This window comes from Coffea arabica, chromosome 8e (genome assembly GCF_036785885.1).
Source record: "Coffea arabica cultivar ET-39 chromosome 8e, Coffea Arabica ET-39 HiFi, whole genome shotgun sequence".
In the NCBI taxonomy this organism is placed as follows: Eukaryota; Viridiplantae; Streptophyta; class Magnoliopsida; order Gentianales; family Rubiaceae; genus Coffea; species Coffea arabica.
This window is the reverse complement of record NC_092324.1, coordinates 17,409,006-17,481,094: the sequence shown is the minus strand read 5'-3', so window position 1 is coordinate 17,481,094 and position 72,089 is coordinate 17,409,006.

Sequence of the window (72,089 nt, the reverse complement as noted above, 5' to 3'; positions counted from 1 at the left end):
AACATTTGGCCAATGAAAATTCCTCGAACATGATTCATTTATGAAGACAAAGTCTAGGAAACATCCAAAATACATTTGGTAGGTGATTAACACCAAGGATTTCGAATAACAAGTCCCAAATCAAGATTAGCTATAAATCAGTCCAGAATTAGGGTTTTCTTTCACGAAGACAGATCTGAAATCCAGCCACAACTCACTCAATTCAACTCAGAATTGAGCGTGGTCAGTGGCATTGAAAACTAAATTCATAACGCTACAATTTCTCAGAAGGAATCGTTTTAAAATTCTGTCCACAACTAGCTCATATTTGAGCATCAAGTCGCAGCTCAAAACAGGGCTTCCAGTACAGACGAGAAACAGAACAGGCAAATTTACAAGGTTTGTACGGCTCACTCAGGCGGAATCAGGGTATGAATTTTATACCGTTGGAAAACTGGATGTGTCTAGTTTCTAATGCGGCAAACAGCACTCAATTTCGACGTTGGAACAAAGAGTTATGGCCGAAACAATACCACTGCCAGAGAGGCTCTGGTTACATTTCCAGTTTTGCTACATTTTCGAAATCTCAACTTTTGGCCAACCAATTTGGATGATTTTTGGTGGAAACTTTCCACACAACCCACACAACATATTTACATCAAAATCAAGTCAATTGAACCACAAAAAACTGCACTAATGCTCACGGAAAAACAGGGGCAGAATCGTCACTTTTGCTCATCTCACTTCCTTTGAGTTTTCTTTCACAACACAACTTATTTTCACTAGATTAAGCACTAATCCAACATTAATAACATCAAATCAGTTCATCAAGCCATTGTGGGATTTCATAGAGCCCACTCACAAAATTTCCAACAATATAGAGCTACCCACATGCATCTATAAGCTTACATGTGCAAATCAACTTACATAAACTAAGATTCAAGGGTTTGATATTTGATTACCTCTTTAGATGATAAAACCAAAAATTTTCGGTCCTTTGAAGCTCAAGAAAACCGTGAGAAACAAGCTCCTTTCCTAGCTTAAGTTGATCTTCAAGTTATTTGCAAGGTGTAGTGTGAATTTGAGGTGATTTGGTCAAGAAATGAAGCAAGAAAATGAAGAACTTTGGGTCTTCTTCCTCCTAGGGGGTGCACGGCTGCTTTGAGCAAGGAGAGAGAGAGTTTTGCTGAAAATGAAGCTTCCTTGAGAAGCTTAAGTGTGTGGCCAAAAGGTGCTCCAAAAGTCGACCCTTTAACAGTGCGCGTTCGCGCGCGTTTCGTGCCCGATTCCGCTCGGATTTGTTTCACTTGTGCACTAAACCTCCAATGCACTTTCTTAAACGTTATAATTATTCACTCTTAATAGTCTAGAATAAATTCCTTAAATCTCCAATTAACCGCTCCGGCTCGATATACGCGAACTTTCGATTCGCGTGCAATACAGCGAAATTTCTAAGGAATTCTTATAACGATAGTATACTAACCATCACTTGAGTACTTAAACATAAAAAAATACCTATTTTAAGACTAATGTATAAGTCTTCAATCTCCAAGCTCATTGTACCCTCGAATCGATTGTTACCTCCAAACGCAAATTCATTATCCTCACTAAACGAGCTTTCCAAAAATTAATTTTTGTAACAAGTCATTTTAAAAACACATGTAAGCCATAGTTCCGTGTAAATAAGTTTAAAATGGTTGAAATAAATTATTCAGAGAAAACGGGTGAGTAATAACTAATTAGGCCGGTAAAATAAAATAAAATAAGAAAAAAAAATTCGGGTCCTCACAACCTTCCCTCCTTAAAAAGAATTTCGTTCTCGAAATTCATACCTTCTGTAATCTCAGATAACCCTGAACCTTGTTGTGTGATCATTTCATATGTTCTTGTAGATGCCACTGGTCGGTTTCTTCTTCCATTGAATTGTCGAGGGACAGTTCCATTTCCTTGTTGAGTAGTAGTTTCTCGTGGATACCTCTTTGGACAGTCGTGAACTTTATGGTTGGTGCTCCCGCATCCCATACACTTTCGCCCCTTTAGCCAACAGTTTTCTTCGGTATGATTCGTCCTTCCACAATATCCACAAGTCGGACGAGGCGTTGTGACTTGACTTGCTTGCGAGGTTTCCTTTGATTGTATCTGTCCTACTGGAGCTCCTTGTGACATAGTTCCTTCTGGTTCCTTTATCATGAGTGGTGAAGGAAGTGATAGTCTTACTCTATCCACTCCTTTTCTAACTTTGGGTGGTGGTCCAATTTCTCTTAGTTTACTATCGGATACATCTCTCTTCCTCGCTTGAAAGGCTCTCAGTTGGGATTTTGTGCTTTCTACCCTTTGCGCTTTCTCGAGAGCGTCACTAAATGTTTCAATCTGTGCTGCAGCAAGGGCATCTTGGATTTCTAAATTTAATCCTTGGATAAACCGTCTTATTCTCTTCCGTTCCGTAGCTACCAATTCCGGAGCATATGTAGATAATTTCGTGAATCGTGTTTCGTACTCAGCCACACTCAAAGTTCCTTGACGAAGCTTTATAAAATCGTCTTCTCTCTTTTCTTGGACAAGTGGAGGAAAAAAATTTCTCATTAAACTCTCATACAAAGTTTATCCAAGTCCTTGGAGTTTGATCTCTTTCCCACTTGTTTCTTATAACATTCCACCAAGCTCGAGCTGCTCCCTCAAGTTGAAATATAGCAAAAGTGACTTGTCTTTCCTCTGTGAAGTCCAAGGCATCGAATATATTCCTTATATTCTCTAACCAATTCTCAGCCACTTTTGGGTCAGGTCCTCCAGAAAATTTGGGCGGGAAGAATTTCTGAAACCGCTCTAAAGCTCGATCCTCCCCTATCTCTTGGTTTCCACGTTGGTTTCCTTGAGCTCTAATACATCCGTCATGCGAGTTAAAACTACTCCCATTTGGTCATCTCCTCTCCCAGCCCTTGGCTCGGCGTTTTGATCAATACCAGACCCATTATCTACTTTTTGATTTCGGGGTTGTTTGGGCTGACGTCCCTTTCGTTGTCCTCTAGTTTCCATGTTCACAGCTAATCTATATGCATATGCATATGCATAAACCTCACACTAAGCCATAATTGAACTACACACATATACCAGTAACAACTTTTAAAGAAAAATGAAATCACTTACACAAATAACATTATCACCATACAAGTAAACACAAACTAGAGCTCATTAAATCATAACACAGGTTAGAGTCAAGTAAAGTTCATACCAAGTCAAAGTCAGTAAACAAAGTAAACAGGTGATCATTAAAAGTACATTCATCTCCAAGGCACAAACTCTTAACACATTCAACTTCATTCCCAACACTAGGATCTTCTGGGCTACGATATTCTCCACCTGACGCTCTTAATTATTGTGCCATCTTAGCCAAACGATTATTGGTTTCCTGTAACTATTCATGTGAAATATCGATTCATTCTTATTCCCCACAAATGGAGATCTCAAGTCCTTAGGATTGCCCTCAACTCTTAAGTACTCGGGTACAAGAATCCGAAACAAGGTAATTCACAACTCGAGCCAGCCGGTCCCAAGAGTAAATGACCACATTTGAGATTCCTACCCAACATACATATCTTATTTTCCTCCAAGTATCAAGATAAAGGTTTTATACCTATCACATTCATGATCCATAACTTCACTCTAGAAAAACACTTAAGTCTTTACTCATTCATATAGTAAGGACCATAACACCACTTGGCCCAAACTCACCCCGCGCAGAGACCACGCGAAACGGCTCTGATTTTCATCCCTACAAGTGGTCACTTAACTTTCAAACCAATCCCACAGTCCGGCATCCTAAACTTTTAAGCCTAGGATACACTACAAAGATCTAAAGCCTAAGCTCTGATACCAACTGTGACGCCCCCACTTCTCCCTAAGGCGAACCAAAGGGTATCCGCGGGACGCCTGCCCAACTCTCGGTAGGACTCACTACAATCCATAATTCAAAAGCTCGAAATACTTCAAATAACTTCAATATATAATTAAAGTACTCCAAAATATTGCATGCTTACAATTAGTTAGCTTTCAATCTTAATACAATCCAAAAGAGTATGTACTACAACCATCCGCTATAATACAACTTAAGTTCGTCAAAAGAAAACAATCTAGTACTATTAACGAGCACTCTTGGTCTCGAACCCTATTAAGGAAAATAAAAATGTGGAATGAGCTACACAGCCCAGTGAGGTTCCAAGACACTCTAGCAGTTCTAATAAATCAAGTAATTTGAACATAACACATGTATGGTTCAAGGTTGCATATTTGGCACATTAACATGAGATAGTTATCATTGTACGAGTAATTTGAGTATAACACAAGCATGGTTCAAGGTTGCACCTTGGCACATTAGCATGATACAGTTATCAGTATGCAAAAATAAACACACATTGAAGGATATGATGTTCCAGTGGAACCATTTCGGTCAAATTCACCTTATAACTTCGGATCCCCTCGGTTTGTCTGGCCATCACCTTATCCCTCCAGTGGTAGTACTCGAGTATACCGAAACGGTGTCCCAGGGTTCTAACCTACACGACCGATCCCAGTCCTGGCTCGAGTAGGTTAGTAACCAAGGACAGGGCCCAGTTCAGCTTAGAGCTTACAACATGCACAAGTAATCGAATAAATCGGTGAACGGTAAAAATTTATCATTTTAGTAGGTCGAGTGAGATGAAATACACACTCGCCTTAAACGGTGGGCAATTTCATATGAACACGTAATTTACGGTAATCACATACTCAAGTAGTCAAGTAATCAAGTAAGCAGGTAATCAAGTAAATTGGTAAACAGTGAACGGTAAACGATAAACGGTAAATAATCTCGGTTAACGGTAAAAATTTATCATTTTCGTAGGTCGAGTGAGATAAGGTACACACTCGCCTTAAAACAGTGGAACAGTTCATAGGAGCAATTATCGGTAACACTTAACAGTTAAACACATAATGACCATGGAGTAAACATGTCATAAAACTATTCAAATCACGTACTCCTATATGGAACACTTACCTATTCAAAACAAGTGAGTAAGTGCTCAACAAGTGTTTAGGCGTCCGCTTCGAGATCCTCTTGAAGGTCCTCTTGAGTGCCTGAGCAATTAACAATTACCTATCACTTAAAACCCCTAATTATCAAGGAAGATTGTACACTTGTACAATTTAAGAAAATACCGTGAAATGGAGCTTTACTCGCTTAAAATTCAAGATTCAAAAGTGGTGTTTTAACAACACAAGGAAAAACTGATTTCCTTCATGAAGACAAGTCCAAAATGGTCAATTAGTAGTGAAGGATTGGGAAGAGTCTCTAAAGCTCAATTTCCGTCAAGTTTGAAAATTTCAGATTTGAGGTGCGATCTTTGAAAAATCATATCTCACTCTCCGTAGGTCCAAAATTGGAAAACATGATACCGTTGGAAACTACTTTCAAAGTACTAAAAGTTCCTAGGAACTTTTCCATGATTCAAAACGTAAGACACTCAAATTTTGGTTTCAAGTTGCTGATTTGAACTCCCGAGACAGATTTGGGTTGTTGGCAAATTTTGAAAATTCGGTAAAATTCCCAGAATGCGAACTAACCTCTCAAATTTGAAAATCAATTAGAGTTACAATGAAAGTTTAAAAAAAAAAACAAACGGAACAAGAATCATAGTTTTGAGCACCAAGATATAGTGGCTCAAAATTGGTTCAAAATGAAGATCATTAGGCAATTTTCCAGATTTGAAACATAACTTTGGGCATCAAAATAGACTTATAACGGCACCAAATTTGGTATGATTGTGCTACCATATAATGGCTATTCCTCAGTCAAATTTCATACAAAAATTCGTTCGGGAAGTCGGTTAACAAAATCATTAAAGTTCCACAATTTGCTAAGGCAAATCTGCCTTGCACTTTCGTTTTTCTTTTCTCAAACATTTGGCCAATGAAAATTCCTCGAACATGATTCATTTATGAAGACAAAGTCTAGGAAACATCCAAAATACATTTGGTAGGTGATTAACACCAAGGATTTCGAATAACAAGTCCCAAATCAAGATTAGCTATAAATCAGTCCAGAATTAGGGTTTTCTTTCACGAAGACAGATCTGAAATCCAGCCACAACTCACTCAATTCAACTCAGAATTGAGCGTGGTCAGTGGCATTGAAAACTAAATTCATAACGCTACAATTTCTCAGAAGGAATCGTTTTAAAATTCTGTCCACAACTAGCTCATATTTGAGCATCAAGTCGCAGCTCAAAACAGGGCTTCCAGTACAGACGAGAAACAGAACAGGCAAATTTACAAGGTTTGTACGGCTCACTCAGGCGGAATCAGGGTATGAATTTTATACCGTTGGAAAACTGGATGTGTCTAGTTTCTAATGCGGCAAACAGCACTCAATTTCGACGTTGGAACAAAGAGTTATGGCCGAAACAATACCACTGCCAGAGAGGCTCTGGTTACATTTCCAGTTTTGCTACATTTTCGAAATCTCAACTTTTGGCCAACCAATTTGGATGATTTTTGGTGGAAACTTTCCACACAACCCACACAACATATTTACATCAAAATCAAGTCAATTGAACCACAAAAAACTGCACTAATGCTCACGGAAAAACAGGGGCAGAATCGTCACTTTTGCTCATCTCACTTCCTTTGAGTTTTCTTTCACAACACAACTTATTTTCACTAGATTAAGCACTAATCCAACATTAATAACATCAAATCAGTTCATCAAGCCATTGTGGGATTTCATAGAGCCCACTCACAAAATTTCCAACAATATAGAGCTACCCACATGCATCTATAAGCTTACATGTGCAAATCAACTTACATAAACTAAGATTCAAGGGTTTGATATTTGATTACCTCTTTAGATGATAAAACCAAAAATTTTCGGTCCTTTGAAGCTCAAGAAAACCGTGAGAAACAAGCTCCTTTCCTAGCTTAAGTTGATCTTCAAGTTATTTGCAAGGTGTAGTGTGAATTTGAGGTGATTTGGTCAAGAAATGAAGCAAGAAAATGAAGAACTTTGGGTCTTCTTCCTCCTAGGGGGTGCACGGCTGCTTTGAGCAAGGAGAGAGAGAGTTTTGCTGAAAATGAAGCTTCCTTGAGAAGCTTAAGTGTGTGGCCAAAAGGTGCTCCAAAAGTCGACCCTTTAACAGTGCGCGTTCGCGCGCGTTTCGTGCCCGATTCCGCTCGGATTTGTTTCACTTGTGCACTAAACCTCCAATGCACTTTCTTAAACGTTATAATTATTCACTCTTAATAGTCTAGAATAAATTCCTTAAATCTCCAATTAACCGCTCCGGCTCGATATACGCGAACTTTCGATTCGCGTGCAATACAGCGAAATTTCTAAGGAATTCTTATAACGATAGTATACTAACCATCACTTGAGTACTTAAACATAAAAAAATACCTATTTTAAGACTAATGTATAAGTCTTCAATCTCCAAGCTCATTGTACCCTCGAATCGATTGTTACCTCCAAACGCAAATTCATTATCCTCACTAAACGAGCTTTCCAAAAATTAATTTTTGTAACAAGTCATTTTAAAAACACATGTAAGCCATAGTTCCGTGTAAATAAGTTTAAAATGGTTGAAATAAATTATTCAGAGAAAACGGGTGAGTAATAACTAATTAGGCCGGTAAAATAAAATAAAATAAGAAAAAAAAATTCGGGTCCTCACAACCTTCCCTCCTTAAAAAGAATTTCGTTCTCGAAATTCATACCTTCTGTAATCTCAGATAACCCTGAACCTTGTTGTGTGATCATTTCATATGTTCTTGTAGATGCCACTGGTCGGTTTCTTCTTCCATTGAATTGTCGAGGGACAGTTCCATTTCCTTGTTGAGTAGTAGTTTCTCGTGGATACCTCTTTGGACAGTCGTGAACTTTATGGTTGGTGCTCCCGCATCCCATACACTTTCGCCCCTTTAGCCAACAGTTTTCTTCTGTATGATTCGTCCTTCCACAATATCCACAAGTCGGACGAGGCGTTGTGACTTGACTTGCTTGCGAGGTTTCCTTTGATTGTATCTGTCCTACTGGAGCTCCTTGTGACATAGTTCCTTCTGGTTCCTTTATCATGAGTGGTGAAGGAAGTGATAGTCTTACTCTATCCACTCCTTTTCTAACTTTGGGTGGTGGTCCAATTTCTCTTAGTTTACTATCGGATACATCTCTCTTCCTCGCTTGAAAGGCTCTCAGTTGGGATTTTGTGCTTTCTACCCTTTGCGCTTTCTCGAGAGCGTCACTAAATGTTTCAATCTGTGCTGCAGCAAGGGCATCTTGGATTTCTAAATTTAATCCTTGGATAAACCGTCTTATTCTCTTCCGTTCCGTAGCTACCAATTCCGGAGCATATGTAGATAATTTCGTGAATCGTGTTTCGTACTCAGCCACACTCAAAGTTCCTTGACGAAGCTTTATAAAATCGTCTTCTCTCTTTTCTTGGACAAGTGGAGGAAAAAAATTTCTCATTAAACTCTCATACAAAGTTTATCCAAGTCCTTGGAGTTTGATCTCTTTCCCACTTGTTTCTTATAACATTCCACCAAGCTCGAGCTGCTCCCTCAAGTTGAAATATAGCAAAAGTGACTTGTCTTTCCTCTGTGAAGTCCAAGGCATCGAATATATTCCTTATATTCTCTAACCAATTCTCAGCCACTTTTGGGTCAGGTCCTCCAGAAAATTTGGGCGGGAAGAATTTCTGAAACCGCTCTAAAGCTCGATCCTCCCCTATCTCTTGGTTTCCACGTTGGTTTCCTTGAGCTCTAATACATCCGTCATGCGAGTTAAAACTACTCCCATTTGGTCATCTCCTCTCCCAGCCCTTGGCTCGGCGTTTTGATCAATACCAGACCCATTATCTACTTTTTGATTTCGGGGTTGTTTGGGCTGACGTCCCTTTCGTTGTCCTCTAGTTTCCATGTTCACAGCTAATCTATATGCATATGCATATGCATAAACCTCACACTAAGCCATAATTGAACTACACACATATACCAGTAACAACTTTTAAAGAAAAATGAAATCACTTACACAAATAACATTATCACCATACAAGTAAACACAAACTAGAGCTCATTAAATCATAACACAGGTTAGAGTCAAGTAAAGTTCATACCAAGTCAAAGTCAGTAAACAAAGTAAACAGGTGATCATTAAAAGTACATTCATCTCCAAGGCACAAACTCTTAACACATTCAACTTCATTCCCAACACTAGGATCTTCTGGGCTACGATATTCTCCACCTGACGCTCTTAATTATTGTGCCATCTTAGCCAAACGATTATTGGTTTCCTGTAACTATTCATGTGAAATATCGATTCATTCTTATTCCCCACAAATGGAGATCTCAAGTCCTTAGGATTGCCCTCAACTCTTAAGTACTCGGGTACAAGAATCCGAAACAAGGTAATTCACAACTCGAGCCAGCCGGTCCCAAGAGTAAATGACCACATTTGAGATTCCTACCCAACATACATATCTTATTTTCCTCCAAGTATCAAGATAAAGGTTTTATACCTATCACATTCATGATCCATAACTTCACTCTAGAAAAACACTTAAGTCTTTACTCATTCATATAGTAAGGACCATAACACCACTTGGCCCAAACTCACCCCGCGCAGAGACCACGCGAAACGGCTCTGATTTTCATCCCTACAAGTGGTCACTTAACTTTCAAACCAATCCCACAGTCCGGCATCCTAAACTTTTAAGCCTAGGATACACTACAAAGATCTAAAGCCTAAACTCTGATACCAACTGTGACGCCCCCACTTCTCCCTAAGGCGAACCAAAGGGTATCCGCGGGACGCCTGCCCAACTCTCGGTAGGACTCACTACAATCCATAATTCAAAAGCTCGAAATACTTCAAATAACTTCAATATATAATTAAAGTACTCCAAAATATTGCATGCTTACAATTAGTTAGCTTTCAATCTTAATACAATCCAAAAGAGTATGTACTACAACCATCCGCTATAATACAACTTAAGTTCGTCAAAAGAAAACAATCTAGTACTATTAACGAGCACTCTTGGTCTCGAACCCTATTAAGGAAAATAAAAATGTGGAATGAGCTACACAGCCCAGTGAGGTTCCAAGACACTCTAGCAGTTCTAATAAATCAAGTAATTTGAACATAACACATGTATGGTTCAAGGTTGCATATTTGGCACATTAACATGAGATAGTTATCATTGTACGAGTAATTTGAGTATAACACAAGCATGGTTCAAGGTTGCACCTTGGCACATTAGCATGATACAGTTATCAGTATGCAAAAATAAACACACATTGAAGGATATGATGTTCCAGTGGAACCATTTCGGTCAAATTCACCTTATAACTTCGGATCCCCTCGGTTTGTCTGGCCATCACCTTATCCCTCCAGTGGTAGTACTCGAGTATACCGAAACGGTGTCCCAGGGTTCTAACCTACACGACCGATCCCAGTCCTGGCTCGAGTAGGTTAGTAACCAAGGACAGGGCCCAGTTCAGCTTAGAGCTTACAACATGCACAAGTAATCGAATAAATCGGTGAACGGTAAAAATTTATCATTTTAGTAGGTCGAGTGAGATGAAATACACACTCGCCTTAAACGGTGGGCAATTTCATATGAACACGTAATTTACGGTAATCACATACTCAAGTAGTCAAGTAATCAAGTAAGCAGGTAATCAAGTAAATTGGTAAACAGTGAACGGTAAACGATAAACGGTAAATAATCTCGGTTAACGGTAAAAATTTATCATTTTCGTAGGTCGAGTGAGATAAGGTACACACTCGCCTTAAAACAGTGGAACAGTTCATAGGAGCAATTATCGGTAACACTTAACAGTTAAACACATACTGACCATGGAGTAAACATGTCATAAAACTATTCAAATCACGTACTCCTATATGGAACACTTACCTATTCAAAACAAGTGAGTAAGTGCTCAACAAGTGTTTAGGCGTCCGCTTCGAGATCCTCTTGAAGGTCCTCTTGAGTGCCTGAGCAATTAACAATTACCTATCACTTAAAACCCCTAATTATCAAGGAAGATTGTACACTTGTACAATTTAAGAAAATACCGTGAAATGGAGCTTTACTCGCTTAAAATTCAAGATTCAAAAGTGGTGTTTTAACAACACAAGGAAAAACTGATTTCCTTCATGAAGACAAGTCCAAAATGGTCAATTAGTAGTGAAGGATTGGGAAGAGTCTCTAAAGCTCAATTTCCGTCAAGTTTGAAAATTTCAGATTTGAGGTGCGATCTTTGAAAAATCATATCTCACTCTCCGTAGGTCCAAAATTGGAAAACATGATACCGTTGGAAACTACTTTCAAAGTACTAAAAGTTCCTAGGAACTTTTCCATGATTCAAAACGTAAGACACTCAAATTTTGGTTTCAAGTTGCTGATTTGAACTCCCGAGACAGATTTGGGTTGTTGGCAAATTTTGAAAATTCGGTAAAATTCCCAGAATGCGAACTAACCTCTCAAATTTGAAAATCAATTAGAGTTACAATGAAAGTTTAAAAAAAAAAACAAACGGAACAAGAATCATAGTTTTGAGCACCAAGATATAGTGGCTCAAAATTGGTTCAAAATGAAGATCATTAGGCAATTTTCCAGATTTGAAACATAACTTTGGGCATCAAAATAGACTTATAACGGCACCAAATTTGGTATGATTGTGCTACCATATAATGGCTATTCCTCAGTCAAATTTCATACAAAAATTCGTTCGGGAAGTCGGTTAACAAAATCATTAAAGTTCCACAATTTGCTAAGGCAAATCTGCCTTGCACTTTCGTTTTTCTTTTCTCAAACATTTGGCCAATGAAAATTCCTCGAACATGATTCATTTATGAAGACAAAGTCTAGGAAACATCCAAAATACATTTGGTAGGTGATTAACACCAAGGATTTCGAATAACAAGTCCCAAATCAAGATTAGCTATAAATCAGTCCAGAATTAGGGTTTTCTTTCACGAAGACAGATCTGAAATCCAGCCACAACTCACTCAATTCAACTCAGAATTGAGCGTGGTCAGTGGCATTGAAAACTAAATTCATAACGCTACAATTTCTCAGAAGGAATCGTTTTAAAATTCTGTCCACAACTAGCTCATATTTGAGCATCAAGTCGCAGCTCAAAACAGGGCTTCCAGTACAGACGAGAAACAGAACAGGCAAATTTACAAGGTTTGTACGGCTCACTCAGGCGGAATCAGGGTATGAATTTTATACCGTTGGAAAACTGGATGTGTCTAGTTTCTAATGCGGCAAACAGCACTCAATTTCGACGTTGGAACAAAGAGTTATGGCCGAAACAATACCACTGCCAGAGAGGCTCTGGTTACATTTCCAGTTTTGCTACATTTTCGAAATCTCAACTTTTGGCCAACCAATTTGGATGATTTTTGGTGGAAACTTTCCACACAACCCACACAACATATTTACATCAAAATCAAGTCAATTGAACCACAAAAAACTGCACTAATGCTCACGGAAAAACAGGGGCAGAATCGTCACTTTTGCTCATCTCACTTCCTTTGAGTTTTCTTTCACAACACAACTTATTTTCACTAGATTAAGCACTAATCCAACATTAATAACATCAAATCAGTTCATCAAGCCATTGTGGGATTTCATAGAGCCCACTCACAAAATTTCCAACAATATAGAGCTACCCACATGCATCTATAAGCTTACATGTGCAAATCAACTTACATAAACTAAGATTCAAGGGTTTGATATTTGATTACCTCTTTAGATGATAAAACCAAAAATTTTCGGTCCTTTGAAGCTCAAGAAAACCGTGAGAAACAAGCTCCTTTCCTAGCTTAAGTTGATCTTCAAGTTATTTGCAAGGTGTAGTGTGAATTTGAGGTGATTTGGTCAAGAAATGAAGCAAGAAAATGAAGAACTTTGGGTCTTCTTCCTCCTAGGGGGTGCACGGCTGCTTTGAGCAAGGAGAGAGAGAGTTTTGCTGAAAATGAAGCTTCCTTGAGAAGCTTAAGTGTGTGGCCAAAAGGTGCTCCAAAAGTCGACCCTTTAACAGTGCGCGTTCGCGCGCGTTTCGTGCCCGATTCCGCTCGGATTTGTTTCACTTGTGCACTAAACCTCCAATGCACTTTCTTAAACGTTATAATTATTCACTCTTAATAGTCTAGAATAAATTCCTTAAATCTCCAATTAACCGCTCCGGCTCGATATACGCGAACTTTCGATTCGCGTGCAATACAGCGAAATTTCTAAGGAATTCTTATAACGATAGTATACTAACCATCACTTGAGTACTTAAACATAAAAAAATACCTATTTTAAGACTAATGTATAAGTCTTCAATCTCCAAGCTCATTGTACCCTCGAATCGATTGTTACCTCCAAACGCAAATTCATTATCCTCACTAAACGAGCTTTCCAAAAATTAATTTTTGTAACAAGTCATTTTAAAAACACATGTAAGCCATAGTTCCGTGTAAATAAGTTTAAAATGGTTGAAATAAATTATTCAGAGAAAACGGGTGAGTAATAACTAATTAGGCCGGTAAAATAAAATAAAATAAGAAAAAAAAATTCGGGTCCTCACAACCTTCCCTCCTTAAAAAGAATTTCGTTCTCGAAATTCATACCTTCTGTAATCTCAGATAACCCTGAACCTTGTTGTGTGATCATTTCATATGTTCTTGTAGATGCCACTGGTCGGTTTCTTCTTCCATTGAATTGTCGAGGGACAGTTCCATTTCCTTGTTGAGTAGTAGTTTCTCGTGGATACCTCTTTGGACAGTCGTGAACTTTATGGTTGGTGCTCCCGCATCCCATACACTTTCGCCCCTTTAGCCAACAGTTTTCTTCTGTATGATTCGTCCTTCCACAATATCCACAAGTCGGACGAGGCGTTGTGACTTGACTTGCTTGCGAGGTTTCCTTTGATTGTATCTGTCCTACTGGAGCTCCTTGTGACATAGTTCCTTCTGGTTCCTTTATCATGAGTGGTGAAGGAAGTGATAGTCTTACTCTATCCACTCCTTTTCTAACTTTGGGTGGTGGTCCAATTTCTCTTAGTTTACTATCGGATACATCTCTCTTCCTCGCTTGAAAGGCTCTCAGTTGGGATTTTGTGCTTTCTACCCTTTGCGCTTTCTCGAGAGCGTCACTAAATGTTTCAATCTGTGCTGCAGCAAGGGCATCTTGGATTTCTAAATTTAATCCTTGGATAAACCGTCTTATTCTCTTCCGTTCCGTAGCTACCAATTCCGGAGCATATGTAGATAATTTCGTGAATCGTGTTTCGTACTCAGCCACACTCAAAGTTCCTTGACGAAGCTTTATAAAATCGTCTTCTCTCTTTTCTTGGACAAGTGGAGGAAAAAAATTTCTCATTAAACTCTCATACAAAGTTTATCCAAGTCCTTGGAGTTTGATCTCTTTCCCACTTGTTTCTTATAACATTCCACCAAGCTCGAGCTGCTCCCTCAAGTTGAAATATAGCAAAAGTGACTTGTCTTTCCTCTGTGAAGTCCAAGGCATCGAATATATTCCTTATATTCTCTAACCAATTCTCAGCCACTTTTGGGTCAGGTCCTCCAGAAAATTTGGGCGGGAAGAATTTCTGAAACCGCTCTAAAGCTCGATCCTCCCCTATCTCTTGGTTTCCACGTTGGTTTCCTTGAGCTCTAATACATCCGTCATGCGAGTTAAAACTACTCCCATTTGGTCATCTCCTCTCCCAGCCCTTGGCTCGGCGTTTTGATCAATACCAGACCCATTATCTACTTTTTGATTTCGGGGTTGTTTGGGCTGACGTCCCTTTCGTTGTCCTCTAGTTTCCATGTTCACAGCTAATCTATATGCATATGCATATGCATAAACCTCACACTAAGCCATAATTGAACTACACACATATACCAGTAACAACTTTTAAAGAAAAATGAAATCACTTACACAAATAACATTATCACCATACAAGTAAACACAAACTAGAGCTCATTAAATCATAACACAGGTTAGAGTCAAGTAAAGTTCATACCAAGTCAAAGTCAGTAAACAAAGTAAACAGGTGATCATTAAAAGTACATTCATCTCCAAGGCACAAACTCTTAACACATTCAACTTCATTCCCAACACTAGGATCTTCTGGGCTACGATATTCTCCACCTGACGCTCTTAATTATTGTGCCATCTTAGCCAAACGATTATTGGTTTCCTGTAACTATTCATGTGAAATATCGATTCATTCTTATTCCCCACAAATGGAGATCTCAAGTCCTTAGGATTGCCCTCAACTCTTAAGTACTCGGGTACAAGAATCCGAAACAAGGTAATTCACAACTCGAGCCAGCCGGTCCCAAGAGTAAATGACCACATTTGAGATTCCTACCCAACATACATATCTTATTTTCCTCCAAGTATCAAGATAAAGGTTTTATACCTATCACATTCATGATCCATAACTTCACTCTAGAAAAACACTTAAGTCTTTACTCATTCATATAGTAAGGACCATAACACCACTTGGCCCAAACTCACCCCGCGCAGAGACCACGCGAAACGGCTCTGATTTTCATCCCTACAAGTGGTCACTTAACTTTCAAACCAATCCCACAGTCCGGCATCCTAAACTTTTAAGCCTAGGATACACTACAAAGATCTAAAGCCTAAACTCTGATACCAACTGTGACGCCCCCACTTCTCCCTAAGGCGAACCAAAGGGTATCCGCGGGACGCCTGCCCAACTCTCGGTAGGACTCACTACAATCCATAATTCAAAAGCTCGAAATACTTCAAATAACTTCAATATATAATTAAAGTACTCCAAAATATTGCATGCTTACAATTAGTTAGCTTTCAATCTTAATACAATCCAAAAGAGTATGTACTACAACCATCCGCTATAATACAACTTAAGTTCGTCAAAAGAAAACAATCTAGTACTATTAACGAGCACTCTTGGTCTCGAACCCTATTAAGGAAAATAAAAATGTGGAATGAGCTACACAGCCCAGTGAGGTTCCAAGACACTCTAGCAGTTCTAATAAATCAAGTAATTTGAACATAACACATGTATGGTTCAAGGTTGCATATTTGGCACATTAACATGAGATAGTTATCATTGTACGAGTAATTTGAGTATAACACAAGCATGGTTCAAGGTTGCACCTTGGCACATTAGCATGATACAGTTATCAGTATGCAAAAATAAACACACATTGAAGGATATGATGTTCCAGTGGAACCATTTCGGTCAAATTCACCTTATAACTTCGGATCCCCTCGGTTTGTCTGGCCATCACCTTATCCCTCCAGTGGTAGTACTCGAGTATACCGAAACGGTGTCCCAGGGTTCTAACCTACACGACCGATCCCAGTCCTGGCTCGAGTAGGTTAGTAACCAAGGACAGGGCCCAGTTCAGCTTAGAGCTTACAACATGCACAAGTAATCGAATAAATCGGTGAACGGTAAAAATTTATCATTTTAGTAGGTCGAGTGAGATGAAATACACACTCGCCTTAAACGGTGGGCAATTTCATATGAACACGTAATTTACGGTAATCACATACTCAAGTAGTCAAGTAATCAAGTAAGCAGGTAATCAAGTAAATTGGTAAACAGTGAACGGTAAACGATAAACGGTAAATAATCTCGGTTAACGGTAAAAATTTATCATTTTCGTAGGTCGAGTGAGATAAGGTACACACTCGCCTTAAAACAGTGGAACAGTTCATAGGAGCAATTATCGGTAACACTTAACAGTTAAACACATACTGACCATGGAGTAAACATGTCATAAAACTATTCAAATCACGTACTCCTATATGGAACACTTACCTATTCAAAACAAGTGAGTAAGTGCTCAACAAGTGTTTAGGCGTCCGCTTCGAGATCCTCTTGAAGGTCCTCTTGAGTGCCTGAGCAATTAACAATTACCTATCACTTAAAACCCCTAATTATCAAGGAAGATTGTACACTTGTACAATTTAAGAAAATACCGTGAAATGGAGCTTTACTCGCTTAAAATTCAAGATTCAAAAGTGGTGTTTTAACAACACAAGGAAAAACTGATTTCCTTCATGAAGACAAGTCCAAAATGGTCAATTAGTAGTGAAGGATTGGGAAGAGTCTCTAAAGCTCAATTTCCGTCAAGTTTGAAAATTTCAGATTTGAGGTGCGATCTTTGAAAAATCATATCTCACTCTCCGTAGGTCCAAAATTGGAAAACATGATACCGTTGGAAACTACTTTCAAAGTACTAAAAGTTCCTAGGAACTTTTCCATGATTCAAAACGTAAGACACTCAAATTTTGGTTTCAAGTTGCTGATTTGAACTCCCGAGACAGATTTGGGTTGTTGGCAAATTTTGAAAATTCGGTAAAATTCCCAGAATGCGAACTAACCTCTCAAATTTGAAAATCAATTAGAGTTACAATGAAAGTTTAAAAAAAAAAACAAACGGAACAAGAATCATAGTTTTGAGCACCAAGATATAGTGGCTCAAAATTGGTTCAAAATGAAGATCATTAGGCAATTTTCCAGATTTGAAACATAACTTTGGGCATCAAAATAGACTTATAACGGCACCAAATTTGGTATGATTGTGCTACCATATAATGGCTATTCCTCAGTCAAATTTCATACAAAAATTCGTTCGGGAAGTCGGTTAACAAAATCATTAAAGTTCCACAATTTGCTAAGGCAAATCTGCCTTGCACTTTCGTTTTTCTTTTCTCAAACATTTGGCCAATGAAAATTCCTCGAACATGATTCATTTATGAAGACAAAGTCTAGGAAACATCCAAAATACATTTGGTAGGTGATTAACACCAAGGATTTCGAATAACAAGTCCCAAATCAAGATTAGCTATAAATCAGTCCAGAATTAGGGTTTTCTTTCACGAAGACAGATCTGAAATCCAGCCACAACTCACTCAATTCAACTCAGAATTGAGCGTGGTCAGTGGCATTGAAAACTAAATTCATAACGCTACAATTTCTCAGAAGGAATCGTTTTAAAATTCTGTCCACAACTAGCTCATATTTGAGCATCAAGTCGCAGCTCAAAACAGGGCTTCCAGTACAGACGAGAAACAGAACAGGCAAATTTACAAGGTTTGTACGGCTCACTCAGGCGGAATCAGGGTATGAATTTTATACCGTTGGAAAACTGGATGTGTCTAGTTTCTAATGCGGCAAACAGCACTCAATTTCGACGTTGGAACAAAGAGTTATGGCCGAAACAATACCACTGCCAGAGAGGCTCTGGTTACATTTCCAGTTTTGCTACATTTTCGAAATCTCAACTTTTGGCCAACCAATTTGGATGATTTTTGGTGGAAACTTTCCACACAACCCACACAACATATTTACATCAAAATCAAGTCAATTGAACCACAAAAAACTGCACTAATGCTCACGGAAAAACAGGGGCAGAATCGTCACTTTTGCTCATCTCACTTCCTTTGAGTTTTCTTTCACAACACAACTTATTTTCACTAGATTAAGCACTAATCCAACATTAATAACATCAAATCAGTTCATCAAGCCATTGTGGGATTTCATAGAGCCCACTCACAAAATTTCCAACAATATAGAGCTACCCACATGCATCTATAAGCTTACATGTGCAAATCAACTTACATAAACTAAGATTCAAGGGTTTGATATTTGATTACCTCTTTAGATGATAAAACCAAAAATTTTCGGTCCTTTGAAGCTCAAGAAAACCGTGAGAAACAAGCTCCTTTCCTAGCTTAAGTTGATCTTCAAGTTATTTGCAAGGTGTAGTGTGAATTTGAGGTGATTTGGTCAAGAAATGAAGCAAGAAAATGAAGAACTTTGGGTCTTCTTCCTCCTAGGGGGTGCACGGCTGCTTTGAGCAAGGAGAGAGAGAGTTTTGCTGAAAATGAAGCTTCCTTGAGAAGCTTAAGTGTGTGGCCAAAAGGTGCTCCAAAAGTCGACCCTTTAACAGTGCGCGTTCGCGCGCGTTTCGTGCCCGATTCCGCTCGGATTTGTTTCACTTGTGCACTAAACCTCCAATGCACTTTCTTAAACGTTATAATTATTCACTCTTAATAGTCTAGAATAAATTCCTTAAATCTCCAATTAACCGCTCCGGCTCGATATACGCGAACTTTCGATTCGCGTGCAATACAGCGAAATTTCTAAGGAATTCTTATAACGATAGTATACTAACCATCACTTGAGTACTTAAACATAAAAAAATACCTATTTTAAGACTAATGTATAAGTCTTCAATCTCCAAGCTCATTGTACCCTCGAATCGATTGTTACCTCCAAACGCAAATTCATTATCCTCACTAAACGAGCTTTCCAAAAATTAATTTTTGTAACAAGTCATTTTAAAAACACATGTAAGCCATAGTTCCGTGTAAATAAGTTTAAAATGGTTGAAATAAATTATTCAGAGAAAACGGGTGAGTAATAACTAATTAGGCCGGTAAAATAAAATAAAATAAGAAAAAAAAATTCGGGTCCTCACAACCTTCCCTCCTTAAAAGGAATTTCGTTCTCGAAATTCATACCTTCTGTAATCTCAGATAACCCTGAACCTTGTTGTGTGATCATTTCATATGTTCTTGTAGATGCCACTGGTCGGTTTCTTCTTCCATTGAATTGTCGAGGGACAGTTCCATTTCCTTGTTGAGTAGTAGTTTCTCGTGGATACCTCTTTGGACAGTCGTGAACTTTATGGTTGGTGCTCCCGCATCCCATACACTTTCGCCCCTTTAGCCAACAGTTTTCTTCTGTATGATTCGTCCTTCCACAATATCCACAAGTCGGACGAGGCGTTGTGACTTGACTTGCTTGCGAGGTTTCCTTTGATTGTATCTGTCCTACTGGAGCTCCTTGTGACATAGTTCCTTCTGGTTCCTTTATCATGAGTGGTGAAGGAAGTGATAGTCTTACTCTATCCACTCCTTTTCTAACTTTGGGTGGTGGTCCAATTTCTCTTAGTTTACTATCGGATACATCTCTCTTCCTCGCTTGAAAGGCTCTCAGTTGGGATTTTGTGCTTTCTACCCTTTGCGCTTTCTCGAGAGCGTCACTAAATGTTTCAATCTGTGCTGCAGCAAGGGCATCTTGGATTTCTAAATTTAATCCTTGGATAAACCGTCTTATTCTCTTCCGTTCCGTAGCTACCAATTCCGGAGCATATGTAGATAATTTCGTGAATCGTGTTTCGTACTCAGCCACACTCAAAGTTCCTTGACGAAGCTTTATAAAATCGTCTTCTCTCTTTTCTTGGACAAGTGGAGGAAAAAAATTTCTCATTAAACTCTCATACAAAGTTTATCCAAGTCCTTGGAGTTTGATCTCTTTCCCACTTGTTTCTTATAACATTCCACCAAGCTCGAGCTGCTCCCTCAAGTTGAAATATAGCAAAAGTGACTTGTCTTTCCTCTGTGAAGTCCAAGGCATCGAATATATTCCTTATATTCTCTAACCAATTCTCAGCCACTTTTGGGTCAGGTCCTCCAGAAAATTTGGGCGGGAAGAATTTCTGAAACCGCTCTAAAGCTCGATCCTCCCCTATCTCTTGGTTTCCACGTTGGTTTCCTTGAGCTCTAATACATCCGTCATGCGAGTTAAAACTACTCCCATTTGGTCATCTCCTCTCCCAGCCCTTGGCTCGGCGTTTTGATCAATACCAGACCCATTATCTACTTTTTGATTTCGGGGTTGTTTGGGCTGACGTCCCTTTCGTTGTCCTCTAGTTTCCATGTTCACAGCTAATCTATATGCATATGCATATGCATAAACCTCACACTAAGCCATAATTGAACTACACACATATACCAGTAACAACTTTTAAAGAAAAATGAAATCACTTACACAAATAACATTATCACCATACAAGTAAACACAAACTAGAGCTCATTAAATCATAACACAGGTTAGAGTCAAGTAAAGTTCATACCAAGTCAAAGTCAGTAAACAAAGTAAACAGGTGATCATTAAAAGTACATTCATCTCCAAGGCACAAACTCTTAACACATTCAACTTCATTCCCAACACTAGGATCTTCTGGGCTACGATATTCTCCACCTGACGCTCTTAATTATTGTGCCATCTTAGCCAAACGATTATTGGTTTCCTGTAACTATTCATGTGAAATATCGATTCATTCTTATTCCCCACAAATGGAGATCTCAAGTCCTTAGGATTGCCCTCAACTCTTAAGTACTCGGGTACAAGAATCCGAAACAAGGTAATTCACAACTCGAGCCAGCCGGTCCCAAGAGTAAATGACCACATTTGAGATTCCTACCCAACATACATATCTTATTTTCCTCCAAGTATCAAGATAAAGGTTTTATACCTATCACATTCATGATCCATAACTTCACTCTAGAAAAACACTTAAGTCTTTACTCATTCATATAGTAAGGACCATAACACCACTTGGCCCAAACTCACCCCGCGCAGAGACCACGCGAAACGGCTCTGATTTTCATCCCTACAAGTGGTCACTTAACTTTCAAACCAATCCCACAGTCCGGCATCCTAAACTTTTAAGCCTAGGATACACTACAAAGATCTAAAGCCTAAGCTCTGATACCAACTGTGACGCCCCCACTTCTCCCTAAGGCGAACCAAAGGGTATCCGCGGGACGCCTGCCCAACTCTCGGTAGGACTCACTACAATCCATAATTCAAAAGCTCGAAATACTTCAAATAACTTCAATATATAATTAAAGTACTCCAAAATATTGCATGCTTACAATTAGTTAGCTTTCAATCTTAATACAATCCAAAAGAGTATGTACTACAACCATCCGCTATAATACAACTTAAGTTCGTCAAAAGAAAACAATCTAGTACTATTAACGAGCACTCTTGGTCTCGAACCCTATTAAGGAAAATAAAAATGTGGAATGAGCTACACAGCCCAGTGAGGTTCCAAGACACTCTAGCAGTTCTAATAAATCAAGTAATTTGAACATAACACATGTATGGTTCAAGGTTGCATATTTGGCACATTAACATGAGATAGTTATCATTGTACGAGTAATTTGAGTATAACACAAGCATGGTTCAAGGTTGCACCTTGGCACATTAGCATGATACAGTTATCAGTATGCAAAAATAAACACACATTGAAGGATATGATGTTCCAGTGGAACCATTTCGGTCAAATTCACCTTATAACTTCGGATCCCCTCGGTTTGTCTGGCCATCACCTTATCCCTCCAGTGGTAGTACTCGAGTATACCGAAACGGTGTCCCAGGGTTCTAACCTACACGACCGATCCCAGTCCTGGCTCGAGTAGGTTAGTAACCAAGGACAGGGCCCAGTTCAGCTTAGAGCTTACAACATGCACAAGTAATCGAATAAATCGGTGAACGGTAAAAATTTATCATTTTAGTAGGTCGAGTGAGATGAAATACACACTCGCCTTAAACGGTGGGCAATTTCATATGAACACGTAATTTACGGTAATCACATACTCAAGTAGTCAAGTAATCAAGTAAGCAGGTAATCAAGTAAATTGGTAAACAGTGAACGGTAAACGATAAACGGTAAATAATCTCGGTTAACGGTAAAAATTTATCATTTTCGTAGGTCGAGTGAGATAAGGTACACACTCGCCTTAAAACAGTGGAACAGTTCATAGGAGCAATTATCGGTAACACTTAACAGTTAAACACATAATGACCATGGAGTAAACATGTCATAAAACTATTCAAATCACGTACTCCTATATGGAACACTTACCTATTCAAAACAAGTGAGTAAGTGCTCAACAAGTGTTTAGGCGTCCGCTTCGAGATCCTCTTGAAGGTCCTCTTGAGTGCCTGAGCAATTAACAATTACCTATCACTTAAAACCCCTAATTATCAAGGAAGATTGTACACTTGTACAATTTAAGAAAATACCGTGAAATGGAGCTTTACTCGCTTAAAATTCAAGATTCAAAAGTGGTGTTTTAACAACACAAGGAAAAACTGATTTCCTTCATGAAGACAAGTCCAAAATGGTCAATTAGTAGTGAAGGATTGGGAAGAGTCTCTAAAGCTCAATTTCCGTCAAGTTTGAAAATTTCAGATTTGAGGTGCGATCTTTGAAAAATCATATCTCACTCTCCGTAGGTCCAAAATTGGAAAACATGATACCGTTGGAAACTACTTTCAAAGTACTAAAAGTTCCTAGGAACTTTTCCATGATTCAAAACGTAAGACACTCAAATTTTGGTTTCAAGTTGCTGATTTGAACTCCCGAGACAGATTTGGGTTGTTGGCAAATTTTGAAAATTCGGTAAAATTCCCAGAATGCGAACTAACCTCTCAAATTTGAAAATCAATTAGAGTTACAATGAAAGTTTAAAAAAAAAAACAAACGGAACAAGAATCATAGTTTTGAGCACCAAGATATAGTGGCTCAAAATTGGTTCAAAATGAAGATCATTAGGCAATTTTCCAGATTTGAAACATAACTTTGGGCATCAAAATAGACTTATAACGGCACCAAATTTGGTATGATTGTGCTACCATATAATGGCTATTCCTCAGTCAAATTTCATACAAAAATTCGTTCGGGAAGTCGGTTAACAAAATCATTAAAGTTCCACAATTTGCTAAGGCAAATCTGCCTTGCACTTTCGTTTTTCTTTTCTCAAACATTTGGCCAATGAAAATTCCTCGAACATGATTCATTTATGAAGACAAAGTCTAGGAAACATCCAAAATACATTTGGTAGGTGATTAACACCAAGGATTTCGAATAACAAGTCCCAAATCAAGATTAGCTATAAATCAGTCCAGAATTAGGGTTTTCTTTCACGAAGACAGATCTGAAATCCAGCCACAACTCACTCAATTCAACTCAGAATTGAGCGTGGTCAGTGGCATTGAAAACTAAATTCATAACGCTACAATTTCTCAGAAGGAATCGTTTTAAAATTCTGTCCACAACTAGCTCATATTTGAGCATCAAGTCGCAGCTCAAAACAGGGCTTCCAGTACAGACGAGAAACAGAACAGGCAAATTTACAAGGTTTGTACGGCTCACTCAGGCGGAATCAGGGTATGAATTTTATACCGTTGGAAAACTGGATGTGTCTAGTTTCTAATGCGGCAAACAGCACTCAATTTCGACGTTGGAACAAAGAGTTATGGCCGAAACAATACCACTGCCAGAGAGGCTCTGGTTACATTTCCAGTTTTGCTACATTTTCGAAATCTCAACTTTTGGCCAACCAATTTGGATGATTTTTGGTGGAAACTTTCCACACAACCCACACAACATATTTACATCAAAATCAAGTCAATTGAACCACAAAAAACTGCACTAATGCTCACGGAAAAACAGGGGCAGAATCGTCACTTTTGCTCATCTCACTTCCTTTGAGTTTTCTTTCACAACACAACTTATTTTCACTAGATTAAGCACTAATCCAACATTAATAACATCAAATCAGTTCATCAAGCAATTGTGGGATTTCATAGAGCCCACTCACAAAATTTCCAACAATATAGAGCTACCCACATGCATCTATAAGCTTACATGTGCAAATCAACTTACATAAACTAAGATTCAAGGGTTTGATATTTGATTACCTCTTTAGATGATAAAACCAAAAATTTTCGGTCCTTTGAAGCTCAAGAAAACCGTGAGAAACAAGCTCCTTTCCTAGCTTAAGTTGATCTTCAAGTTATTTGCAAGGTGTAGTGTGAATTTGAGGTGATTTGGTCAAGAAATGAAGCAAGAAAATGAAGAACTTTGGGTCTTCTTCCTCCTAGGGGGTGCACGGCTGCTTTGAGCAAGGAGAGAGAGAGTTTTGCTGAAAATGAAGCTTCCTTGAGAAGCTTAAGTGTGTGGCCAAAAGGTGCTCCAAAAGTCGACCCTTTAACAGTGCGCGTTCGCGCGCGTTTCGTGCCCGATTCCGCTCGGATTTGTTTCACTTGTGCACTAAACCTCCAATGCACTTTCTTAAACGTTATAATTATTCACTCTTAATAGTCTAGAATAAATTCCTTAAATCTCCAATTAACCGCTCCGGCTCGATATACGCGAACTTTCGATTCGCGTGCAATACAGCGAAATTTCTAAGGAATTCTTATAACGATAGTATACTAACCATCACTTGAGTACTTAAACATAAAAAAATACCTATTTTAAGACTAATGTATAAGTCTTCAATCTCCAAGCTCATTGTACCCTCGAATCGATTGTTACCTCCAAACGCAAATTCATTATCCTCACTAAACGAGCTTTCCAAAAATTAATTTTTGTAACAAGTCATTTTAAAAACACATGTAAGCCATAGTTCCGTGTAAATAAGTTTAAAATGGTTGAAATAAATTATTCAGAGAAAACGGGTGAGTAATAACTAATTAGGCCGGTAAAATAAAATAAAATAAGAAAAAAAAATTCGGGTCCTCACAACCTTCCCTCCTTAAAAGGAATTTCGTTCTCGAAATTCATACCTTCTGTAATCTCAGATAACCCTGAACCTTGTTGTGTGATCATTTCATATGTTCTTGTAGATGCCACTGGTCGGTTTCTTCTTCCATTGAATTGTCGAGGGACAGTTCCATTTCCTTGTTGAGTAGTAGTTTCTCGTGGATACCTCTTTGGACAGTCGTGAACTTTATGGTTGGTGCTCCCGCATCCCATACACTTTCGCCCCTTTAGCCAACAGTTTTCTTCGGTATGATTCGTCCTTCCACAATATCCACAAGTCGGACGAGGCGTTGTGACTTGACTTGCTTGCGAGGTTTCCTTTGATTGTATCTGTCCTACTGGAGCTCCTTGTGACATAGTTCCTTCTGGTTCCTTTATCATGAGTGGTGAAGGAAGTGATAGTCTTACTCTATCCACTCCTTTTCTAACTTTGGGTGGTGGTCCAATTTCTCTTAGTTTACTATCGGATACATCTCTCTTCCTCGCTTGAAAGGCTCTCAGTTGGGATTTTGTGCTTTCTACCCTTTGCGCTTTCTCGAGAGCGTCACTAAATGTTTCAATCTGTGCTGCAGCAAGGGCATCTTGGATTTCTAAATTTAATCCTTGGATAAACCGTCTTATTCTCTTCCGTTCCGTAGCTACCAATTCCGGAGCATATGTAGATAATTTCGTGAATCGTGTTTCGTACTCAGCCACACTCAAAGTTCCTTGACGAAGCTTTATAAAATCGTCTTCTCTCTTTTCTTGGACAAGTGGAGGAAAAAAATTTCTCATTAAACTCTCATACAAAGTTTATCCAAGTCCTTGGAGTTTGATCTCTTTCCCACTTGTTTCTTATAACATTCCACCAAGCTCGAGCTGCTCCCTCAAGTTGAAATATAGCAAAAGTGACTTGTCTTTCCTCTGTGAAGTCCAAGGCATCGAATATATTCCTTATATTCTCTAACCAATTCTCAGCCACTTTTGGGTCAGGTCCTCCAGAAAATTTGGGCGGGAAGAATTTCTGAAACCGCTCTAAAGCTCGATCCTCCCCTATCTCTTGGTTTCCACGTTGGTTTCCTTGAGCTCTAATACATCCGTCATGCGAGTTAAAACTACTCCCATTTGGTCATCTCCTCTCCCAGCCCTTGGCTCGGCGTTTTGATCAATACCAGACCCATTATCTACTTTTTGATTTCGGGGTTGTTTGGGCTGACGTCCCTTTCGTTGTCCTCTAGTTTCCATGTTCACAGCTAATCTATATGCATATGCATATGCATAAACCTCACACTAAGCCATAATTGAACTACACACATATACCAGTAACAACTTTTAAAGAAAAATGAAATCACTTACACAAATAACATTATCACCATACAAGTAAACACAAACTAGAGCTCATTAAATCATAACACAGGTTAGAGTCAAGTAAAGTTCATACCAAGTCAAAGTCAGTAAACAAAGTAAACAGGTGATCATTAAAAGTACATTCATCTCCAAGGCACAAACTCTTAACACATTCAACTTCATTCCCAACACTAGGATCTTCTGGGCTACGATATTCTCCACCTGACGCTCTTAATTATTGTGCCATCTTAGCCAAACGATTATTGGTTTCCTGTAACTATTCATGTGAAATATCGATTCATTCTTATTCCCCACAAATGGAGATCTCAAGTCCTTAGGATTGCCCTCAACTCTTAAGTACTCGGGTACAAGAATCCGAAACAAGGTAATTCACAACTCGAGCCAGCCGGTCCCAAGAGTAAATGACCACATTTGAGATTCCTACCCAACATACATATCTTATTTTCCTCCAAGTATCAAGATAAAGGTTTTATACCTATCACATTCATGATCCATAACTTCACTCTAGAAAAACACTTAAGTCTTTACTCATTCATATAGTAATGACCATAACACCACTTGGCCCAAACTCACCCCGCGCAGAGACCACGCGAAACGGCTCTGATTTTCATCCCTACAAGTGGTCACTTAACTTTCAAACCAATCCCACAGTCCGGCATCCTAAACTTTTAAGCCTAGGATACACTACAAAGATCTAAAGCCTAAGCTCTGATACCAACTGTGACGCCCCCACTTCTCCCTAAGGCGAACCAAAGGGTATCCGCGGGACGCCTGCCCAACTCTCGGTAGGACTCACTACAATCCATAATTCAAAAGCTCGAAATACTTCAAATAACTTCAATATATAATTAAAGTACTCCAAAATATTGCATGCTTACAATTAGTTAGCTTTCAATCTTAATACAATCCAAAAGAGTATGTACTACAACCATCCGCTATAATACAACTTAAGTTCGTCAAAAGAAAACAATCTAGTACTATTAACGAGCACTCTTGGTCTCGAACCCTATTAAGGAAAATAAAAATGTGGAATGAGCTACACAGCCCAGTGAGGTTCCAAGACACTCTAGCAGTTCTAATAAATCAAGTAATTTGAACATAACACATGTATGGTTCAAGGTTGCATATTTGGCACATTAACATGAGATAGTTATCATTGTACGAGTAATTTGAGTATAACACAAGCATGGTTCAAGGTTGCACCTTGGCACATTAGCATGATACAGTTATCAGTATGCAAAAATAAACACACATTGAAGGATATGATGTTCCAGTGGAACCATTTCGGTCAAATTCACCTTATAACTTCGGATCCCCTCGGTTTGTCTGGCCATCACCTTATCCCTCCAGTGGTAGTACTCGAGTATACCGAAACGGTGTCCCAGGGTTCTAACCTACACGACCGATCCCAGTCCTGGCTCGAGTAGGTTAGTAACCAAGGACAGGGCCCAGTTCAGCTTAGAGCTTACAACATGCACAAGTAATCGAATAAATCGGTGAACGGTAAAAATTTATCATTTTAGTAGGTCGAGTGAGATGAAATACACACTCGCCTTAAACGGTGGGCAATTTCATATGAACACGTAATTTACGGTAATCACATACTCAAGTAGTCAAGTAATCAAGTAAGCAGGTAATCAAGTAAATTGGTAAACAGTGAACGGTAAACGATAAACGGTAAATAATCTCGGTTAACGGTAAAAATTTATCATTTTCGTAGGTCGAGTGAGATAAGGTACACACTCGCCTTAAAACAGTGGAACAGTTCATAGGAGCAATTATCGGTAACACTTAACAGTTAAACACATAATGACCATGGAGTAAACATGTCATAAAACTATTCAAATCACGTACTCCTATATGGAACACTTACCTATTCAAAACAAGTGAGTAAGTGCTCAACAAGTGTTTAGGCGTCCGCTTCGAGATCCTCTTGAAGGTCCTCTTGAGTGCCTGAGCAATTAACAATTACCTATCACTTAAAACCCCTAATTATCAAGGAAGATTGTACACTTGTACAATTTAAGAAAATACCGTGAAATGGAGCTTTACTCGCTTAAAATTCAAGATTCAAAAGTGGTGTTTTAACAACACAAGGAAAAACTGATTTCCTTCATGAAGACAAGTCCAAAATGGTCAATTAGTAGTGAAGGATTGGGAAGAGTCTCTAAAGCTCAATTTCCGTCAAGTTTGAAAATTTCAGATTTGAGGTGCGATCTTTGAAAAATCATATCTCACTCTCCGTAGGTCCAAAATTGGAAAACATGATACCGTTGGAAACTACTTTCAAAGTACTAAAAGTTCCTAGGAACTTTTCCATGATTCAAAACGTAAGACACTCAAATTTTGGTTTCAAGTTGCTGATTTGAACTCCCGAGACAGATTTGGGTTGTTGGCAAATTTTGAAAATTCGGTAAAATTCCCAGAATGCGAACTAACCTCTCAAATTTGAAAATCAATTAGAGTTACAATGAAAGTTTAAAAAAAAAAACAAACGGAACAAGAATCATAGTTTTGAGCACCAAGATATAGTGGCTCAAAATTGGTTCAAAATGAAGATCATTAGGCAATTTTCCAGATTTGAAACATAACTTTGGGCATCAAAATAGACTTATAACGGCACCAAATTTGGTATGATTGTGCTACCATATAATGGCTATTCCTCAGTCAAATTTCATACAAAAATTCGTTCGGGAAGTCGGTTAACAAAATCATTAAAGTTCCACAATTTGCTAAGGCAAATCTGCCTTGCACTTTCGTTTTTCTTTTCTCAAACATTTGGCCAATGAAAATTCCTCGAACATGATTCATTTATGAAGACAAAGTCTAGGAAACATCCAAAATACATTTGGTAGGTGATTAACACCAAGGATTTCGAATAACAAGTCCCAAATCAAGATTAGCTATAAATCAGTCCAGAATTAGGGTTTTCTTTCACGAAGACAGATCTGAAATCCAGCCACAACTCACTCAATTCAACTCAGAATTGAGCGTGGTCAGTGGCATTGAAAACTAAATTCATAACGCTACAATTTCTCAGAAGGAATCGTTTTAAAATTCTGTCCACAACTAGCTCATATTTGAGCATCAAGTCGCAGCTCAAAACAGGGCTTCCAGTACAGACGAGAAACAGAACAGGCAAATTTACAAGGTTTGTACGGCTCACTCAGGCGGAATCAGGGTATGAATTTTATACCGTTGGAAAACTGGATGTGTCTAGTTTCTAATGCGGCAAACAGCACTCAATTTCGACGTTGGAACAAAGAGTTATGGCCGAAACAATACCACTGCCAGAGAGGCTCTGGTTACATTTCCAGTTTTGCTACATTTTCGAAATCTCAACTTTTGGCCAACCAATTTGGATGATTTTTGGTGGAAACTTTCCACACAACCCACACAACATATTTACATCAAAATCAAGTCAATTGAACCACAAAAAACTGCACTAATGCTCACGGAAAAACAGGGGCAGAATCGTCACTTTTGCTCATCTCACTTCCTTTGAGTTTTCTTTCACAACACAACTTATTTTCACTAGATTAAGCACTAATCCAACATTAATAACATCAAATCAGTTCATCAAGCAATTGTGGGATTTCATAGAGCCCACTCACAAAATTTCCAACAATATAGAGCTACCCACATGCATCTATAAGCTTACATGTGCAAATCAACTTACATAAACTAAGATTCAAGGGTTTGATATTTGATTACCTCTTTAGATGATAAAACCAAAAATTTTCGGTCCTTTGAAGCTCAAGAAAACCGTGAGAAACAAGCTCCTTTCCTAGCTTAAGTTGATCTTCAAGTTATTTGCAAGGTGTAGTGTGAATTTGAGGTGATTTGGTCAAGAAATGAAGCAAGAAAATGAAGAACTTTGGGTCTTCTTCCTCCTAGGGGGTGCACGGCTGCTTTGAGCAAGGAGAGAGAGAGTTTTGCTGAAAATGAAGCTTCCTTGAGAAGCTTAAGTGTGTGGCCAAAAGGTGCTCCAAAAGTCGACCCTTTAACAGTGCGCGTTCGCGCGCGTTTCGTGCCCGATTCCGCTCGGATTTGTTTCACTTGTGCACTAAACCTCCAATGCACTTTCTTAAACGTTATAATTATTCACTCTTAATAGTCTAGAATAAATTCCTTAAATCTCCAATTAACCGCTCCGGCTCGATATACGCGAACTTTCGATTCGCGTGCAATACAGCGAAATTTCTAAGGAATTCTTATAACGATAGTATACTAACCATCACTTGAGTACTTAAACATAAAAAAATACCTATTTTAAGACTAATGTATAAGTCTTCAATCTCCAAGCTCATTGTACCCTCGAATCGATTGTTACCTCCAAACGCAAATTCATTATCCTCACTAAACGAGCTTTCCAAAAATTAATTTTTGTAACAAGTCATTTTAAAAACACATGTAAGCCATAGTTCCGTGTAAATAAGTTTAAAATGGTTGAAATAAATTATTCAGAGAAAACGGGTGAGTAATAACTAATTAGGCCGGTAAAATAAAATAAAATAAGAAAAAAAAATTCGGGTCCTCACAACCTTCCCTCCTTAAAAAGAATTTCGTTCTCGAAATTCATACCTTCTGTAATCTCAGATAACCCTGAACCTTGTTGTGTGATCATTTCATATGTTCTTGTAGATGCCACTGGTCGGTTTCTTCTTCCATTGAATTGTCGAGGGACAGTTCCATTTCCTTGTTGAGTAGTAGTTTCTCGTGGATACCTCTTTGGACAGTCGTGAACTTTATGGTTGGTGCTCCCGCATCCCATACACTTTCGCCCCTTTAGCCAACAGTTTTCTTCGGTATGATTCGTCCTTCCACAATATCCACAAGTCGGACGAGGCGTTGTGACTTGACTTGCTTGCGAGGTTTCCTTTGATTGTATCTGTCCTACTGGAGCTCCTTGTGACATAGTTCCTTCTGGTTCCTTTATCATGAGTGGTGAAGGAAGTGATAGTCTTACTCTATCCACTCCTTTTCTAACTTTGGGTGGTGGTCCAATTTCTCTTAGTTTACTATCGGATACATCTCTCTTCCTCGCTTGAAAGGCTCTCAGTTGGGATTTTGTGCTTTCTACCCTTTGCGCTTTCTCGAGAGCGTCACTAAATGTTTCAATCTGTGCTGCAGCAAGGGCATCTTGGATTTCTAAATTTAATCCTTGGATAAACCGTCTTATTCTCTTCCGTTCCGTAGCTACCAATTCCGGAGCATATGTAGATAATTTCGTGAATCGTGTTTCGTACTCAGCCACACTCAAAGTTCCTTGACGAAGCTTTATAAAATCGTCTTCTCTCTTTTCTTGGACAAGTGGAGGAAAAAAATTTCTCATTAAACTCTCATACAAAGTTTATCCAAGTCCTTGGAGTTTGATCTCTTTCCCACTTGTTTCTTATAACATTCCACCAAGCTCGAGCTGCTCCCTCAAGTTGAAATATAGCAAAAGTGACTTGTCTTTCCTCTGTGAAGTCCAAGGCATCGAATATATTCCTTATATTCTCTAACCAATTCTCAGCCACTTTTGGGTCAGGTCCTCCAGAAAATTTGGGCGGGAAGAATTTCTGAAACCGCTCTAAAGCTCGATCCTCCCCTATCTCTTGGTTTCCACGTTGGTTTCCTTGAGCTCTAATACATCCGTCATGCGAGTTAAAACTACTCCCATTTGGTCATCTCCTCTCCCAGCCCTTGGCTCGGCGTTTTGATCAATACCAGACCCATTATCTACTTTTTGATTTCGGGGTTGTTTGGGCTGACGTCCCTTTCGTTGTCCTCTAGTTTCCATGTTCACAGCTAATCTATATGCATATGCATATGCATAAACCTCACACTAAGCCATAATTGAACTACACACATATACCAGTAACAACTTTTAAAGAAAAATGAAATCACTTACACAAATAACATTATCACCATACAAGTAAACACAAACTAGAGCTCATTAAATCATAACACAGGTTAGAGTCAAGTAAAGTTCATACCAAGTCAAAGTCAGTAAACAAAGTAAACAGGTGATCATTAAAAGTACATTCATCTCCAAGGCACAAACTCTTAACACATTCAACTTCATTCCCAACACTAGGATCTTCTGGGCTACGATATTCTCCACCTGACGCTCTTAATTATTGTGCCATCTTAGCCAAACGATTATTGGTTTCCTGTAACTATTCATGTGAAATATCGATTCATTCTTATTCCCCACAAATGGAGATCTCAAGTCCTTAGGATTGCCCTCAACTCTTAAGTACTCGGGTACAAGAATCCGAAACAAGGTAATTCACAACTCGAGCCAGCCGGTCCCAAGAGTAAATGACCACATTTGAGATTCCTACCCAACATACATATCTTATTTTCCTCCAAGTATCAAGATAAAGGTTTTATACCTATCACATTCATGATCCATAACTTCACTCTAGAAAAACACTTAAGTCTTTACTCATTCATATAGTAATGACCATAACACCACTTGGCCCAAACTCACCCCGCGCAGAGACCACGCGAAACTTAGTAGGTCGAGTGAGATGAAATACACACTCGCCTTAAACGGTGGGCAATTTCATATGAACACGTAATTTACGGTAATCACATACTCAAGTAGTCAAGTAATCAAGTAAGCAGGTAATCAAGTAAATTGGTAAACAGTGAACGGTAAACGATAAACGGTAAATAATATCCACTCTTGAAAACTTGAAGTTTGGAAGCTATCTTACCTTGTTAAGTTCATGCATGCATTTGGTTAGCTTGTGTATGGTGTAAAAATGTGATAGTGGGCTCTTGGAATTCCCACACTTGGGTTATTGTTGCTGATGTGATGATTGATGGTGATTATATTGTTGGTTTAGTGGTTATAATGATGCATTAGTGGTGGGTAATTAGTAGAAACTTCATTGGGTGTAAGAAGCAAAAACTTCCGATTTTGCCCCTGCCATGTTCGGCCATTTCCAGGCCAATTTTTAATGGTTTAATGGCTTGAATTAGATGTTTATAGGATGTATTAGATGTGTGAAAAATTTCATTGGAAAATATTGAGGTTTGATTGAGCAAATGAATTTTTCTTGAGAAACTAGCAATCTGGAAAACTGTTCGCGTATGATTCTGACCAGTGGTAGTATTTTGGCTATAACTCTGTCCTCGGACGTCGAAATCATGTGCCGTTGGTGGCGTTGGAAACTAGACATTCCTGGCTTTAATTTGGCATATAATGCACGTTCTGATTCTTTGTGAGCAAGCCGAACCAAATGTTTTAAGTTCGCTGTCCTGTTGCTCTGTTCATCTGGAATGAAGTGTTCAGGGAGCAACTTGATGCCCGATTTTGAACCAGATTGGTGCCGAATTTGGAAATGATTTATTCTGTGATATTTTACCCCTATGAACGTATTTTCCAACGGCGTAAGCCATGCTCTATTTCGAGTTAAATTGACTGAGTTGTGACTGAAACAAGTGAACTGCTCTGTTTTGGAAAAACCCTAATGTTGGACTGGTTTGGAACAAGATATTGGAGTGAACTTGTTAATTGATGTTCTTGATACTAAACACTTACCAAAGGCATTATGGATGTTTCTTAGGCCTTTATTTCACAAATGAACCATGATTGTATAGTTTGCTTGATTAGACGTTTTGAATTGGGTAATGAAAGTCTCAAGGCAGATTGCCTTATAATTTTCCTGAACTTTGGTTGACTAATTAACTATCTTACCGAAAGTATTTTTCCCTGAAATTTGATAGAGTGGTACCTTTCATATGGGAGTAAAATACTGCCAATTTTGGTACCAATCCAAGTTCGTTTCGATACCCAATTAAATTTCTAGTGTTGGAGGTTCAAAACTGGAAATTCTTCTTCAGTCTTGAATCTTCCTCAACTTGGGGCTACTATATCTTGGTGCTCGAAACTCCGTTTCTCAATCCGCTTGTTTTGTTATACTCTTGGATTGCAACACTATTTGATTTCCAAATTTCAAAGGTTAGTTCAAAACAAGTGAATTTTACTGAATTTCCAAAATTGGCCAAAAACCAACCTTGAAACTGTCTTAGTATTCTACAGCAGTAACTTTGATCCAACTTTTGAATACCTTCCATTTCGAATCATGGAAAAGTGTCTTCTAGAAACTTGTAGTACTCGGAATGTAGTTTCCAATGGTATCAAGCTTTCCAATTTTGGACCTACGTAGTGCAAGATACGATTTTTCTAGAATTGACACCCAAAGCTAAAATTTGACAATTTCTTAGAAATGAGATTTTGGAAACTTGCCTTCTTTTCTCGATACCGATTGAACATTTTGAACTCGATTTCATGAAAAATGTTAGTCTCTTTCTTTAGACTTTAAAACTTTACTCTTGAGCCTCGATTATTAATAATTAAGGCCCAATTCATGAATTCCCTTTAGATTGTACAACCTTCTTTGATAAGTAGGAGTTCTAAGTGATAGTGTATAATAGTTAATGGTTATTTGCTCAGGCGCTCAAGGGGACCTTCAAGAAGAACTCGAAGTGGACGCCTAGACACTTGTTTGAGTATTACTCTCTTGTTGCTATAGGTGAGTGTTCCATATAGGAATACGTAATTGGAATAAGTCTATGACATGCATAACCCATGATTATTAAGTGTTAAGTGCTATATGTTAAGTATTTACCACACTCATGCATATCTGAATAAGGTATACTTGAATTACTCGACATGAAATACCTGAAATATGTATATTTGAACTATTCGATATGAAATGCTTAAAGAGCATATTTATGTGATTACTTGAAATACTAGATATGAAATGTTTGGAGAGCATATCTACATGATGTGTTTAAATGATTAATTATGCTATGACAGCATAAGTCGGTTGGAGTGAATCTCCTCGACCCTTATGTGGAAAAAGTGAAAATCGGCCAATGGTGGCCTATTAAAATGACATATGTCTGCCAATTAACCGTAATTACCACCGTTTACCGTTTACCGTGTTTACTTACCGTTTTCTAATCCATTCGGCTACTTGCTTACTTGATTATCTGCTTACGTGATCACCAACTTACTTGATCACTTGATTATCATGAATCGCATGTTATATGAAGTTGTCCATCATTGTTAGGCGAGTGTGTACTTTACCTCACTCGACCTACTCAAATGATGAATTTTACCTTTTGCCGAATTACTTGATTACTTGTGCATGTTGTAAGCTCTAAGCTGAACTTGGGCCCTGCCTCGGTTACTGACCTACTCGAGCCAGGACTGGGCTCGGTCGGGTAGGTTGGAACCCTGGACAACCGTTTCGGTATACTCGAGTATTACCACTGGAGGGATAAGGTGATGGCCAGTCAAACCGAGGGGATCCGGAAGTCATAAGGTGCAGATGACCGACAGAGTTCCACTGGAACACCGTATCCTTCAATGTGTGTTTATTTTACATAATGATAACCGTTTTATGAAAACGTGCCATACCTATGATATGCTCAAATTACCTGTACAATGATTATTGCCTCATGATAACATGCCATTGTGTAACCTTGAACCATGCGTATGATACTACTCAACAAGGAAATGGAACTGTCCCTCGACAATTCAATGGAAGAAGAAACCGACCAGTGGCATCTACAAGAACATATGAAATGATCACACAACAAGGTTCAGGGTTATCTGAGATTACAGAAGGTATGAATTTCGAGAACGAAATTCTTTTTAAGGAGGGAAGGTTGTGAGGACCCGAATTTTTTTTTCTTATTTTATTTTATTTTACCGGCCTAATTAGTTATTACTCACCCGTTTTCTCTGAATAATTTATTTCAACCATTTTAAACTTATTTACACGGAACTATGGCTTACATGTGTTTTTAAAATGACTTGTTACAAAAATTAATTTTTGGAAAGCTCGTTTAGTGAGGATAATGAATTTGCGTTTGGAGGTAACAATCGATTCGAGGGTACAATGAGCTTGGAGATTGAAGACTTATACATTAGTCTTAAAATAGGTATTTTTTTATGTTTAAGTACTCAAGTGATGGTTAGTATACTATCGTTATAAGAATTCCTTAGAAATTTCGCTGTATTGCACGCGAATCGAAAGTTCGCGTATATCGAGCCGGAGCGGTTAATTGGAGATTTAAGGAATTTCGTACAAACCTTGTAAATTTGCCTGTTCTGTTTCTCGTCTGTACTGGAAGCCCTGTTTTGAGCTGCGACTTGATGCTCAAATATGAGCTAGTTGTGGACAGAATTTTAAAACGATTCCTTCTGAGAAATTGTAGCGTTATGAATTTAGTTTTCAATGCCACTGACCACGCTCAATTCTGAGTTGAATTGAGTGAGTTGTGGCTGGATTTCAGATCTGTCTTCGTGAAAGAAAACCCTAATTCTGGACTGATTTATAGCTAATCTTGATTTGGGACTTGTTATTCGAAATCCTTGGTGTTAATCACCTACCAAATGTATTTTGGATGTTTCCTAGACTTTGTCTTCATAAATGAATCATGTTCGAGGAATTTTCATTGGCCAAATGTTTGAGAAAAGAAAAACGAAAGTGCAAGGCAGATTTGCCTTAGCAAATTGTGGAACTTTAATGATTTTGTTAACCGACTTCCCGAACGAATTTTTGTATGAAATTTGACTGAGGAATAGCCATTATATGGTAGCACAATCATACCAAATTTGGTGCCGTTATAAGTCTATTTTGATGCCCAAAGTTATGTTTCAAATCTGGAAAATTGCCTAATGATCTTCATTTTGAACCAATTTTGAGCCACTATATCTTGGTGCTCAAAACTATGATTCTTGTTCCGTTTGTTTTTTTTTTTAAACTTTCATTGTAACTCTAATTGATTTTCAAATTTGAGAGGTTAGTTCGCATTCTGGGAATTTTACCGAATTTTCAAAATTTGCCAACAACCCAAATCTGTCTCGGGAGTTCAAATCAGCAACTTGAAACCAAAATTTGAGTGTCTTACGTTTTGAATCATGGAAAAGTTCCTAGGAACTTTTAGTACTTTGAAAGTAGTTTCCAACGGTATCATGTTTTCCAATTTTGGACCTACGGAGAGTGAGATATGATTTTTCAAAGATCGCACCTCAAATCTGAAATTTTCAAACTTGACGGAAATTGAGCTTTAGAGACTCTTCCCAATCCTTCACTACTAATTGACCATTTTGGACTTGTCTTCATGAAGGAAATCAGTTTTTCCTTGTGTTGTTAAAACACCACTTTTGAATCTTGAATTTTAAGCGAGTAAAGCTCCATTTCACGGTATTTTCTTAAATTGTACAAGTGTACAATCTTCCTTGATAATTAGGGGTTTTAAGTGATAGGTAATTGTTAATTGCTCAGGCACTCAAGAGGACCTTCAAGAGGATCTCGAAGCGGACGCCTAAACACTTGTTGAGCACTTACTCACTTGTTTTGAATAGGTAAGTGTTCCATATAGGAGTACGTGATTTGAATAGTTTTATGACATGTTTACTCCATGGTCATTATGTGTTTAACTGTTAAGTGTTACCGATAATTGCTCCTATGAACTGTTCCACTGTTTTAAGGCGAGTGTGTACCTTATCTCACTCGACCTACGAAAATGATAAATTTTTACCGTTAACCGAGATTATTTACCGTTTATCGTTTACCGTTCACTGTTTACCAATTTACTTGATTACCTGCTTACTTGATTACTTGACTACTTGAGTATGTGATTACCGTAAATTACGTGTTCATATGAAATTGCCCACCGTTTAAGGCGAGTGTGTATTTCATCTCACTCGACCTACTAAAATGATAAATTTTTACCGTTCACCGATTTATTCGATTACTTGTGCATGTTGTAAGCTCTAAGCTGAACTGGGCCCTGTCCTTGGTTACTAACCTACTCGAGCCAGGACTGGGATCGGTCGTGTAGGTTAGAACCCTGGGACACCGTTTCGGTATACTCGAGTACTACCACTGGAGGGATAAGGTGATGGCCAGACAAACCGAGGGGATCCGAAGTTATAAGGTGAATTTGACCGAAATGGTTCCACTGGAACATCATATCCTTCAATGTGTGTTTATTTTTGCATACTGATAACTGTATCATGCTAATGTGCCAAGGTGCAACCTTGAACCATGCTTGTGTTATACTCAAATTACTCGTACAATGATAACTATCTCATGTTAATGTGCCAAATATGCAACCTTGAACCATACATGTGTTATGTTCAAATTACTTGATTTATTAGAACTGCTAGAGTGTCTTGGAACCTCACTGGGCTGTGTAGCTCATTCCACATTTTTATTTTCCTTAATAGGGTTCGAGACCAAGAGTGCTCGTTAATAGTACTAGATTGTTTTCTTTTGACGAACTTAAGTTGTATTATAGCGGATGGTTGTAGTACATACTCTTTTGGATTGTATTAAGATTGAAAGCTAACTAATTGTAAGCATGCAATATTTTGGAGTACTTTAATTATATATTGAAGTTATTTGAAGTATTTCGAGCTTTTGAATTATGGATTGTAGTGAGTCCTACCGAGAGTTGGGCAGGCGTCCCGCGGATACCCTTTGGTTCGCCTTAGGGAGAAGTGGGGGCGTCACAGTTGGTATCAGAGCTTAGGCTTTAGATCTTTGTAGTGTATCCTAGGCTTAAAAGTTTAGGATGCCGGACTGTGGGATTGGTTTGAAAGTTAAGTGACCACTTGTAGGGATGAAAATCAGAGCCGTTTCGCGTGGTCTCTGCGCGGGGTGAGTTTGGGCCAAGTGGTGTTATGGTCATTACTATATGAATGAGTAAAGACTTAAGTGTTTTTCTAGAGTGAAGTTATGGATCATGAATGTGATAGGTATAAAACCTTTATCTTGATACTTGGAGGAAAATAAGATATGTATGTTGGGTAGGAATCTCAAATGTGGTCATTTACTCTTGGGACCGGCTGGCTCGAGTTGTGAATTACCTTGTTTCGGATTCTTGTACCCGAGTACTTAAGAGTTGAGGGCAATCCTAAGGACTTGAGATCTCCATTTGTGGGGAATAAGAATGAATCGATATTTCACATGAATAGTTACAGGAAACCAATAATCGTTTGGCTAAGATGGCACAATAATTAAGAGCGTCAGGTGGAGAATATCGTAGCCCAGAAGATCCTAGTGTTGGGAATGAAGTTGAATGTGTTAAGAGTTTGTGCCTTGGAGATGAATGTACTTTTAATGATCACCTGTTTACTTTGTTTACTGACTTTGACTTGGTATGAACTTTACTTGACTCTAACCTGTGTTATGATTTAATGAGCTCTAGTTTGTGTTTACTTGTATGGTGATAATGTTATTTGTGTAAGTGATTTCATTTTTCTTTAAAAGTTGTTACTGGTATATGTGTGTAGTTCAATTATGGCTTAGTGTGAGGTTTATGCATATGCATATGCATATAGATTAGCTGTGAACATGGAAACTAGAGGACAACGAAAGGGACGTCAGCCCAAACAACCCCGAAATCAAAAAGTAGATAATGGGTCTGGTATTGATCAAAACGCCGAGCCAAGGGCTGGGAGAGGAGATGACCAAATGGGAGTAGTTTTAACTCGCATGACGGATGTATTAGAGCTCAAGGAAACCAACGTGGAAACCAAGAGATAGGGGAGGATCGAGCTTTAGAGCGGTTTCAGAAATTCTTCCCGCCCAAATTTTCTGGAGGACCTGACCCAAAAGTGGCTGAGAATTGGTTAGAGAATATAAGGAATATATTCGATGCCTTGGACTTCACAGAGGAAAGACAAGTCACTTTTGCTATATTTCAACTTGAGGGAGCAGCTCGAGCTTGGTGGAATGTTATAAGAAACAAGTGGGAAAGAGATCAAACTCCAAGGACTTGGATAAACTTTGTATGAGAGTTTAATGAGAAATTTTTTTCCTCCACTTGTCCAAGAAAAGAGAGAAGACGATTTTATAAAGCTTCGTCAAGGAACTTTGAGTGTGGCTGAGTACGAAACACGATTCACGAAATTATCTACATATGCTCCGGAATTGGTAGCTACGGAACGGAAGAGAATAAGACGGTTTATCCAAGGATTAAATTTAGAAATCCAAGATGCCCTTGCTGCAGCACAGATTGAAACATTTAGTGACGCTCTCGAGAAAGCGCAAAGGGTAGAAAGCACAAAATCCCAACTGAGAGCCTTTCAAGCGAGGAAGAGAGATGTATCCGATAGTAAACTAAGAGAAATTGGACCACCACCCAAAGTTAGAAAAGGAGTGGATAGAGTAAGACTATCACTTCCTTCACCACTCATGATAAAGGAACCAGAAGGAACTATGTCACAAGGAGCTCCAGTAGGACAGATACAATCAAAGGAAACCTCGCAAGCAAGTCAAGTCACAACGCCTCGTCCGACTTGTGGATATTGTGGAAGGACGAATCATACCGAAGAAAACTGTTGGCTAAAGGGGCGAAAGTGTATGGGATGCGGGAGCACCAACCATAAAGTTCACGACTGTCCAAAGAGGTATCCACGAGAAACTACTACTCAACAAGGAAATGGAACTGTCCCTCGACAATTCAATGGAAGAAGAAACCGACCAGTGGCATCTACAAGAACATATGAAATGATCACACAACAAGGTTCAGGGTTATCTGAGATTACAGAAGGTATGAATTTCGAGAACGAAATTCTTTTTAAGGAGGGAAGGTTGTGAGGACCCGAATTTTTTTTTCTTATTTTATTTTATTTTACCGGCCTAATTAGTTATTACTCACCCGTTTTCTCTGAATAATTTATTTCAACCATTTTAAACTTATTTACACGGAACTATGGCTTACATGTGTTTTTAAAATGACTTGTTACAAAAATTAATTTTTGGAAAGCTCGTTTAGTGAGGATAATGAATTTGCGTTTGGAGGTAACAATCGATTCGAGGGTACAATGAGCTTGGAGATTGAAGACTTATACATTAGTCTTAAAATAGGTATTTTTTTATGTTTAAGTACTCAAGTGATGGTTAGTATACTATCGTTATAAGAATTCCTTAGAAATTTCGCTGTATTGCACGCGAATCGAAAGTTCGCGTATATCGAGCCGGAGCGGTTAATTGGAGATTTAAGGAATTTATTCTAGACTATTAAGAGTGAATAATTATAACGTTTAAGAAAGTGCATTGGAGGTTTAGTGCACAAGTGAAACAAATCCGAGCGGAATCGGGAAACTCAAAGGAAGTGAGATGAGCAAAAGTGACGATTCTGCCCCTGTTTTTCCGTGAGCATTAGTGCAGTTTTTTGTGGTTCAATTGACTTGATTTTGATGTAAATATGTTGTGTGGGTTGTGTGGAAAGTTTCCACCAAAAATCATCCAAATTGGTTGGCCAAAAGTTGAGATTTCGAAAATGTAGCAAAACTGGAAATGTAACCAGAGCCTCTCTGGCAGTGGTATTGTTTCGGCCATAACTCTTTGTTCCAACGTCGAAATTGAGTGCTGTTTGCCGCATTAGAAACTAGACACATCCAGTTTTCCAACGGTATAAAATTCATACCCTGATTCCGCCTGAGTGAGCCGTACAAACCTTGTAAATTTGCCTGTTCTGTTTCTCGTCTGTACTGGAAGCCCTGTTTTGAGCTGCGACTTGATGCTCAAATATGAGCTAGTTGTGGACAGAATTTTAAAACGATTCCTTCTGAGAAATTGTAGCGTTATGAATTTAGTTTTCAATGCCACTGACCACGCTCAATTCTGAGTTGAATTGAGTGAGTTGTGGCTGGATTTCAGATCTGTCTTCGTGAAAGAAAACCCTAATTCTGGACTGATTTATAGCTAATCTTGATTTGGGACTTGTTATTCGAAATCCTTGGTGTTAATCACCTACCAAATGTATTTTGGATGTTTCCTAGACTTTGTCTTCATAAATGAATCATGTTCGAGGAATTTTCATTGGCCAAATGTTTGAGAAAAGAAAAACGAAAGTGCAAGGCAGATTTGCCTTAGCAAATTGTGGAACTTTAATGATTTTGTTAACCGACTTCCCGAACGAATTTTTGTATGAAATTTGACTGAGGAATAGCCATTATATGGTAGCACAATCATACCAAATTTGGTGCCGTTATAAGTCTATTTTGATGCCCAAAGTTATGTTTCAAATCTGGAAAATTGCCTAATGATCTTCATTTTGAACCAATTTTGAGCCACTATATCTTGGTGCTCAAAACTATGATTCTTGTTCCGTTTGTTTTTTTTTTTAAACTTTCATTGTAACTCTAATTGATTTTCAAATTTGAGAGGTTAGTTCGCATTCTGGGAATTTTACCGAATTTTCAAAATTTGCCAACAACCCAAATCTGTCTCGGGAGTTCAAATCAGCAACTTGAAACCAAAATTTGAGTGTCTTACGTTTTGAATCATGGAAAAGTTCCTAGGAACTTTTAGTACTTTGAAAGTAGTTTCCAACGGTATCATGTTTTCCAATTTTGGACCTACGGAGAGTGAGATATGATTTTTCAAAGATCGCACCTCAAATCTGAAATTTTCAAACTTGACGGAAATTGAGCTTTAGAGACTCTTCCCAATCCTTCACTACTAATTGACCATTTTGGACTTGTCTTCATGAAGGAAATCAGTTTTTCCTTGTGTTGTTAAAACACCACTTTTGAATCTTGAATTTTAAGCGAGTAAAGCTCCATTTCACGGTATTTTCTTAAATTGTACAAGTGTACAATCTTCCTTGATAATTAGGGGTTTTAAGTGATAGGTAATTGTTAATTGCTCAGGCACTCAAGAGGACCTTCAAGAGGATCTCGAAGCGGACGCCTAAACACTTGTTGAGCACTTACTCACTTGTTTTGAATAGGTAAGTGTTCCATATAGGAGTACGTGATTTGAATAGTTTTATGACATGTTTACTCCATGGTCATTATGTGTTTAACTGTTAAGTGTTACCGATAATTGCTCCTATGAACTGTTCCACTGTTTTAAGGCGAGTGTGTACCTTATCTCACTCGACCTACGAAAATGATAAATTTTTACCGTTAACCGAGATTATTTACCGTTTATCGTTTACCGTTCACTGTTTACCAATTTACTTGATTACCTGCTTACTTGATTACTTGACTACTTGAGTATGTGATTACCGTAAATTACGTGTTCATATGAAATTGCCCACCGTTTAAGGCGAGTGTGTATTTCATCTCACTCGACCTACTAAAATGATAAATTTTTACCGTTCACCGATTTATTCGATTACTTGTGCATGTTGTAAGCTCTAAGCTGAACTGGGCCCTGTCCTTGGTTACTAACCTACTCGAGCCAGGACTGGGATCGGTCGTGTAGGTTAGAACCCTGGGACACCGTTTCGGTATACTCGAGTACTACCACTGGAGGGATAAGGTGATGGCCAGACAAACCGAGGGGATCCGAAGTTATAAGGTGAATTTGACCGAAATGGTTCCACTGGAACATCATATCCTTCAATGTGTGTTTATTTTTGCATACTGATAACTGTATCATGCTAATGTGCCAAGGTGCAACCTTGAACCATGCTTGTGTTATACTCAAATTACTCGTACAATGATAACTATCTCATGTTAATGTGCCAAATATGCAACCTTGAACCATACATGTGTTATGTTCAAATTACTTGATTTATTAGAACTGCTAGAGTGTCTTGGAACCTCACTGGGCTGTGTAGCTCATTCCACATTTTTATTTTCCTTAATAGGGTTCGAGACCAAGAGTGCTCGTTAATAGTACTAGATTGTTTTCTTTTGACGAACTTAAGTTGTATTATAGCGGATGGTTGTAGTACATACTCTTTTGGATTGTATTAAGATTGAAAGCTAACTAATTGTAAGCATGCAATATTTTGGAGTACTTTAATTATATATTGAAGTTATTTGAAGTATTTCGAGCTTTTGAATTATGGATTGTAGTGAGTCCTACCGAGAGTTGGGCAGGCGTCCCGCGGATACCCTTTGGTTCGCCTTAGGGAGAAGTGGGGGCGTCACAGTTGGTATCAGAGCTTAGGCTTTAGATCTTTGTAGTGTATCCTAGGCTTAAAAGTTTAGGATGCCGGACTGTGGGATTGGTTTGAAAGTTAAGTGACCACTTGTAGGGATGAAAATCAGAGCCGTTTCGCGTGGTCTCTGCGCGGGGTGAGTTTGGGCCAAGTGGTGTTATGGTCCTTACTATATGAATGAGTAAAGACTTAAGTGTTTTTCTAGAGTGAAGTTATGGATCATGAATGTGATAGGTATAAAACCTTTATCTTGATACTTGGAGGAAAATAAGATATGTATGTTGGGTAGGAATCTCAAATGTGGTCATTTACTCTTGGGACCGGCTGGCTCGAGTTGTGAATTACCTTGTTTCGGATTCTTGTACCCGAGTACTTAAGAGTTGAGGGCAATCCTAAGGACTTGAGATCTCCATTTGTGGGGAATAAGAATGAATCGATATTTCACATGAATAGTTACAGGAAACCAATAATCGTTTGGCTAAGATGGCACAATAATTAAGAGCGTCAGGTGGAGAATATCGTAGCCCAGAAGATCCTAGTGTTGGGAATGAAGTTGAATGTGTTAAGAGTTTGTGCCTTGGAGATGAATGTACTTTTAATGATCACCTGTTTACTTTGTTTACTGACTTTGACTTGGTATGAACTTTACTTGACTCTAACCTGTGTTATGATTTAATGAGCTCTAGTTTGTGTTTACTTGTATGGTGATAATGTTATTTGTGTAAGTGATTTCATTTTTCTTTAAAAGTTGTTACTGGTATATGTGTGTAGTTCAATTATGGCTTAGTGTGAGGTTTATGCATATGCATATGCATATAGATTAGCTGTGAACATGGAAACTAGAGGACAACGAAAGGGACGTCAGCCCAAACAACCCCGAAATCAAAAAGTAGATAATGGGTCTGGTATTGATCAAAACGCCGAGCCAAGGGCTGGGAGAGGAGATGACCAAATGGGAGTAGTTTTAACTCGCATGACGGATGTATTAGAGCTCAAGGAAACCAACGTGGAAACCAAGAGATAGGGGAGGATCGAGCTTTAGAGCGGTTTCAGAAATTCTTCCCGCCCAAATTTTCTGGAGGACCTGACCCAAAAGTGGCTGAGAATTGGTTAGAGAATATAAGGAATATATTCGATGCCTTGGACTTCACAGAGGAAAGACAAGTCACTTTTGCTATATTTCAACTTGAGGGAGCAGCTCGAGCTTGGTGGAATGTTATAAGAAACAAGTGGGAAAGAGATCAAACTCCAAGGACTTGGATAAACTTTGTATGAGAGTTTAATGAGAAATTTTTTTCCTCCACTTGTCCAAGAAAAGAGAGAAGACGATTTTATAAAGCTTCGTCAAGGAACTTTGAGTGTGGCTGAGTACGAAACACGATTCACGAAATTATCTACATATGCTCCGGAATTGGTAGCTACGGAACGGAAGAGAATAAGACGGTTTATCCAAGGATTAAATTTAGAAATCCAAGATGCCCTTGCTGCAGCACAGATTGAAACATTTAGTGACGCTCTCGAGAAAGCGCAAAGGGTAGAAAGCACAAAATCCCAACTGAGAGCCTTTCAAGCGAGGAAGAGAGATGTATCCGATAGTAAACTAAGAGAAATTGGACCACCACCCAAAGTTAGAAAAGGAGTGGATAGAGTAAGACTATCACTTCCTTCACCACTCATGATAAAGGAACCAGAAGGAACTATGTCACAAGGAGCTCCAGTAGGACAGATACAATCAAAGGAAACCTCGCAAGCAAGTCAAGTCACAACGCCTCGTCCGACTTGTGGATATTGTGGAAGGACGAATCATACCGAAGAAAACTGTTGGCTAAAGGGGCGAAAGTGTATGGGATGCGGGAGCACCAACCATAAAGTTCACGACTGTCCAAAGAGGTATCCACGAGAAACTACTACTCAACAAGGAAATGGAACTGTCCCTCGACAATTCAATGGAAGAAGAAACCGACCAGTGGCATCTACAAGAACATATGAAATGATCACACAACAAGGTTCAGGGTTATCTGAGATTACAGAAGGTATGAATTTCGAGAACGAAATTCTTTTTAAGGAGGGAAGGTTGTGAGGACCCGAATTTTTTTTTCTTATTTTATTTTATTTTACCGGCCTAATTAGTTATTACTCACCCGTTTTCTCTGAATAATTTATTTCAACCATTTTAAACTTATTTACACGGAACTATGGCTTACATGTGTTTTTAAAATGACTTGTTACAAAAATTAATTTTTGGAAAGCTCGTTTAGTGAGGATAATGAATTTGCGTTTGGAGGTAACAATCGATTCGAGGGTACAATGAGCTTGGAGATTGAAGACTTATACATTAGTCTTAAAATAGGTATTTTTTTATGTTTAAGTACTCAAGTGATGGTTAGTATACTATCGTTATAAGAATTCCTTAGAAATTTCGCTGTATTGCACGCGAATCGAAAGTTCGCGTATATCGAGCCGGAGCGGTTAATTGGAGATTTAAGGAATTTATTCTAGACTATTAAGAGTGAATAATTATAACGTTTAAGAAAGTGCATTGGAGGTTTAGTGCACAAGTGAAACAAATCCGAGCGGAATCGGGCACGAAACGCGCGCGAACGCGCACTGTTAAAGGGTCGACTTTTGGAGCACCTTTTGGCCACACACTTAAGCTTCTCAAGGAAGCTTCATTTTCAGCAAAACTCTCTCTCTCCTTGCTCAAAGCAGCCGTGCACCCCCTAGGAGGAAGAAGACCCAAAGTTCTTCATTTTCTTGCTTCATTTCTTGACCAAATCACCTCAAATTCACACTACACCTTGCAAATAACTTGAAGATCAACTTAAGCTAGGAAAGGAGCTTGTTTCTCACGGTTTTCTTGAGCTTCAAAGGACCGAAAATTTTTGGTTTTATCATCTAAAGAGGTAATCAAATATCAAACCCTTGAATCTTAGTTTATGTAAGTTGATTTGCACATGTAAGCTTATAGATGCATGTGGGTAGCTCTATATTGTTGGAAATTTTGTGAGTGGGCTCTATGAAATCCCACAATGGCTTGATGAACTGATTTGATGTTATTAATGTTGGATTAGTGCTTAATCTAGTGAAAATAAGTTGTGTTGTGAAAGAAAACTCAAAGGAAGTGAGATGAGCAAAAGTGACGATTCTGCCCCTGTTTTTCCGTGAGCATTAGTGCAGTTTTTTGTGGTTCAATTGACTTGATTTTGATGTAAATATGTTGTGTGGGTTGTGTGGAAAGTTTCCACCAAAAATCATCCAAATTGGTTGGCCAAAAGTTGAGATTTCGAAAATGTAGCAAAACTGGAAATGTAACCAGAGCCTCTCTGGCAGTGGTATTGTTTCGGCCATAACTCTTTGTTCCAACGTCGAAATTGAGTGCTGTTTGCCGCATTAGAAACTAGACACATCCAGTTTTCCAACGGTATAAAATTCATACCCTGATTCCGCCTGAGTGAGCCGTACAAACCTTGTAAATTTGCCTGTTCTGTTTCTCGTCTGTACTGGAAGCCCTGTTTTGAGCTGCGACTTGATGCTCAAATATGAGCTAGTTGTGGACAGAATTTTAAAACGATTCCTTCTGAGAAATTGTAGCGTTATGAATTTAGTTTTCAATGCCACTGACCACGCTCAATTCTGAGTTGAATTGAGTGAGTTGTGGCTGGATTTCAGATCTGTCTTCGTGAAAGAAAACCCTAATTCTGGACTGATTTATAGCTAATCTTGATTTGGGACTTGTTATTCGAAATCCTTGGTGTTAATCACCTACCAAATGTATTTTGGATGTTTCCTAGACTTTGTCTTCATAAATGAATCATGTTCGAGGAATTTTCATTGGCCAAATGTTTGAGAAAAGAAAAACGAAAGTGCAAGGCAGATTTGCCTTAGCAAATTGTGGAACTTTAATGATTTTGTTAACCGACTTCCCGAACGAATTTTTGTATGAAATTTGACTGAGGAATAGCCATTATATGGTAGCACAATCATACCAAATTTGGTGCCGTTATAAGTCTATTTTGATGCCCAAAGTTATGTTTCAAATCTGGAAAATTGCCTAATGATCTTCATTTTGAACCAATTTTGAGCCACTATATCTTGGTGCTCAAAACTATGATTCTTGTTCCGTTTGTTTTTTTTTTTAAACTTTCATTGTAACTCTAATTGATTTTCAAATTTGAGAGGTTAGTTCGCATTCTGGGAATTTTACCGAATTTTCAAAATTTGCCAACAACCCAAATCTGTCTCGGGAGTTCAAATCAGCAACTTGAAACCAAAATTTGAGTGTCTTACGTTTTGAATCATGGAAAAGTTCCTAGGAACTTTTAGTACTTTGAAAGTAGTTTCCAACGGTATCATGTTTTCCAATTTTGGACCTACGGAGAGTGAGATATGATTTTTCAAAGATCGCACCTCAAATCTGAAATTTTCAAACTTGACGGAAATTGAGCTTTAGAGACTCTTCCCAATCCTTCACTACTAATTGACCATTTTGGACTTGTCTTCATGAAGGAAATCAGTTTTTCCTTGTGTTGTTAAAACACCACTTTTGAATCTTGAATTTTAAGCGAGTAAAGCTCCATTTCACGGTATTTTCTTAAATTGTACAAGTGTACAATCTTCCTTGATAATTAGGGGTTTTAAGTGATAGGTAATTGTTAATTGCTCAGGCACTCAAGAGGACCTTCAAGAGGATCTCGAAGCGGACGCCTAAACACTTGTTGAGCACTTACTCACTTGTTTTGAATAGGTAAGTGTTCCATATAGGAGTACGTGATTTGAATAGTTTTATGACATGTTTACTCCATGGTCATTATGTGTTTAACTGTTAAGTGTTACCGATAATTGCTCCTATGAACTGTTCCACTGTTTTAAGGCGAGTGTGTACCTTATCTCACTCGACCTACGAAAATGATAAATTTTTACCGTTAACCGAGATTATTTACCGTTTATCGTTTACCGTTCACTGTTTACCAATTTACTTGATTACCTGCTTACTTGATTACTTGACTACTTGAGTATGTGATTACCGTAAATTACGTGTTCATATGAAATTGCCCACCGTTTAAGGCGAGTGTGTATTTCATCTCACTCGACCTACTAAAATGATAAATTTTTACCGTTCACCGATTTATTCGATTACTTGTGCATGTTGTAAGCTCTAAGCTGAACTGGGCCCTGTCCTTGGTTACTAACCTACTCGAGCCAGGACTGGGATCGGTCGTGTAGGTTAGAACCCTGGGACACCGTTTCGGTATACTCGAGTACTACCACTGGAGGGATAAGGTGATGGCCAGACAAACCGAGGGGATCCGAAGTTATAAGGTGAATTTGACCGAAATGGTTCCACTGGAACATCATATCCTTCAATGTGTGTTTATTTTTGCATACTGATAACTGTATCATGCTAATGTGCCAAGGTGCAACCTTGAACCATGCTTGTGTTATACTCAAATTACTCGTACAATGATAACTATCTCATGTTAATGTGCCAAATATGCAACCTTGAACCATACATGTGTTATGTTCAAATTACTTGATTTATTAGAACTGCTAGAGTGTCTTGGAACCTCACTGGGCTGTGTAGCTCATTCCACATTTTTATTTTCCTTAATAGGGTTCGAGACCAAGAGTGCTCGTTAATAGTACTAGATTGTTTTCTTTTGACGAACTTAAGTTGTATTATAGCGGATGGTTGTAGTACATACTCTTTTGGATTGTATTAAGATTGAAAGCTAACTAATTGTAAGCATGCAATATTTTGGAGTACTTTAATTATATATTGAAGTTATTTGAAGTATTTCGAGCTTTTGAATTATGGATTGTAGTGAGTCCTACCGAGAGTTGGGCAGGCGTCCCGCGGATACCCTTTGGTTCGCCTTAGGGAGAAGTGGGGGCGTCACAGTTGGTATCAGAGCTTAGGCTTTAGATCTTTGTAGTGTATCCTAGGCTTAAAAGTTTAGGATGCCGGACTGTGGGATTGGTTTGAAAGTTAAGTGACCACTTGTAGGGATGAAAATCAGAGCCGTTTCGCGTGGTCTCTGCGCGGGGTGAGTTTGGGCCAAGTGGTGTTATGGTCATTACTATATGAATGAGTAAAGACTTAAGTGTTTTTCTAGAGTGAAGTTATGGATCATGAATGTGATAGGTATAAAACCTTTATCTTGATACTTGGAGGAAAATAAGATATGTATGTTGGGTAGGAATCTCAAATGTGGTCATTTACTCTTGGGACCGGCTGGCTCGAGTTGTGAATTACCTTGTTTCGGATTCTTGTACCCGAGTACTTAAGAGTTGAGGGCAATCCTAAGGACTTGAGATCTCCATTTGTGGGGAATAAGAATGAATCGATATTTCACATGAATAGTTACAGGAAACCAATAATCGTTTGGCTAAGATGGCACAATAATTAAGAGCGTCAGGTGGAGAATATCGTAGCCCAGAAGATCCTAGTGTTGGGAATGAAGTTGAATGTGTTAAGAGTTTGTGCCTTGGAGATGAATGTACTTTTAATGATCACCTGTTTACTTTGTTTACTGACTTTGACTTGGTATGAACTTTACTTGACTCTAACCTGTGTTATGATTTAATGAGCTCTAGTTTGTGTTTACTTGTATGGTGATAATGTTATTTGTGTAAGTGATTTCATTTTTCTTTAAAAGTTGTTACTGGTATATGTGTGTAGTTCAATTATGGCTTAGTGTGAGGTTTATGCATATGCATATGCATATAGATTAGCTGTGAACATGGAAACTAGAGGACAACGAAAGGGACGTCAGCCCAAACAACCCCGAAATCAAAAAGTAGATAATGGGTCTGGTATTGATCAAAACGCCGAGCCAAGGGCTGGGAGAGGAGATGACCAAATGGGAGTAGTTTTAACTCGCATGACGGATGTATTAGAGCTCAAGGAAACCAACGTGGAAACCAAGAGATAGGGGAGGATCGAGCTTTAGAGCGGTTTCAGAAATTCTTCCCGCCCAAATTTTCTGGAGGACCTGACCCAAAAGTGGCTGAGAATTGGTTAGAGAATATAAGGAATATATTCGATGCCTTGGACTTCACAGAGGAAAGACAAGTCACTTTTGCTATATTTCAACTTGAGGGAGCAGCTCGAGCTTGGTGGAATGTTATAAGAAACAAGTGGGAAAGAGATCAAACTCCAAGGACTTGGATAAACTTTGTATGAGAGTTTAATGAGAAATTTTTTTCCTCCACTTGTCCAAGAAAAGAGAGAAGACGATTTTATAAAGCTTCGTCAAGGAACTTTGAGTGTGGCTGAGTACGAAACACGATTCACGAAATTATCTACATATGCTCCGGAATTGGTAGCTACGGAACGGAAGAGAATAAGACGGTTTGACCAAATCACCTCAAATTCACACTACACCTTGCAAATAACTTGAAGATCAACTTAAGCTAGGAAAGGAGCTTGTTTCTCACGGTTTTCTTGAGCTTCAAAGGACCGAAAATTTTTGGTTTTATCATCTAAAGAGGTAATCAAATATCAAACCCTTGAATCTTAGTTTATGTAAGTTGATTTGCACATGTAAGCTTATAGATGCATGTGGGTAGCTCTATATTGTTGGAAATTTTGTGAGTGGGCTCTATGAAATCCCACAATGGCTTGATGAACTGATTTGATGTTATTAATGTTGGATTAGTGCTTAATCTAGTGAAAATAAGTTGTGTTGTGAAAGAAAACTCAAAGGAAGTGAGATGAGCAAAAGTGACGATTCTGCCCCTGTTTTTCCGTGAGCATTAGTGCAGTTTTTTGTGGTTCAATTGACTTGATTTTGATGTAAATATGTTGTGTGGGTTGTGTGGAAAGTTTCCACCAAAAATCATCCAAATTGGTTGGCCAAAAGTTGAGATTTCGAAAATGTAGCAAAACTGGAAATGTAACCAGAGCCTCTCTGGCAGTGGTATTGTTTCGGCCATAACTCTTTGTTCCAACGTCGAAATTGAGTGCTGTTTGCCGCATTAGAAACTAGACACATCCAGTTTTCCAACGGTATAAAATTCATACCCTGATTCCGCCTGAGTGAGCCGTACAAACCTTGTAAATTTGCCTGTTCTGTTTCTCGTCTGTACTGGAAGCCCTGTTTTGAGCTGCGACTTGATGCTCAAATATGAGCTAGTTGTGGACAGAATTTTAAAACGATTCCTTCTGAGAAATTGTAGCGTTATGAATTTAGTTTTCAATGCCACTGACCACGCTCAATTCTGAGTTGAATTGAGTGAGTTGTGGCTGGATTTCAGATCTGTCTTCGTGAAAGAAAACCCTAATTCTGGACTGATTTATAGCTAATCTTGATTTGGGACTTGTTATTCGAAATCCTTGGTGTTAATCACCTACCAAATGTATTTTGGATGTTTCCTAGACTTTGTCTTCATAAATGAATCATGTTCGAGGAATTTTCATTGGCCAAATGTTTGAGAAAAGAAAAACGAAAGTGCAAGGCAGATTTGCCTTAGCAAATTGTGGAACTTTAATGATTTTGTTAACCGACTTCCCGAACGAATTTTTGTATGAAATTTGACTGAGGAATAGCCATTATATGGTAGCACAATCATACCAAATTTGGTGCCGTTATAAGTCTATTTTGATGCCCAAAGTTATGTTTCAAATCTGGAAAATTGCCTAATGATCTTCATTTTGAACCAATTTTGAGCCACTATATCTTGGTGCTCAAAACTATGATTCTTGTTCCGTTTGTTTTTTTTTTTAAACTTTCATTGTAACTCTAATTGATTTTCAAATTTGAGAGGTTAGTTCGCATTCTGGGAATTTTACCGAATTTTCAAAATTTGCCAACAACCCAAATCTGTCTCGGGAGTTCAAATCAGCAACTTGAAACCAAAATTTGAGTGTCTTACGTTTTGAATCATGGAAAAGTTCCTAGGAACTTTTAGTACTTTGAAAGTAGTTTCCAACGGTATCATGTTTTCCAATTTTGGACCTACGGAGAGTGAGATATGATTTTTCAAAGATCGCACCTCAAATCTGAAATTTTCAAACTTGACGGAAATTGAGCTTTAGAGACTCTTCCCAATCCTTCACTACTAATTGACCATTTTGGACTTGTCTTCATGAAGGAAATCAGTTTTTCCTTGTGTTGTTAAAACACCACTTTTGAATCTTGAATTTTAAGCGAGTAAAGCTCCATTTCACGGTATTTTCTTAAATTGTACAAGTGTACAATCTTCCTTGATAATTAGGGGTTTTAAGTGATAGGTAATTGTTAATTGCTCAGGCACTCAAGAGGACCTTCAAGAGGATCTCGAAGCGGACGCCTAAACACTTGTTGAGCACTTACTCACTTGTTTTGAATAGGTAAGTGTTCCATATAGGAGTACGTGATTTGAATAGTTTTATGACATGTTTACTCCATGGTCATTATGTGTTTAACTGTTAAGTGTTACCGATAATTGCTCCTATGAACTGTTCCACTGTTTTAAGGCGAGTGTGTACCTTATCTCACTCGACCTACGAAAATGATAAATTTTTACCGTTAACCGAGATTATTTACCGTTTATCGTTTACCGTTCACTGTTTACCAATTTACTTGATTACCTGCTTACTTGATTACTTGACTACTTGAGTATGTGATTACCGTAAATTACGTGTTCATATGAAATTGCCCACCGTTTAAGGCGAGTGTGTATTTCATCTCACTCGACCTACTAAAATGATAAATTTTTACCGTTCACCGATTTATTCGATTACTTGTGCATGTTGTAAGCTCTAAGCTGAACTGGGCCCTGTCCTTGGTTACTAACCTACTCGAGCCAGGACTGGGATCGGTCGTGTAGGTTAGAACCCTGGGACACCGTTTCGGTATACTCGAGTACTACCACTGGAGGGATAAGGTGATGGCCAGACAAACCGAGGGGATCCGAAGTTATAAGGTGAATTTGACCGAAATGGTTCCACTGGAACATCATATCCTTCAATGTGTGTTTATTTTTGCATACTGATAACTGTATCATGCTAATGTGCCAAGGTGCAACCTTGAACCATGCTTGTGTTATACTCAAATTACTCGTACAATGATAACTATCTCATGTTAATGTGCCAAATATGCAACCTTGAACCATACATGTGTTATGTTCAAATTACTTGATTTATTAGAACTGCTAGAGTGTCTTGGAACCTCACTGGGCTGTGTAGCTCATTCCACATTTTTATTTTCCTTAATAGGGTTCGAGACCAAGAGTGCTCGTTAATAGTACTAGATTGTTTTCTTTTGACGAACTTAAGTTGTATTATAGCGGATGGTTGTAGTACATACTCTTTTGGATTGTATTAAGATTGAAAGCTAACTAATTGTAAGCATGCAATATTTTGGAGTACTTTAATTATATATTGAAGTTATTTGAAGTATTTCGAGCTTTTGAATTATGGATTGTAGTGAGTCCTACCGAGAGTTGGGCAGGCGTCCCGCGGATACCCTTTGGTTCGCCTTAGGGAGAAGTGGGGGCGTCACAGTTGGTATCAGAGCTTAGGCTTTAGATCTTTGTAGTGTATCCTAGGCTTAAAAGTTTAGGATGCCGGACTGTGGGATTGGTTTGAAAGTTAAGTGACCACTTGTAGGGATGAAAATCAGAGCCGTTTCGCGTGGTCTCTGCGCGGGGTGAGTTTGGGCCAAGTGGTGTTATGGTCATTACTATATGAATGAGTAAAGACTTAAGTGTTTTTCTAGAGTGAAGTTATGGATCATGAATGTGATAGGTATAAAACCTTTATCTTGATACTTGGAGGAAAATAAGATATGTATGTTGGGTAGGAATCTCAAATGTGGTCATTTACTCTTGGGACCGGCTGGCTCGAGTTGTGAATTACCTTGTTTCGGATTCTTGTACCCGAGTACTTAAGAGTTGAGGGCAATCCTAAGGACTTGAGATCTCCATTTGTGGGGAATAAGAATGAATCGATATTTCACATGAATAGTTACAGGAAACCAATAATCGTTTGGCTAAGATGGCACAATAATTAAGAGCGGCAGGTGGAGAAGATCGTAGCCCAGAAGATCCTAGTGCTGGGAATGAAGTTGAATGTGTTAAGAGTTTGTACCTTGGAGATGAATGTACTTTTAATGATCACCTGTTTACTTTGTTTACTGACTTTGACTTGGTATGAACTTTACTTGACTCTAACCTGTGTTATGATTTAATGAGCTCTAGTTTGTGTTTACTTGTATGGTGATAATGTTATTTGTGTAAGTGATTTCATTTTTCTTTAAAAGTTGTTACTGGTATATGTGTGTAGTTCAATTATGGCTTAGTGTGAGGTTTATGCATATGCATATAGATTAGCTGTGAACATGGAAACTAGAGGACAACGAAAGGGACGTCAGCCCAAACAACCCCGAAATCAAAAAGTAGATAATGGGTCTGGTATTGATCAAAACGCCAAGCCAAGGGCTGGGAGAGGAGATGACCAAATGGGAGTAGTTTTAACTCGCATGACGGATGTATTAGAGCTCAGGGAAACCAACGTGGAAACCAAGAGATAGGGGAGGATCGAGCTTTAGAGCGGTTTCAGAAATTCTTCCAGCCCAAATTTTCTGGAGGACCTGACCCAAAAGTGGCTGAGAATTGGTTAGAGAATATAAGGAATATATTCGATGCCTTGGACTACACAGAGGAAAGACAAGTCACTTTTGCTATATTTCAACTTGAGGGAGCAGCTCGAGCTTGGTGGAATGTTATAAGAAACAAGTGGGAAAGAGATCAAACTCCAAGGACTTGGATAAACTTTGTATGAGAGTTTAATGAGAAATTTCTTCCTCCACTTGTCCAAGAAAAGAGAGAAGACGATTTTATAAAGCTTCGTCAAGGAACTTTGAGTGTGGCTGAGTACGAAACACGATTCACGAAATTATCTACATATGCTCCGGAATTGGTAGCTACGGAACGGAAGAGAATAAGACGGTTTATCCAAGGATTAAATTTAGAAATCCAAGATGCCCTTGCTGCAGCACAGATTGAAACATTTAGTGACGCTCTCGAGAAAGCGTAAAGGGTAGAAAGCACAAAATCCCAACTGAGAGCCTTTCAAGCAAGGAAGAGAGATGTATCCGATAGTAAACTAAGAGAAATTGGACCACCACCCAAAGTTAGAAAAGGAGTGGATAGAGTAAGACTATCACTTCCTTCACCACTCATGATAAAGGAACCAGAAGGAACTATGTCACAAGGAGCTCCAGTAGGACAGATACAATCAAAGGAAACCTCGCAAGCAAGTCAAGTCACAACGCCTCGTCCGACTTGTGGATATTGTGGAAGGACGAATCATACGGAAGAAAACTGCTGGCTAAAGGGGCGAAAGTGTATGGGATGCGGGAGCACCAACCATAAAGTTCACGACTGTCCAAAGAGGTATCCACGAGAAACTACTACTCAACAAGGAAATGGAACTATCCCTCGACAAATCAATGGAAGAAGAAACCGACCAGTGGCATCTACAAGAACATATGAAATGATCACACAACAAGGTTCAGGGTTATCTGAAATTACAGAAGGTATGAATTTCGAGAACGAAATTCTTTTTAAGGAGGGAAGGTTGTGAGGACCCGAATTTTTTTTTCTTATTTTATTTTATTTTACCGGCCTAATTAGTTATTACTCACCCGTTTTCTCTGAATAATTTATTTCAACCATTTTAAACTTATTTACATGGAACTATGGCTTACATGTGTTTTTAAAATGACTTGTTACAAAAATTAATTTTTGGAAAGCACGTTTAGTGAGGCTAATGAATTTGCGTTTGGAGGTAACAATCGATTCGAGGGTACAATGAGCTTGGAGATTGAAGACTTATACATTAGTCTTAAAATAGGTATTTTTTTATGTTTAAGTACTCAAGTGACGGTTAGTATACTATCGTTATATGAATTCTCTTAGCAATTTCGCCTGTATCTGCACGCGAATTAGAAAGTTCGCGTATATTGAGCCGGAAGCGGTTAATCGGAGATTTAAGGAATTTATTCTAGACTATTAAGAGTGACCAGAAAAATTCCCAATAAAATAAAAACTTCACCAAAACTCTTCAAATCAAGAAATAAATCATATATTCCTTCACTCATGCCACCATTAAGCATCATATAACCATCATTAGGTGTAGTAGAGGGTTCAAGCATCACTTACCAAGTAACAAGAGGTGTAGAGAGGTTGGCCACCTTAGAGCTTCAAAACAACTTCACTAGTACACTTATTATCACTAAAAGGAAAGGTTTTATGGATTAAAAATGGATGTAAACAAATGTTTTGGGTGATTTGCACCAAGTAGAAGCTTGAAAGTTGAAGAGTTTCTTCTTTCTTCTTGCTTAAAGAGGGCCGGCCATAAGGAGGAGAAAAATGGTGGGGGGGAAATAAAACATTTTTGGGGTGAGCTAGAAGCTCAGCGAGTAACCATTAAAATCAGTAATCAAATCGGTTTCACAATATTTCTTTTCAATGATGTCATAAATCAAATGATAAGTCCAGAAACGATTACAGCATTTACAAAACATTAAATATGGAGTATCAATAATTCAAGAAACATGTACAATGGAAAGCGATAGTAACATTCATGAAAGGATACATTCATTCTCCTGACATTTCCTCGCTCATTTGATCATTTATTTCATTTCATTCACCCCGTCCCTGGCTTTTGGCCAGGCTCCACCAACCTACATAGGTAATACTCGAGTATACCAAACGTTCACCCAAGTTCCTAATCGCCTGACCGAGTCCGCTTCTGGCTCAAGACGACCGGTAACAAGGGGCAATGGCCAGTTCAGCCCAAAAGGCTTACATTCATGCGCAAGTAACATTTCAATCGAAAATTTCACATTTATCGAGGTCGAGTGCGATAAAGTACACACTCGCCTCGAAAACTCGTTTTGGAAATCATTATAAGCGCTTAACACGTTATCAACCAAAATACAAGTCATGAAGTCAAGAAATATAGCAAACAAGGCACACTCACATGCCAGCACGCATGATATGCAAGAAAACATTTCAAAAGTAACTTTGGAAACAGTTCAAAAGTAAATAATGTAAGAAACGGATCATAAATAACTTTAGAAGTAGTTTGAGGTCACTCACCTCCACGGCTCTGAAACCATCCATCATATAGCATTGCCTTGCTCAAATCCAAGTCTTAGATCACAACCTCAATGCAAACAAGTCCTTTCAAAGTTCGGACAGCACTTCCCCTAAATCTTCTTACTTTCCCAGCCATCAAGGCTTCATGATTTCCTCATTCCAACCCAAAGGTACACACACAACAACAAGTTCATCCAATAGCCATTCAGCAAGCTCCAAGTGGTACTAGTACAAATCAAGCTAAGAAAAAGTTTAGAAAGGAAAGTTAAGCTCAAAACCAGAAAAATAGTTTTGACGTCATTTTGCGGTAATGGCACAACTTGCACTACGATTATCGGATTAGGGTGTAAGATACACCGTCTCGAAGCTAAAAGACAGGGCTACAACAATGTAGAAGGCCACTCAGTCCAAATCCCAGCACAACTAGGTCAAAAATGCAGAAAACTAACCCAGAACCGTAATTGCAGGTTCCCAAATCCCACAAAACTGTAATCAGTCCCATTCAGTCTATACAGGTCCAAATGCATTGATTCCAAAGGCATATGAAAGCTAAGACATCAAGCTACATTTCATCAGAAGACACCAACAAAAAAATCCAAATCAATTCCAGTCAAAACAGACAATTTTTTATCGCAGTTCGCACATTCTGTTCACCAAAAACAGCAACAGTAAAAACGGCATAACTCACTCTACACTACTCCAAATGCCCTGAAATTTTGCAGGCACTTCATACTCACCAATATCTACAACTTTCATGTTTTGAGCAAAGTCCAATTCGGCCGCTAGCTATGACCTAAAATTTCGGACAGAATAGGGGTTCATGAACCCTAACTTTTCACAATTCACTTCAAATCCAAAATTGATTGCATTTTCTTATCCAATACACCTCATAGAGTCATTATCAGCCATTACCATTCATCATACAAGGCCACAACATCCCCTTCATATTAAACCAGAAAAATTCCCAATAAAATAAAAACTTCACCAAAACTCTTCAAATCAAGAAATAAATCATATATTCCTTCACTCATGCCACCATTAAGCATCATATAACCATCATTAGGTGTAGTAGAGGGTTCAAGCATCACTTACCAAGTAACAAGAGGTGTAGAGAGGTTGGCCACCTTAGAGCTTCAAAACAACTTCACTAGTACACTTATTATCACTAAAAGGAAAGGTTTTATGGATTAAAAATGGATGTAAACAAATGTTTTGGGTGATTTGCACCAAGTAGAAGCTTGAAAGTTGAAGAGTTTCTTCTTTCTTCTTGCTTAAAGAGGGCCGGCCATAAGGAGGAGAAAAATGGTGAATTTTGTGCAATTTTTGGATATTTAATCCTTTGGTCAAAAAAGTCAAGAATGTGAATAGTATTTCTTAAGGTCCAACCAATAGGAAAGTGACACTTGTCACCTCCATTAAATGCATTCTTATCTTTCTTTTCTCTCTCACATCAATCACTTCACACACACTACTTATCTCTTAACACCCGATAAATTTTAACCAGTATCCGGAATGTAACCTAATTGGCCGAATTTTTCCGAACTTTTCGCACTAGTGGGTCCCACGTCCGTTATAAACTCTTAATTTCTCAAAAACTCTCCAATACTAGAAAAATCATTTGAAAACGATATTTGCTCATAAACTTTATCTGGGGAATTTTTTCTAATCAAGAAAATGTAGAAAAGCGGGCGTTAAACAAATAAACCCTAGAAAAGTAGAAAATTTCCGGGTTCTCAAACTCATTTTTTTTTCGGGGCGTCACAATCTCCCCTCCTTAAAAGAATGTCGTCCTCGACATTCCCTCTTGTACCAATCAAGTCGAAACATCCCGCAAAAATCTCTCAAGAGTCAAATCAAACCCACAGTCCGGCATCCTAAACTTCAAGCCTAGGATACACTACAGAGATCTGAAGCCTAAGCTCTGATACCAATTGTCACGGCCCCACCTTCCCCTAAGGCGAACCAGAGGGTTCGGCGGGCCGCCTGCCCAGCTCTCGCCGGGACTCAGTCGCTCACTACAGTCCTCAACCCAATTACAATATAAATCTCAAAATTTCATCAAATTCTCCAATGATTACATATTACAAATGCAGCGGAAACTGATTCCAATCGTAGAACGTATACTTACATCCATATCAATTTCAAATATTTATACAAGACCAACTCGTACATAAAATAGATCCAAACTTAAACTGTACACGATATAAGCCATCCAGTCACGTGAATAAGCACTCCAAGCTTTTCTTCGCCTTGAGCCCTGTGGGGGGGGAAATAAAACATTTTTGGGGTGAGCTAGAAGCTCAGCGAGTAACCATTAAAATCAGTAATCAAATCGGTTTCACAATATTTCTTTTCAATGATGTCATAAATCAAATGATAAGTCCAGAAACGATTACAGCATTTACAAAACATTAAATATGGAGTATCAATAATTCAAGAAACATGTACAATGGAAAGCGATAGTAACATTCATGAAAGGATACATTCATTCTCCTGACATTTCCTCGCTCATTTGATCATTTATTTCATTTCATTCACCCCGTCCCTGGCTTTTGGCCAGGCTCCACCAACCTACATAGGTAATACTCGAGTATACCAAACGTTCACCCAAGTTCCTAATCGCCTGACCGAGTCCGCTTCTGGCTCAAGACGACCGGTAACAAGGGGCAATGGCCAGTTCAGCCCAAAAGGCTTACATTCATGCGCAAGTAACATTTCAATCGAAAATTTCACATTTATCGAGGTCGAGTGCGATAAAGTACACACTCGCCTCGAAAACTCGTTTTGGAAATCATTATAAGCGCTTAACACGTTATCAACCAAAATACAAGTCATGAAGTCAAGAAATATAGCAAACAAGGCACACTCACATGCCAGCACGCATGATATGCAAGAAAACATTTCAAAAGTAACTTTGGAAACAGTTCAAAAGTAAATAATGTAAGAAACGGATCATAAATAACTTTAGAAGTAGTTTGAGGTCACTCACCTCCACGGCTCTGAAACCATCCATCATATAGCATTGCCTTGCTCAAATCCAAGTCTTAGATCACAACCTCAATGCAAACAAGTCCTTTCAAAGTTCGGACAGCACTTCCCCTAAATCTTCTTACTTTCCCAGCCATCAAGGCTTCATGATTTCCTCATTCCAACCCAAAGGTACACACACAACAACAAGTTCATCCAATAGCCATTCAGCAAGCTCCAAGTGGTACTAGTACAAATCAAGCTAAGAAAAAGTTTAGAAAGGAAAGTTAAGCTCAAAACCAGAAAAATAGTTTTGACGTCATTTTGCGGTAATGGCACAACTTGCACTACGATTATCGGATTAGGGTGTAAGATACACCGTCTCGAAGCTAAAAGACAGGGCTACAACAATGTAGAAGGCCACTCAGTCCAAATCCCAGCACAACTAGGTCAAAAATGCAGAAAACTAACCCAGAACCGTAATTGCAGGTTCCCAAATCCCACAAAACTGTAATCAGTCCCATTCAGTCTATACAGGTCCAAATGCATTGATTCCAAAGGCATATGAAAGCTAAGACATCAAGCTACATTTCATCAGAAGACACCAACAAAAAAATCCAAATCAATTCCAGTCAAAACAGACAATTTTTTATCGCAGTTCGCACATTCTGTTCACCAAAAACAGCAACAGTAAAAACGGCATAACTCACTCTACACTACTCCAAATGCCCTGAAATTTTGCAGGCACTTCATACTCACCAATATCTACAACTTTCATGTTTTGAGCAAAGTCCAATTCGGCCGCTAGCTATGACCTAAAATTTCGGACAGAATAGGGGTTCATGAACCCTAACTTTTCACAATTCACTTCAAATCCAAAATTGATTGCATTTTCTTATCCAATACACCTCATAGAGTCATTATCAGCCATTACCATTCATCATACAAGGCCACAACATCCCCTTCATATTAAACCAGAAAAATTCCCAATAAAATAAAAACTTCACCAAAACTCTTCAAATCAAGAAATAAATCATATATTCCTTCACTCATGCCACCATTAAGCATCATATAACCATCATTAGGTGTAGTAGAGGGTTCAAGCATCACTTACCAAGTAACAAGAGGTGTAGAGAGGTTGGCCACCTTAGAGCTTCAAAACAACTTCACTAGTACACTTATTATCACTAAAAGGAAAGGTTTTATGGATTAAAAATGGATGTAAACAAATGTTTTGGGTGATTTGCACCAAGTAGAAGCTTGAAAGTTGAAGAGTTTCTTCTTTCTTCTTGCTTAAAGAGGGCCGGCCATAAGGAGGAGAAAAATGGTGAATTTTGTGCAATTTTTGGATATTTAATCCTTTGGTCAAAAAAGTCAAGAATGTGAATAGTATTTCTTAAGGTCCAACCAATAGGAAAGTGACACTTGTCACCTCCATTAAATGCATTCTTATCTTTCTTTTCTCTCTCACATCAATCACTTCACACACACTACTTATCTCTTAACACCCGATAAATTTTAACCAGTATCCGGAATGTAACCTAATTGGCCGAATTTTTCCGAACTTTTCGCACTAGTGGGTCCCACGTCCGTTATAAACTCTTAATTTCTCAAAAACTCTCCAATACTAGAAAAATCATTTGAAAACGATATTTGCTCATAAACTTTATCTGGGGAATTTTTTCTAATCAAGAAAATGTAGAAAAGCGGGCGTTAAACAAATAAACCCTAGAAAAGTAGAAAATTTCCGGGTTCTCAAACTCATTTTTTTTTCGGGGCGTCACAATCTCCCCTCCTTAAAAGAATGTCGTCCTCGACATTCCCTCTTGTACCAATCAAGTCGAAACATCCCGCAAAAATCTCTCAAGAGTCAAATCAAACCCACAGTCCGGCATCCTAAACTTCAAGCCTAGGATACACTACAGAGATCTGAAGCCTAAGCTCTGATACCAATTGTCACGGCCCCACCTTCCCCTAAGGCGAACCAGAGGGTTCGGCGGGCCGCCTGCCCAGCTCTCGCCGGGACTCAGTCGCTCACTACAGTCCTCAACCCAATTACAATATAAATCTCAAAATTTCATCAAATTCTCCAATGATTACATATTACAAATGCAGCGGAAACTGATTCCAATCGTAGAACGTATACTTACATCCATATCAATTTCAAATATTTATACAAGACCAACTCGTACATAAAATAGATCCAAACTTAAACTGTACACGATATAAGCCATCCAGTCACGTGAATAAGCACTCCAAGCTTTTCTTCGCCTTGAGCCCTGTGGGGGGGGAAATAAAACATTTTTGGGGTGAGCTAGAAGCTCAGCGAGTAACCATTAAAATCAGTAATCAAATCGGTTTCACAATATTTCTTTTCAATGATGTCATAAATCAAATGATAAGTCCAGAAACGATTACAGCATTTACAAAACATTAAATATGGAGTATCAATAATTCAAGAAACATGTACAATGGAAAGCGATAGTAACATTCATGAAAGGATACATTCATTCTCCTGACATTTCCTCGCTCATTTGATCATTTATTTCATTTCATTCACCCCGTCCCTGGCTTTTGGCCAGGCTCCACCAACCTACATAGGTAATACTCGAGTATACCAAACGTTCACCCAAGTTCCTAATCGCCTGACCGAGTCCGCTTCTGGCTCAAGACGACCGGTAACAAGGGGCAATGGCCAGTTCAGCCCAAAAGGCTTACATTCATGCGCAAGTAACATTTCAATCGAAAATTTCACATTTATCGAGGTCGAGTGCGATAAAGTACACACTCGCCTCGAAAACTCGTTTTGGAAATCATTATAAGCGCTTAACACGTTATCAACCAAAATACAAGTCATGAAGTCAAGAAATATAGCAAACAAGGCACACTCACATGCCAGCACGCATGATATGCAAGAAAACATTTCAAAAGTAACTTTGGAAACAGTTCAAAAGTAAATAATGTAAGAAACGGATCATAAATAACTTTAGAAGTAGTTTGAGGTCACTCACCTCCACGGCTCTGAAACCATCCATCATATAGCATTGCCTTGCTCAAATCCAAGTCTTAGATCACAACCTCAATGCAAACAAGTCCTTTCAAAGTTCGGACAGCACTTCCCCTAAATCTTCTTACTTTCCCAGCCATCAAGGCTTCATGATTTCCTCATTCCAACCCAAAGGTACACACACAACAACAAGTTCATCCAATAGCCATTCAGCAAGCTCCAAGTGGTACTAGTACAAATCAAGCTAAGAAAAAGTTTAGAAAGGAAAGTTAAGCTCAAAACCAGAAAAATAGTTTTGACGTCATTTTGCGGTAATGGCACAACTTGCACTACGATTATCGGATTAGGGTGTAAGATACACCGTCTCGAAGCTAAAAGACAGGGCTACAACAATGTAGAAGGCCACTCAGTCCAAATCCCAGCACAACTAGGTCAAAAATGCAGAAAACTAACCCAGAACCGTAATTGCAGGTTCCCAAATCCCACAAAACTGTAATCAGTCCCATTCAGTCTATACAGGTCCAAATGCATTGATTCCAAAGGCATATGAAAGCTAAGACATCAAGCTACATTTCATCAGAAGACACCAACAAAAAAATCCAAATCAATTCCAGTCAAAACAGACAATTTTTTATCGCAGTTCGCACATTCTGTTCACCAAAAACAGCAACAGTAAAAACGGCATAACTCACTCTACACTACTCCAAATGCCCTGAAATTTTGCAGGCACTTCATACTCACCAATATCTACAACTTTCATGTTTTGAGCAAAGTCCAATTCGGCCGCTAGCTATGACCTAAAATTTCGGACAGAATAGGGGTTCATGAACCCTAACTTTTCACAATTCACTTCAAATCCAAAATTGATTGCATTTTCTTATCCAATACACCTCATAGAGTCATTATCAGCCATTACCATTCATCATACAAGGCCACAACATCCCCTTCATATTAAACCAGAAAAATTCCCAATAAAATAAAAACTTCACCAAAACTCTTCAAATCAAGAAATAAATCATATATTCCTTCACTCATGCCACCATTAAGCATCATATAACCATCATTAGGTGTAGTAGAGGGTTCAAGCATCACTTACCAAGTAACAAGAGGTGTAGAGAGGTTGGCCACCTTAGAGCTTCAAAACAACTTCACTAGTACACTTATTATCACTAAAAGGAAAGGTTTTATGGATTAAAAATGGATGTAAACAAATGTTTTGGGTGATTTGCACCAAGTAGAAGCTTGAAAGTTGAAGAGTTTCTTCTTTCTTCTTGCTTAAAGAGGGCCGGCCATAAGGAGGAGAAAAATGGTGAATTTTGTGCAATTTTTGGATATTTAATCCTTTGGTCAAAAAAGTCAAGAATGTGAATAGTATTTCTTAAGGTCCAACCAATAGGAAAGTGACACTTGTCACCTCCATTAAATGCATTCTTATCTTTCTTTTCTCTCTCACATCAATCACTTCACACACACTACTTATCTCTTAACACCCGATAAATTTTAACCAGTATCCGGAATGTAACCTAATTGGCCGAATTTTTCCGAACTTTTCGCACTAGTGGGTCCCACGTCCGTTATAAACTCTTAATTTCTCAAAAACTCTCCAATACTAGAAAAATCATTTGAAAACGATATTTGCTCATAAACTTTATCTGGGGAATTTTTTCTAATCAAGAAAATGTAGAAAAGCGGGCGTTAAACAAATAAACCCTAGAAAAGTAGAAAATTTCCGGGTTCTCAAACTCATTTTTTTTTCGGGGCGTCACAATCTCCCCTCCTTAAAAGAATGTCGTCCTCGACATTCCCTCTTGTACCAATCAAGTCGAAACATCCCGCAAAAATCTCTCAAGAGTCAAATCAAACCCACAGTCCGGCATCCTAAACTTCAAGCCTAGGATACACTACAGAGATCTGAAGCCTAAGCTCTGATACCAATTGTCACGGCCCCACCTTCCCCTAAGGCGAACCAGAGGGTTCGGCGGGCCGCCTGCCCAGCTCTCGCCGGGACTCAGTCGCTCACTACAGTCCTCAACCCAATTACAATATAAATCTCAAAATTTCATCAAATTCTCCAATGATTACATATTACAAATGCAGCGGAAACTGATTCCAATCGTAGAACGTATACTTACATCCATATCAATTTCAAATATTTATACAAGACCAACTCGTACATAAAATAGATCCAAACTTAAACTGTACACGATATAAGCCATCCAGTCACGTGAATAAGCACTCCAAGCTTTTCTTCGCCTTGAGCCCTGTGGGGGGGGAAATAAAACATTTTTGGGGTGAGCTAGAAGCTCAGCGAGTAACCATTAAAATCAGTAATCAAATCGGTTTCACAATATTTCTTTTCAATGATGTCATAAATCAAATGATAAGTCCAGAAACGATTACAGCATTTACAAAACATTAAATATGGAGTATCAATAATTCAAGAAACATGTACAATGGAAAGCGATAGTAACATTCATGAAAGGATACATTCATTCTCCTGACATTTCCTCGCTCATTTGATCATTTATTTCATTTCATTCACCCCGTCCCTGGCTTTTGGCCAGGCTCCACCAACCTACATAGGTAATACTCGAGTATACCAAACGTTCACCCAAGTTCCTAATCGCCTGACCGAGTCCGCTTCTGGCTCAAGACGACCGGTAACAAGGGGCAATGGCCAGTTCAGCCCAAAAGGCTTACATTCATGCGCAAGTAACATTTCAATCGAAAATTTCACATTTATCGAGGTCGAGTGCGATAAAGTACACACTCGCCTCGAAAACTCGTTTTGGAAATCATTATAAGCGCTTAACACGTTATCAACCAAAATACAAGTCATGAAGTCAAGAAATATAGCAAACAAGGCACACTCACATGCCAGCACGCATGATATGCAAGAAAACATTTCAAAAGTAACTTTGGAAACAGTTCAAAAGTAAATAATGTAAGAAACGGATCATAAATAACTTTAGAAGTAGTTTGAGGTCACTCACCTCCACGGCTCTGAAACCATCCATCATATAGCATTGCCTTGCTCAAATCCAAGTCTTAGATCACAACCTCAATGCAAACAAGTCCTTTCAAAGTTCGGACAGCACTTCCCCTAAATCTTCTTACTTTCCCAGCCATCAAGGCTTCATGATTTCCTCATTCCAACCCAAAGGTACACACACAACAACAAGTTCATCCAATAGCCATTCAGCAAGCTCCAAGTGGTACTAGTACAAATCAAGCTAAGAAAAAGTTTAGAAAGGAAAGTTAAGCTCAAAACCAGAAAAATAGTTTTGACGTCATTTTGCGGTAATGGCACAACTTGCACTACAATTATCGGATTAGGGTGTAAGATACACCGTCTCGAAGCTAAAAGACAGGGCTACAACAATGTAGAAGGCCACTCAGTCCAAATCCCAGCACAACTAGGTCAAAAATGCAGAAAACTAACCCAGAACCGTAATTGCAGGTTCCCAAATCCCACAAAACTGTAATCAGTCCCATTCAGTCTATACAGGTCCAAATGCATTGATTCCAAAGGCATATGAAAGCTAAGACATCAAGCTACATTTCATCAGAAGACACCAACAAAAAAATCCAAATCAATTCCAGTCAAAACAGACAATTTTTTATCGCAGTTCGCACATTCTGTTCACCAAAAACAGCAACAGTAAAAACGGCATAACTCACTCTACACTACTCCAAATGCCCTGAAATTTTGCAGGCACTTCATACTCACCAATATCTACAACTTTCATGTTTTGAGCAAAGTCCAATTCGGCCGCTAGCTATGACCTAAAATTTCGGACAGAATAGGGGTTCATGAACCCTAACTTTTCACAATTCACTTCAAATCCAAAATTGATTGCATTTTCTTATCCAATACACCTCATAGAGTCATTATCAGCCATTACCATTCATCATACAAGGCCACAACATCCCCTTCATATTAAACCAGAAAAATTCCCAATAAAATAAAAACTTCACCAAAACTCTTCAAATCAAGAAATAAATCATATATTCCTTCACTCATGCCACCATTAAGCATCATATAACCATCATTAGGTGTAGTAGAGGGTTCAAGCATCACTTACCAAGTAACAAGAGGTGTAGAGAGGTTGGCCACCTTAGAGCTTCAAAACAACTTCACTAGTACACTTATTATCACTAAAAGGAAAGGTTTTATGGATTAAAAATGGATGTAAACAAATGTTTTGGGTGATTTGCACCAAGTAGAAGCTTGAAAGTTGAAGAGTTTCTTCTTTCTTCTTGCTTAAAGAGGGCCGGCCATAAGGAGGAGAAAAATGGTGAATTTTGTGCAATTTTTGGATATTTAATCCTTTGGTCAAAAAAGTCAAGAATGTGAATAGTATTTCTTAAGGTCCAACCAATAGGAAAGTGACACTTGTCACCTCCATTAAATGCATTCTTATCTTTCTTTTCTCTCTCACATCAATCACTTCACACACACTACTTATCTCTTAACACCCGATAAATTTTAACCAGTATCCGGAATGTAACCTAATTGGCCGAATTTTTCCGAACTTTTCGCACTAGTGGGTCCCACGTCCGTTATAAACTCTTAATTTCTCAAAAACTCTCCAATACTAGAAAAATCATTTGAAAACGATATTTGCTCATAAACTTTATCTGGGGAATTTTTTCTAATCAAGAAAATGTAGAAAAGCGGGCGTTAAACAAATAAACCCTAGAAAAGTAGAAAATTTCCGGGTTCTCAAACTCATTTTTTTTTCGGGGCGTCACAATCTCCCCTCCTTAAAAGAATGTCGTCCTCGACATTCCCTCTTGTACCAATCAAGTCGAAACATCCCGCAAAAATCTCTCAAGAGTCAAATCAAACCCACAGTCCGGCATCCTAAACTTCAAGCCTAGGATACACTACAGAGATCTGAAGCCTAAGCTCTGATACCAATTGTCACGGCCCCACCTTCCCCTAAGGCGAACCAGAGGGTTCGGCGGGCCGCCTGCCCAGCTCTCGCCGGGACTCAGTCGCTCACTACAGTCCTCAACCCAATTACAATATAAATCTCAAAATTTCATCAAATTCTCCAATGATTACATATTACAAATGCAGCGGAAACTGATTCCAATCGTAGAACGTATACTTACATCCATATCAATTTCAAATATTTATACAAGACCAACTCGTACATAAAATAGATCCAAACTTAAACTGTACACGATATAAGCCATCCAGTCACGTGAATAAGCACTCCAAGCTTTTCTTCGCCTTGAGCCCTGTGGGGGGGGAAATAAAACATTTTTGGGGTGAGCTAGAAGCTCAGCGAGTAACCATTAAAATCAGTAATCAAATCGGTTTCACAATATTTCTTTTCAATGATGTCATAAATCAAATGATAAGTCCAGAAACGATTACAGCATTTACAAAACATTAAATATGGAGTATCAATAATTCAAGAAACATGTACAATGGAAAGCGATAGTAACATTCATGAAAGGATACATTCATTCTCCTGACATTTCCTCGCTCATTTGATCATTTATTTCATTTCATTCACCCCGTCCCTGGCTTTTGGCCAGGCTCCACCAACCTACATAGGTAATACTCGAGTATACCAAACGTTCACCCAAGTTCCTAATCGCCTGACCGAGTCCGCTTCTGGCTCAAGACGACCGGTAACAAGGGGCAATGGCCAGTTCAGCCCAAAAGGCTTACATTCATGCGCAAGTAACATTTCAATCGAAAATTTCACATTTATCGAGGTCGAGTGCGATAAAGTACACACTCGCCTCGAAAACTCGTTTTGGAAATCATTATAAGCGCTTAACACGTTATCAACCAAAATACAAGTCATGAAGTCAAGAAATATAGCAAACAAGGCACACTCACATGCCAGCACGCATGATATGCAAGAAAACATTTCAAAAGTAACTTTGGAAACAGTTCAAAAGTAAATAATGTAAGAAACGGATCATAAATAACTTTAGAAGTAGTTTGAGGTCACTCACCTCCACGGCTCTGAAACCATCCATCATATAGCATTGCCTTGCTCAAATCCAAGTCTTAGATCACAACCTCAATGCAAACAAGTCCTTTCAAAGTTCGGACAGCACTTCCCCTAAATCTTCTTACTTTCCCAGCCATCAAGGCTTCATGATTTCCTCATTCCAACCCAAAGGTACACACACAACAACAAGTTCATCCAATAGCCATTCAGCAAGCTCCAAGTGGTACTAGTACAAATCAAGCTAAGAAAAAGTTTAGAAAGGAAAGTTAAGCTCAAAACCAGAAAAATAGTTTTGACGTCATTTTGCGGTAATGGCACAACTTGCACTACAATTATCGGATTAGGGTGTAAGATACACCGTCTCGAAGCTAAAAGACAGGGCTACAACAATGTAGAAGGCCACTCAGTCCAAATCCCAGCACAACTAGGTCAAAAATGCAGAAAACTAACCCAGAACCGTAATTGCAGGTTCCCAAATCCCACAAAACTGTAATCAGTCCCATTCAGTCTATACAGGTCCAAATGCATTGATTCCAAAGGCATATGAAAGCTAAGACATCAAGCTACATTTCATCAGAAGACACCAACAAAAAAATCCAAATCAATTCCAGTCAAAACAGACAATTTTTTATCGCAGTTCGCACATTCTGTTCACCAAAAACAGCAACAGTAAAAACGGCATAACTCACTCTACACTACTCCAAATGCCCTGAAATTTTGCAGGCACTTCATACTCACCAATATCTACAACTTTCATGTTTTGAGCAAAGTCCAATTCGGCCGCTAGCTATGACCTAAAATTTCGGACAGAATAGGGGTTCATGAACCCTAACTTTTCACAATTCACTTCAAATCCAAAATTGATTGCATTTTCTTATCCAATACACCTCATAGAGTCATTATCAGCCATTACCATTCATCATACAAGGCCACAACATCCCCTTCATATTAAACCAGAAAAATTCCCAATAAAATAAAAACTTCACCAAAACTCTTCAAATCAAGAAATAAATCATATATTCCTTCACTCATGCCACCATTAAGCATCATATAACCATCATTAGGTGTAGTAGAGGGTTCAAGCATCACTTACCAAGTAACAAGAGGTGTAGAGAGGTTGGCCACCTTAGAGCTTCAAAACAACTTCACTAGTACACTTATTATCACTAAAAGGAAAGGTTTTATGGATTAAAAATGGATGTAAACAAATGTTTTGGGTGATTTGCACCAAGTAGAAGCTTGAAAGTTGAAGAGTTTCTTCTTTCTTCTTGCTTAAAGAGGGCCGGCCATAAGGAGGAGAAAAATGGTGAATTTTGTGCAATTTTTGGATATTTAATCCTTTGGTCAA